This window comes from Cryptomeria japonica, chromosome 1 (genome assembly GCF_030272615.1).
Source record: "Cryptomeria japonica chromosome 1, Sugi_1.0, whole genome shotgun sequence".
In the NCBI taxonomy this organism is placed as follows: Eukaryota; Viridiplantae; Streptophyta; class Pinopsida; order Cupressales; family Cupressaceae; genus Cryptomeria; species Cryptomeria japonica.
In genome coordinates, this window is record NC_081405.1 from 671,964,626 (window position 1) to 672,036,714 (window position 72,089).

The 72,089-nt window shown below is 36.4% G+C and overlaps 2 protein-coding genes across 19 annotated transcripts; both read left to right on the forward strand.

The window, feature by feature from the left end:
• Positions 1-8,353: 8,353 nt before the first annotated feature.
• Positions 8,354-10,059, forward strand: LOC131026779 (PRA1 family protein B2). Its single transcript, XM_057956750.2, has one exon. The coding sequence runs from the start codon at positions 8,799-8,801 to the stop codon at positions 9,402-9,404; it is 606 nt and encodes a 201-aa protein (XP_057812733.2). The 5' UTR covers positions 8,354-8,798; the 3' UTR covers positions 9,405-10,059.
• Positions 10,060-30,793: 20,734 nt separating this feature from the next.
• Positions 30,794-35,279, forward strand: LOC131026776 (uncharacterized). Of its 18 annotated transcripts, none has more exons than XM_057956739.2 (4): positions 30,794-31,086; positions 31,958-32,032; positions 32,688-33,035; positions 33,291-35,279. In XM_057956739.2, the coding sequence occupies exons 3-4, from the start codon at positions 32,807-32,809 to the stop codon at positions 34,661-34,663; spliced, it is 1,602 nt and encodes a 533-aa protein (XP_057812722.1). In that variant the 5' UTR covers positions 30,794-31,086; positions 31,958-32,032; positions 32,688-32,806; the 3' UTR covers positions 34,664-35,279. The 18 variants fall into 18 exon arrangements, with proteins under 18 accessions (XP_057812722.1, XP_057812720.1, XP_057812732.1 ...); XM_057956735.2 differs by lacking the exon at positions 30,794-31,086 and adding an exon at positions 31,126-31,501 and having other exon boundaries at positions 31,916-32,032; XM_057956741.2 differs by lacking the exon at positions 30,794-31,086 and adding an exon at positions 31,126-31,501.
• Positions 35,280-72,089: the final 36,810 nt, after the last annotated feature.

Genomic DNA, 72,089 nt, shown 5'->3' on the forward strand with positions numbered 1-72,089 from the left:
TTTCTCTACGTTGGTGGTATCGTTTATTTTTCTCATTATGGTTTAGGGATAGTGTGCTTTATTATACTGGGGAGCATTTTTTTTCTTGTCTAAGTAGGTTAGTGAGAGCATAAAGATGCCTTAAAAATAGAGGTTTTTTAGGAGGAGATCCTGGTCAATTTCTTGACATTTTAAAAAATAAAAAATTCAAAGGTGCAACAATAAAATATGAAGATTTAGGAGCTTCCTAAAGATATGGATAGAGTTCCATGCATGGGCATATCAGAGGCTATGTTGATTTTTTTTAATCTTGGGTATTCTTGTAGGTGGAAGACTATGTCTCATGTTGATCAAACACTTATTTGTGCCTCCATGCTTTCTATAATGACTAGTTCATTTGCTTCATGATGATATTGAGGATGTGGTCCATTAGGTGGAGGTTTACTTCAATATTCCTTAGATCAATATGAATGTGGCTAAGAGGTGATAAATGTGCTTACAATGGGCAATGAAATTGAGGGGCTAAAAACTTGAAGGTGGTTTTATTTGCCGACAATATTTCCACTCTAAAATTATTGTGAGGAAGTTTGAGATGAGGTGCTAAGACACTACTTTGGGTAATGTTCATAAAAAAAATGTAAGTTTCATTGGGGGTTGATAGGACATATGTAATTTGCCCCATCCATTGGGTAGCAATAATTTTAAAATAACAATAAGTATAATAATTAAGAATTACAACAAATATTTTCATTACAATACTATAAAGGCAAGTACTCGCCACTATGTGGCACTTGTTTTAGTATAAGTTTACTTCGTTGTTTCAATTTAAAATGTTGGATCTCATTATAAAAACAACTCTAGTTCTATTACATTGTTAGTTAGGAGTTTAATAATGTTACGAGGGTGTCTCGATTCATATGCGTGTTGAAAATGTAAAAGTGAAAACATTTCCATTTGTGATCTTGATATTAAATGTTTCAATTATAGAAATGTACTATTGAATAAAACATAGAGAAACATTTGAATTTCATGCCAAAACATTAAATTTACAATTTAATTTTCAAATTTTCATTTGAAAATGTGAACCTATCACCATTTTATTGTACAAAAAAAATGTGTAATCGCTAGTTAATTTGTTGGTACAAAATGGATGTTTGGTAGTCATTATTTTAGTAGGTAACTGAAATTTGAGTAGTCATTAGTTATTTATTTCAAGAGAGCAATTTGAGTTTAATGAGATGTCTCAGTCTAGAGAGTCCCTAGCCACACAAGAATTCTTATCTAGTCATTATTTTGGATGTATGTTTTCACATCTAGGTTTTTCTCAATTCAAGGCTTGCTGTTAAGGGAAGTTAAGTTTGAGATTTAGGGGTTGTGATGTAGGGTTTGGGGGTTCAATGTGGTTCATGGGTTTGGATTCCAATTTTGATGGTAAGCTTGGAGGTTTTCTAGTGTTTGAAGTTTGAGGTTTATGATGTAGGGCTTGGGATTTCATATGTAGGATTTGATAGTAACATGTTTGGCTTTCATCTTTAGTCTTTAAGATGTGGGGTGTTAAGTTTTTTTCCAATTCAAGGTTAGATGTTGATGAAAATAGAGTTCGAATGAGTAAATTTGTCATTTATATTGCAGGTTTTAGGATTCAATCGAGTTGAAATGGTTTTGGGTTTCAAGTTTGGTGTTATATCTATGGAGACACTTTAGTGTTCAAGGTCTATGGTTTAGGATTTAGGGTATAGAGTATGGCTCTAGGCTATTGGATGTAGGATTTGGTGTCCAAGTTTCTATTGATTCAAGAATTAGTGTTAAGGCAAATGGAGTTTGGAGATTCCAGTTTGTGATGTAGTGTATAGGATTAAATAAGGTTCATGGTTTCAAGTTTGGTGTTAAACATAAGAACTTGATAGTTTCTTAAGGTTTGGGGTTTGGGGTGTAGGATTCAAGGGTATAATGTTTGGATTTGGATTTTAGGGTGTAGGGTTTGTAGATAGGTTTCTCCCAATTTAAGCTTTAATGTTAAAGAAAACTGAGTTAAAACAATGAGGAAATTTCTGATTTATGATATAAAATTTAGGATTCAATAGGTTTTGAATGGTTTTTTGCTTCACATTTGGTGATAAACCTATGGGTTTAAGTAATTGAGGTTTGGTGTTAAGATGTAGGATGGGTATAGGGTTTGTGTTTATTCATTCAGATCTATGCGGTCCAGTGGATGTTGAATTTTTGAATAGATCATGTTATTATGTTTCATTCATTGATGATGTCTCAAGATATACTTGGATCTATTTTATGCAATCAAAATCTTAAGTTTTCACTTGGTTTAAGGAATTTAAAGCATTGGTTGAAAATCAATTAGATTATAAGATAAAAGTATTGAGATTTGACAATGGGGGTGAGTATTGCTCTCAATAATTTGATGAGTTTTGACATGCAGAAATTGTTAGGCAAAAGACTACACCTTACACTCCCCAAGAAAATAGGGTAGCAGAAAGAATGAATCATACATTAATGGAAAGAGCTAGGAGCATGTTAAATAGTGCTAAGCTTAATAAATGTTTTTGGGAAGAAGCTATTTGTACTGCTTATTATTTGGTTAATAGATCTCCTTATTAAGCTCTTGTTGATAAAACACCTTATGAAATGTGGTTTGGTAAAAAACTTTTAGTTTCACATTTAAGGGTCTTTGGTTGTGAGACTTTTGTTCATGTGCCTCAAGAGAAGCTATCTAAATTGGATCCAAAAGCTCATAAATGCATCTTTGTAGGGTATGGTGAGAATGTAAAAGGTTATAAGCTTTGGAATCCTCTAACCTATAAAATGGTTTTTTATAGAGGTGATTTTCATGGAATTTAGAGCTGACTCGGGTGAAGAACAATCAAAGGAGTAGTAAAAAATAATGCATTTTGAAACTAAGCAAGAAGATGAACATGTGAAATAATAGAGAAATGTATGAGAATATGGAGAAGAAGAAGAGAGTTCAAGTGAAAGTTTTGAAGATTCGATTTAAGTTGAAAACAATGAAGAAGAACATGGGGAAGAACCTCTTACTCCACCTTTGAGAAGGTCCACAAGATAACGAATTCCAGTTGATAGGTATAGCCCACCAATTTTTTATTGTAAGTTTTCTTTATTAAGTACTGACGATGAACCTATATCTTACAGGGAAGCACACTCTTTTGAGGAAAGTGAGTCTTGGATGCAGGCCATGCAAGAGGAGATGATAGCTTTGGATAGTTGTGACACCTGAGATCTTGTTAATTTTCCCAAAGGAAGAAATCCCATTGGATGCAAGTGAGTATTTAAAAAGAAATTTGGAGCAAACAAACAGTTAAAGAGGTACAAGGTCACAGTGGTGGCCAAGGGCTACTCTTAGAGAGAGGCAATTTATTTCGGTGAATCATTCTCTATTGTTGCTAAGCTAACTTCTATTAGATTCCTATTATTTGTTGTTGTTGCTTGTGATTCTGAGAGAGTAAATGGATGTTACAACTGCTTTCTTGCATGGGGATCTTGAAGAAGAGATTTATATATAACTTGATGGTTTTGTTGACAAAGGAAAAGAAAACTTGGTTTGCAAGTTAAAACGGTCAATGTGTGGTTTGAAATAGTCACCCGGGATGTGGTATTGGAAGTTTGATGCTTTTTCATTAAAGTAGGGTTATATTAGAAGTGAAGAGAATCACTAATATTATGGTTATTGATAAATAATTATTGATTATTGTCTTGTATGCTGATGATATATTGTTTATTGGTAATAGTAAGGTGATGAATAGAAAGCTGAAAACTCAACTTTTTGGCAAGGATTTGGGGGCTGCTAGATATATTCTTGGGATGGAAATTAGCAAGGATTAGGTTCATAGAAAGCTTTGGTTAAGTCAAAGTAAGTATGTTGATACCATTTTGCAAAGAGTTAAAATGCAAAACTGTAAGCTAGTAAGTATTCCTTTTCTGCTTGGTACTAAGTTGAGTTTAGACATGTGTCATAGTGAAGAAATGTCTAATGTTCCTTATGCTAGTGTCATCAGTAGTTTAATGTATGCAATGGTTTGTAGTAGACCAAATATAACCCAAGTAGTGGGAGTTCTAAGTAGGTTTATGTCTAACCCAAGTATAGAGCATTGGACTTTTGTTAAAACGGTATTAAGATACTTGCAAGGTACTTCTGATTATTATTTAGTTTATTATGGTGTTAATTATGTGGGTAAGTCATTAGACATACAAGGTTTTGTTCATACAAATTGGGCATGTGACTTGGATATTCGAAGGTCCACTAATGGCTACATGTTTGCTTTGTTTGGAGGTGCAATGAGTTGGATGAGTCAAAGACAAGGAGACAATTTGGTTACAGAGACTTGGTAATGGTAGTGGTTTTGATTGCAGGACAATGAGGATTGGATGTGACAGTCAAAGTGTCATATGTTTGGCCAAAAATCCTATGTATCATGCTCATACTAAACATGTTGATGTTCAATATCACTTTGTGTGAGAGATGGTTGAGAGTGGACAAGTCTTGATTGAAAAAGTTAGCAGTTTGTATAATGTTGCAAATTCTTTTATGAAGCTAGAAACCACGAATAAGTTCTATTGATGTAGGAAGGCCATGGGCCTTGATCAGTATACTTGATTTCTATTATGTATCTCTCTGAGGTAATTTACAATATATGATGTCAAGTAGGAGAATGTTAGGATTTAGGTGCCATCAACCTTGTAAATCCTTTAATTTATTGTTTTTCTAAATGTCTTTTGTAATTTACATATAGGAGGTTAAACTGTTTAACCAACAATGGTGAAAGAGGCCATGTAAGGCAAAATTATTTTTATTGTTTCTCCTTTAGGAAAAGGACAAAATAGCTAGGTGACTCCTCTTGAAATCTTCAATTTTTGAGGTACATGGACACTTGTTAGGAGTTGTAAGAGAATATATGATGGTCATGATAGTCATTATTTCTATGACAATATTTATAACAAAATCCTTACTCGGGTGCACATGCATGAGAGATATCTTATGACATCTGTAATAGCATCTGTAAGAGGCTGTTTTGGGAGGTGTGTGTTATTTTTTCTAGGTGGTTTTGCTACATGTTGTTTTGCGATACCATAGTGGTATTCATCCTCACAAACTCCCATAATTTGGTGCCTTGAGCTAGTGTTCTTCATTCAATCTTATTCAATTTGTAGGGTAATGGAGTGTTATCAATTTTTACAAAGGTCTACAAAGAAGTGTATTACTGTTGTATTCTTCATTGGATTAGTAACATACTTGCCTCTCTTTTATGGTGGAGTTTTTTCCCGAAAGGGTTTCTCCACGTAAATCTGGTGTTTCATGTGTAATGGTTTTCTTGTTCTTGTTTTGATTCTACAATCACAATGTTAATGGTTAATCTTAGTTTCATTTTTGCAATAACTTTGAGTTTAACTTCATATTGCAAGCTTTATTCACCTTGTTTTACAACACCATAAGCAATCATGTCAAATTCATGATATCCAAACATATTAAGGTAGACAATCTCAATAGCTCAAAAACAATAATGTTGAGAAAACACATTTAGAAGGAAATTGTCACTTGTAGACTCATTTTAAAAAAAAATTGATTTTGGGGTGTTGTGTGATCAACATACCATGGTTTGTAGGACTTACACATGAATACCCAACTTGTGACAATCTCTTTCATGAATGGAGCAATATAATTAGCATTTATTTTATGAGTAGAAGAGATGATAATCATATGACCCTTGGAGTCTATTGGTGAAGTTGAATGGCTCATAAGAACCCACCAAGAATCAAAACTTTTAGAGTGCAAGACCTAGTGCCCTATCTAATACCTACAACTGATAAGAAGATCCTATGCCCTAAAAGATGATGCCACAATATCTATCAATCTTTTATGTTTATACAAAAGCAATAAATAAAGTGAACAAAAAAGATCTAATAATATAGCTGTAGCGTCCTAAAATTGTGACACTTGTAATTTCGACTGCATTTGGGTCTTCACGATGGCGGCGCAACGTTGAACCTGAATGGAGACCCGAAACCTGTTTATAACACCAAAAAATGCATTTTTCTGCACCCTGGCTTGATCCCTCCTTGCACCCTGCTGTCCCGGGAGGTGGGACCATGGCGCCCAGCGCCCTGGTCCCCCAGGACCATGGCGCCCAACGCCCTGGTCCCTGGCCCTATTTTGGGCCCAGTCTCTTGTGGGCATCGGGTCTTTAAGTTTGCAAATTGGAAAATAATGTTTCCTGGTCGGCCTAAGGTCGGGAAAATCAGTCTATCAGCCCTAACTAACAAGTATATAAACTACATTTCCTCTCCCATTTGAGGAGGTAAAAGAAAGAGGAAAACATATGCGAGCAAGACGCGGAAGCGATATTCAAACATTCAAACATTCAAGCATTCAAGCATTCCTTCAAGCAATTGAGCATTCTAAGTCTCCATTCAAGGCTAAGTGTTGCATTCAAGACAAGGATTCAACCATTGAAGAGGAGATCACATACAACAATACAACATACTACATACATTACACCTTCGCATGTAAGAATACAAACATTCTTACAACAAGGTATCAGTACTTGTTTACATTACAAACATTTACATTTACAACATTCTCATTTCTTGGTTAATTCCAAAACCGGGGTTTGACCTAAAGGCAAACCCCTCATCCCTAACCCCCCAATCGTCCTCTCTTTTCTGTGTGTAGGTTGCAGGTACGCGGCTGTAATTGAAGATCTGGAATCCTTGTGCAGAGACGAACAGATCCCCCTTCGTTTCGCGGATTTTTCGGAGGACCGTGTGCCCGTCGGGCGTTATCGTCCCGTCAACTTTCGCTCAAATTTGCAGAACAACACCGTCTCGACATTTTACTGCTAATTCCAGGTCCGCAGCTTCATCCCATATCCCTATCTCTGTTTATAAGCGAATCTTTCCTACTTTACATGCATTCCTAGTTCAATCTTTCTATCTATATTCTTTACAAAAGAGGGTATCCTTGATGTCACAACCCTTGAAACTCATTTAGAATCCAATCTTGCATTGCGTGGGATTGGATCTTGTGGGTTTCAACCCCTCTTTTGAATGTAAAGTCTCCCCTAAGTGAAAACCATCAACCCTAGTGACTCTCCCTTCTCTCTCCTTGAAGTTGGGGAGGGGAGAACAACTAGGGTTCGATTTTTCCGCTTTACAATAGCCCTCAGAGTATATTAGTGAAGTTGAATGGCTCACAAATAACACACCAAGAATAAAAACTTATTGAATACAAGACCCAACACCATATCAAATACCTACTAATTAAAAAACTCGGCACCATAAATGATGGAACTAAAATATCTATAATACTTTAAAAAAAACACAATATCTAATACCTACTAAATGTACCATAAACAATGGCTAAAGTATATATGAAGATATTTGTACTTAGTATGAAGAGTATTAGAAGGTCCACAATATGCACCAATAATTTTATGAAGAAAAGATCAACCAAACGGCTAGCTTCCTTGTCAAAATTAATAGTAGGAGATCCAACATGGAAAAGAGCATGAAGATAAATTAAGGAACGTTTTTCTTGGTCCCATAGATTGTTTTAGTCTTGTGAACGTCATTAAAATCTTTCATTCATTAATTCATTTCTGAAGGAGTTCAACCCCTTAAAGGAACATGATGAAAAATACTACCTAGGTGGCAATTAAGGGAAAGGTGAGACTTCTAGTTGCACAACTGAGGGCTGGTTTTCATCTTCTTAGATATGAGATGGGTAGATGGATAGTCCCTAAGAAAGAGTGGGATGAAGAACTTGTCTTTTCTGCAATAAAGAGCTGGTGAGAAACGAATGACACTTCATGATTGATAGACATCCGTACTCAATATGAAAGAAATTTGAAGGTGGGCAATCTAAATGAATTATTTGAGGAAACAAGGTTTCACAAAACCATGGGTTTCTTGACCAAGATCCATAATAGAAAAAAATGGCATTGAAAGGAACTTGAAAATTGTCAATGATGATACTCTAGTCCCATAAATTGATGGTCTCTTGGACATCATTAAAACTCACTCATTCATCCATTCACTACTCGTAAACCCAATAATTTATCCCCTCTCACTTTTTACTCAATATGAAAGCAATTTTAAGGCAAGCAATCTAAATGAGTTATTTGAAGAGGCAAGACTTCATGAAACCACAGATTTTTTGATCAAGATCCATAATAGAAAAAGTGACATTAAAAAGAACTTGAAAATTGTCAACAACAATGATATTCTTGATCCTATAGACCAATAACCTCTATACATCATTAAAACTCACTCATTCATTCCTTCTTCATAAACTCAAATATTTATTCCCCTCACCTCTTAAGGCACATGACCGCCCACCGCACCTCATGTGCCTTGTCACTTTCGCAGCACCGAAAGGAAAAACACAGCCTCATTGCCCAAGGTACCGATCGACCCCACCCAACACGTGATAAACACCCAACACGTCATTATTATCAAGAAATCCCACCAATTTTTCCACCAATACACATCTCAGATCTCCACATTCCTCTGGATCTCCACATCCCGATCAGGAAAAATCCTTCAGCAAACCATGATACCGACTTGTTCTCATTCATATTAAGAAACCCCCCATTTCTCCACCAATACACATTTCAGATCACAACATTCCTCTGGCTCTCCCCATCCCGATCAGGAAAAATCCTTAAGCAAACCATGATGCCGACTTCTTCTCATTATTATTAAGAAATCCCCCATTTATCCACCAATACCCATCTCAGATCACAACATTCCTCTGGATCTCCCCATCCCAATCAGGAAAAATCCTTCAGAAAACCATGATGCCGACTTCTTCTCACACCTCAAACACCACCATGACGCCACAATCTCCACCACAACCCTCACTCCCCACCCAAATCGCAGACGCAGGCAAATCTCTGTACGCGCAACGCAGGCCCTGGTCGGAGCTCATCAGCGCCTCCAATGGCGGCACCGCCTTCGCCAAGCCCGATTCATTCGGCGATGCCCTAGCTCGCATCCGCCGCAACGCGGCCTATTTCCGCATCAATTATGCCTTCCTTTTACTGTTGATGGTCCTGTGCAGCCTCCTGAAAGAGCCCGTTGCGTTGCTGGTTATCGTTACCCTAGCCGCCGCCTGGTGCCTGCTTTATCTTTTCCGGACCGAGCCGCTGGTGGTTTTCGATCGGAGCCTGAGCGACGGTGCTGTGCTCGCAGGCTTGACCTTGGGTACCATTTTGGCGCTCTTTCTGACAGGGGTTACGGGTACCATTTTAATGGCGGTTGCAGTCGGGGCTTTGATCGTGGCTCTGCACGGGGCGTTTAGGGTTACAGATGACCTGTTCATTGATGAAGAGGAGGCAGCGCAGAGCGGACTGCTGGGGCATAGCTACACTGCAATTGCTTCTAATCCAAGGCAAGTTTAGGGTGAATTTTTGTAGGGAGGAATGGAAATTAGGCATTGTTTGAGGGGAGCTTGTGGATGAAATTGTGTAAAGATTTTTAGGGTTACAGGAAATTGTGGATGAAATTGTGTAAAGATTTTTTAGGGTTACAGGAATTGTTGATGAAATTGTGTAACAATTTTTAGGTTACAGGAAATCGTGGATGAAATTGTGTAAAGATTTTTTTAGGGTTACAGAAAATTGTGGATGAATTCGTGTAAAGATTTTTAGTGTTATTGGAAATTAGAGCAAATAGGTTCCCATCTTAGTATTCTAATGAGTGAACTTCAGAAAGGCTCAATGCTTTACATCTGTGAAAGGCTCAATGCTTTACATCTGTGAGCATCAACTAGATGCAATGAGGGCTAAGCAGACCATTAATTCTCATGAGAGATGGGTTCACTTAGGTGCAATGAGTGCTAAGCGACCATTCATTCACATGAGAGATGTGTTCACCTAGATGCAATGAGTGCTAAGCAGACCATTCATTCTCGTGAGAGATGTGTTCACCTAGATGCAATGAGTGTTAAGCAGACCATTCATTCTCTTGAGAGATGAGACTAATATTTGTTCTATATGAAAGGTTTTGTGAGTTCTGATTTGTTTGAACTTGTAAAATAGAAATTGTTTTTGTTTATATCATTGATTAAAATTGAAAACAATTGTATAGTAAACAGTATGTAATTTGTTGAATTGTGTTCAAAATCTTATGAAATTCTTTTGATGGGTCTTTAGACTATATATTATGGTCTTTCTATAATGTACCATGTAATTTGGAGTAAATTGTTGATTTAGAAATCACACGAGTTTTTCTGTGAATTTGCTTATTTGGAAGATTTTATATATGTAAATAATGGTATGTAGTCACATCATGTAAGCTATACATGGTTTTAATGAATTTGGACATCTTGCAATTGTCTTTCTAACTAATAAGTTATCATATACATGTTTCATTTCATACTAGTTGAATGTGTATGTGGCAACATAGTTGTCAATAATGATGATGTCTCACTCCTACTAATATGTTTTTTTTTTCGTGCACTGAAAATCAAAACAAATTAAAGAATCCTTTCTCACAAGCTTTTATAGAAATGTTTTTCCTTTAAAATTGAATATGCCTAGAAAAAAAAATTTGGAATAACTTTTGCAATTTAAAAATATTTACATTTATAATTTTATTGCTAAAAATTACTTTTATGGCTTAAAATTTTCATATCTATAGTTTAACAATAAAGCTGTGTGAAAAGTTGTGTCCTTTTTTCATTACAATTTGCTTTGGGAATTTATGTTAGTAATAGTAAACGTTCAAATGTATGTTGTATATACATAATTTGTATGAAATAATAAAAATGGAGTTTTCATATTTAATGAGTTAAGAGTAAACAATCTGTATGAAATAATAATATTTTAATGAAAGAGAATTTTACCATATTTTAAAAATAATAAGAGTAACAGAAGTTTATGATAATGAGTAACGTTAGAGAATTTGTTCCTCTTATTGATGACCATGAAAATTAATATTATGATAATGAGGAACATGTGGATCAACTAGAAGTTGCACAAAAACTTTCTAATCTAGTTAATAACTTGTTCATTAATAAATTATTATTAAAATTATTTTTTCTTATTATCAAGCATTAGCTTGACTCTCTTCCAAATCGATATGATTGGCAATTGATTTTGTTTGTGTAGACTTAGCCAAATCGATATGATTGGCACATTTGATTTTGCAGATTTTTTTTGGAATTTATTGAATATGAGATTGGTATCGAATTTGATCATTTGTTGTACTGAAGTTTTTTTGGGTCCCTTACACCAAATGGAGCCCAATCGACTCCATGTAGGCTTGTTGTCCTGCAGGTTACTTTGTTCATAAATACCTTTATCTTGGCTGCCCCATTCCAAACGTTGTAGCTGGAGATCGATTCCATTGGAACCAATTGGTCTAGCTGGATCTCTTTGTGGCACAGTCAAACTCTCATGTGACCAAGAACGCCCTCTCTTCTTTTCTCTTCCTCGGTGATTTATGAATGGGCGATCTGTTTGTTTGTTTTTCTTTATGGTTCGAATTTGTTGAGTCTGCTCTCTCACACTTCTATTTTCTCTCTGTACTGGGTTGATCTGCCTTGGATGGTGTTTGATTGCTGACCTTGGCTGCCCTCTGTAGCCTATCGAATTGCAGTCCTGAATGCTTCCTTTAGCTAACGCCTTGTTTCACTTCGAATTCTCTGTGTCTCACATCACAAATTGATAAGAGATAGAACCCACAGCCAAATCGGTTTTAGAGGATGGCCAAGCTGACTTCTCCTATACAAGACATTCATATTTTGCTCATCGTTGAAGCTATGCCTATTCATTATTGCAGAATAGTTTCTTCTTCATTTCGTTTTACCACCTTACCATTCTGAGAGTTTCCTATCTTGAAACAGCGATACTTGTAGGATTGGCTGGAAGTAAGTCTGGGTTGTTGATAGGTTTCCGTTGGCGGCAGAGCTGGTTCAATGTCGACTCCTTCCCTATAAATTGCAGCTTATATTAATCATTAGTTAGGGTGGAATCCAATATTAAATCTATTTATTCACCTAATTAAATTTTGGAAGTGAGATGAATTTCATAATTGGGTAAAAACTAGGAATTAATTTTGAGATATTAATAATAATTGAGTTTTAGCTGGGAAGGGTAATTTGACTCATTTTAGTGTTTATGATGGATGCATGTTGGAAAGATGTGCTTGATTATGGGTTAAACAGGGAAGGGTGTTTTCACCTATCTCAAAAGGGTTATTTTGGTCAAATAGCATAATTTAATTACTCCTTGTCATAACACATCTAGCTAAGTTCAATAGTTTGGTTATTAGATACTACATGCACGCACAGGGTCCATTCTTGACAATTGATGTCAATTTGCTAATAAACTTTGTCGTGAGGGATGAGAGCTTATCATGAGCACCAGGAAGTGAAAGCTTCGTTTGTTTGGGCGGATAAAACGTCTGGGTCATATGTCTGTCTTTTAGATTGCAGATGGAGGTGAGTCTGATGGCAATGGAGATGTTACATCTAGAGACAAGATTCATATTGTGGCATTGTAAAACCCTATGTATTAAATGTATGTTGTATTATTGTTTCATTGTAATAGACCAATGAGGTCTATTGATTATAGGCTAAGTAAGCCATGTAAATGACCTATGACGTCTAATGATGTAAATGTGACAGGAAGTCGCCATGTGACTATTTTGTACCGATTGGGGGTGGCCATGTCGCCAGGACATTATCAATTTCCGTCAAAGTCACGGCCCGATCGCCATATGTTTTATGCAATTAAATGTTTGTATGCGATGATTTCGCCAATACAATATATGGTGGACACAGTAAATTTAATTTTTTCGCCTACACTCTCCGAGGTTGCCTTAATAGATGACCTTAATTCGCCTATAGGCATGTGAAGATTTGTTAGCCAATGGGACCCAATTCGCCCGACATCTTGTCGACGCGTGTCTCCATTCACCCCAACTTTCGCCAACTATATTGTATTCGCCAATTATTTGGATGACCTATAATCGCCTCGAAAATTACATGTCGTATTTGGACGACCTATAATCGCCTCGAAAATTACATAAGTCGTGTTATAGTTACACGGGATTTGCCAAATATTTGTATACCATATAAAATTTCCGCGGAATTCGCCATATAAGGATTGGTATAAATACATGCAAAAATTAGATCTATCTCAACACAATCTGGTGGGTTCTAGGCTGTGAATTTTGATCAATAGCAAAGTTTCAGACCAAGGAAAATAATTGTTGTTGATTGCATTGGCGCCTGCTAGTGACCTAAAGCCTAAAGGTGAGCGATCATATTTTTGATGTGGTATATTATACATTATAGTCTATTATTGCTTCTTCAACAAATTGATATTTTTTTGGCAGTTTTTATTTCGTTGGAGATGTCGAACTGGAAGAGGGGTAGGAAACCTGAATGTGGGGAAGGCCATGAAAGGCCAACAAAAAGCAGAATGTTGTCTTCATACTTTGGCATTGGAAAAGATTGTGGTGAAAATCAGGAAGGTACATCATCACAAGTACAAGTACAAAATTCACCACCTACACCACATGTTGAAGACGACGGCGAACCTGATATCTCAAATCAGGATGATCTTGAAGAAGATTATCTGGTAGATGCCCAAGTTAACCGGAATGATATAATCAACTTGGGTGATAATGCCATTGATGATAATGCATGGAAGGGGAAAATAAAAGCCATATCAAAAAAGGGTGAACCACAATAAAAAAAAGATCAAGAGTGGGATATGTCAGTGAGGAATTTTCAAATTAATTGGGCATCAAAGTATCCATTCATTGAACCAGTGGAGAATCCAATTGAAGGCGAGCCTCCAATAGAATGCAGGTGTAAGATTTGCACTTGGAAACATAATAAGGAAATTAGGTTGCAACTAAAATTTGACACCATAGAAAAACATATGGGTAAAGTTTATGAAAAACAAATGATAGACGGGGTTGAAAAATCAGTGATAAGATGGAAAACAAAGGAGGAATGTAAGCATGTGAGGAATGTCGAAGAGTATTATTTTCATGAGAAAATACAGATGAAATCTGCTGAAGTTAAAGGTTCTATTGAAGCTAGTTTTGGAAAAACAATGCAAATAGAACAACTGGGAAAAGCTATTCAGTTAAGCATTGTTTTTTATATTTTGAGCAGAGGGCGTGCTATGACAGATTTCCCATCAATTAGTGGTTTATTACACTTTTTGAAAGCTCCTAACTATCCTAATAGACACTGGTCAGTAAACAGTGGATGGGAAAGAGCAAGTTGTCTTGTTGAGGTTGAAAAAGAAGATGTAAAGGAAAAAATAAGAGAGTCAAACTTTATTGCATTTTTTTTAGACGAATTTACGATAGTAGACAATACTTCATGGGTATGCATGCGCGTTTATACTATAGAGAATCATACCCGCCAACCTCATCTACTATCTGTTGCTAAAATGAAGGAGAGTGCGACAACGGAAAATTTATTTCAACTAGTAAAGAGAAGTTTAATTGAATATGGAGGTATGGATGACATGACGGTAGCCAAAAAATTGGTTTGTGTTGAAACAGATGGAGTTTCAGTAATGCAAGGTCACATGAATGGTCTTTGTACAAAGATTGAAACTTCATTTGCACCGTACATTACTGCAATTCACTGCATGACTCACATAATGAATCTACCTTTAGGAATTGTGAGCAAGTTTGCTTCGGTTAAAAAAATTGAAATTTTAATCAGAGAGCTCTACTCACACTTATGTCGAAGTCCCAAGCGATTTTTGGAATTTCAACACTTTGCTAATGGAATAACTGATGGAAACAAGATTCTCAAAGATAATGATACCAGATGGATCTCTTTGGATGGTCCAACGCATCGAGTGTTTTCAAAATATCCATCCTTGATTGGACTATTTCACACAAGTCGCAACGAATCAGATCAACTGAAATTTCTTGACCTTCTTCGGAGGTTAAGTGATTTAGAGACACTCTTAACTTTAGCAGCTCTTATGCCCATGCTAGAGGAAATGAGGAATATTATGAAGGCTGCCCAAAAAAGAGCTCTGTGTATTGCAGAATATGCTACGCTGTGTAAGATGACATGCATGACCCTTGGCAATCTCTATCGAAATCAACCAACACTATCTGATGAAAAATTTGTTAAGTGGTGGATACTCATAGATTTGAATAATCCTGATAACTTTTTACAAATCGGTGCAGACGGGGAGGTATGTGCCAATGTATGGGGAGTTGAAATACCAATGCATTTCTATGCCACGGTCGACCCCGAGGAACCAGGAAAGCGCCCCAGGAAGCAACTAGCAAGAGTTACAAGGGAAGATTTCAACAAGATTGTTGAAACTGTAACTACTTCTATGAAAAAAATTGCATATGATATTTCCTCAAATTAGAAGCAGATTCCCTCCTAACAACCTTCTCAAAGCCATGTCTATTGTGTTTCCTCATTATTGGAGCCTCAACATTGCATCTGATTTTCGAAGTAAGCTACTAATTTTGATAAAACAATTTTGCACATCCAGAGAATTGAATGAGTAACTATAAATGGAATATTAGACGAAACTCATCTTCGAGAGCAATCATCTCATTTTGCATACACTATGAGAGAACAACATGGCAAAATGGAGAACCCCCGCGAGGAGGGATCAATAACAAGGCTTTGGAAAACTATACCCAAGAACTCAGCATTGCGTGATTCAATGCCAGAATATGTGAAGCTTGCTGATTTATGTCTTACCATGATATTGGGTTTGGTGGAAGATGAGAGAGTTTCAGTGCTTTGGGGTTCCTAAAATCAAAGCTAAGAAACAAACTAGACAAAAATTTGGAAAATTGCTTGAGGCTCTATACATCTAGGTATCATGTCCACACTTTTCCTTACGATAGGGCATTGCAAATCTGGAGGTCCAAATGTGAAAGAAGAGGTTTGGGCAACACTTCAAACCAAAGTGCCAGTGGGACTATTGACTCATGTACTAGACCTACTGGTAGCATTGAGATGTAGTTCACCGAAGGTATGCAGACTCAGAGTGAAGAAACCACAGACAAGAATCAAGAAAGCTCTGAATTTGATGAGGATGAATGGCAATTGTAAGAGATTGGTATTTATTAATCTATTACTGTATCTCATCATTCATATTACAAAAGCATATTACTTTTTGCAATTAGAATTTAATATTGATTTGTAATTGTATTTTTCAACTTTCTATTTCCAAATTTAAAATAGCATAAAAAAAGACCATAATGTGTTTATTGATACAGAGATGTTTATTGTTTATATAGACATGTTTGATACATTTCAGAACCATATGATACAATTCATTCAATAGTAATACACATGTCGAGAACTTAGATTTTTCATTAATTCTTGTAAAATATAGCCATATGATACAATTCATTCAATAGTAATACACCAATTTGTGTGATTCTCCATGCAAATTGCAAAAGTGAATACAACAGCTCCTATGTGATTCTCCAATGTCCATGCAAAAGTGAATACAAAGTTTCAAAACCCTTTGCAAATGACCTTGAATTCTCTTTTATAGAAACAAGGGAGCAACAACAGCTTCAGGTCGAATTGCAAGTTTGCAACATGTGAAGACTCAACATCAAAATCACAAACTCAGCACAGATTTATATGGCCATCACAGGTCGTATTAGCAATTTGACATCTACTACATGTCTGATGTCTCATGTTCAAAAAACAGAGTTCAAAATTAAATATTAATTCATGCCATGACAAATTAAATATAGATAATAGCAGTGTCTAAAACCTAGTAATCAGAAATAGAGAAATGCATAAATGTTAAAGCAAGGGAGAATTTGAGAATAAAAATTTACTGGCTGAAGTTTTGCACTGTGCATCATAAATTCATAGGTTGGATTAGCAAAATAGCAATACGAAGTGCTGGTTTTTTCTATTCACAAAACAAATTTATTTCAAGCGATGCCAAATTCCAAACAGAAAAAACATAAAACCTTGAAATTAAGAGTAAAATAAGAAAATCGTGCAATACATACTATGATTCTTAAGATTTATCTGCCAGTTTTTGTAGGGTGCTCCACTCTTTGTCTGATGGAAGGTCAATATTTTGTAAACTACGGAATGTCAACTGCAACTTCGTCAACATTTCATATTTAGAAGATTGACTTGACATCACTGTTTCATCCAATACTGAATTTAGAGTTGTAAATGGTTGGATGAATTCCAGAAAGCTTTGGGGAGTTGTGTCCTTAGGAAGCAAGTCTAAATCAGACTTCATTTTTATCTCCATGCTTTTTTTGTAAGCTTCTTTTCCAATGAATTTATTTGATGAGTCAACGGTCTTAGGCAAACCAAGTTTAATCAAATTATTTTTCTTTTCTTGCAGCTTAAATATCTTTTTTCCACAATTTTCCATAACTTCTGATGTTTCCTTTAGTTTCTAGCATTTTTAAATGATAGATGATGTTTTAACTATGGCATCAATGCGGCTCTTAATTTCCTTGGATGCCAAGTAGTTGTCACTGGAACTGTAGACTACTTGCAGAATCTTTTTTGCCATATCCTCTTTTGAATAAACATGTATGCTCTTCTCAAAGTGTCATTTGATTTTCATATAAATTACTCTCAGACTTTCATTCAATTCAAACTATTCACACGACTTGTCACTCCTCTGCATTATTTTCCGCCAAATGTTTTCTTGTATATACTTTGTTGTATTTTTCATATTATCTTTCAATCTATCCTCCAAAGTTTTTATTTTAGCATTTGCATTGTGCAGGTCTTTTTTCATTTGTGCACATTTTTTTCTTTCTTCCTCCACTTCCTCTTGCAAATGTTTTTCTTTTTCCTTCCCACGATCCAATAGGTCCTGTAATTTTCTCCTTTCGGCAGCAGCAGACTCATAACTTGTGTATAATTTTTGAAAACTGGCTCTTTCTTCGTCAAAATTTTAACTGCTTTTAGCCAGTTTTTCACTCAGGTCCTTCAATTCTGCATCCATCTTCTCCTGCTCTGCAATTTCTACTGCAGGGCTTGAATTTTTTTATCCTTTTCTGTAAATCATTGCACTTGTTATCAGTTGCTTTCCTCTTTGATTTTTTCGTTTGCCAAGTCTGCCTGTAACTTTTCTATTTGTTTCTCCAGTTTATTTTTTTCTCTCTCCACCTTTAGTAGTGAAGTGTAGACCACTTCGTTAGTCCTTTTTGACACACTAATTTTGTCCACATTATGTACTTTGGAAAAATCCATTTGGAGGGTGCTAACTTGAAATTGAGAGGGATCTATCTGACTGTGTGGTGGATTTTTATCTTTAGTTGGGGTTGGGGGCATAACAACCATGAACTCCATCATATCTTTTTGTGGGTCATATGTTGGAAATACCCTGTTCCTTGCAGGGTCTTCGTTTAAAACTTCAGTCAGGGAAACCCTATGAAATGCTTTCTTTTTTTTCTTTATTTGTTTTTGTTGTGTGTTCATATTTTTCATAGTAATCACAAAATTGAAAATCTGGGCTTGCTGAAGCAATTGAATGTTTGAAAGGTGACATAGGAATACCAGAGGCTCCAATTCCACTTATTCCTGTGGATTTAACTAATGCTTGATTAGGATTACCAACAACAATTCCTGATCCTGTCCCACTCCCACTGACACTTTCATGTGTAGTTTTCATAATCTTTTTAGGTGTGTGATTTGAAGCTGCAAATGATTGTTTTGTATTGTCAGTGACACTTGATATAGGATTCTAAATAGTATTAGTATCTACCACTAGTGGCCTCTTGCTAGAGATATTTTGTTGTAGCCCTTGTCCAACAACAAGACAACTAGTATCAGTAGTACTAGTAGTACCCATGCCAACCCCACCAATCACAACATCACTTGACTGAACAATAATGAGAATACTATCCCCAGATTCCCCCCCTGTGGCAGTGGCACTTGATTCACCACCAATGAGAATACCATGATGTGGTGGTGGTTGTGGATTTGAACCTAAAACAAATGTAGGTGGACCCTGAGGGTAATGAGTAGTACCTATCTGTGATGAATCTGAAGAATTAAGTCCAATGAATGGTTTAACAAGAGATTTTGATTTTGACTCTGATGGAAGTTGTACCTGAAGTGGATACCAAATGCCCTCTCCTCTGGCACCTAGACCACCACCTTTAAAACCCATTTTTTCCACAATGCTTGCCCCTTTGCTATATTTTTCTTTCATGGACTCATTGACTGCACCTAATATTTTAGGGACTGTAGTAGTTGTTGGAGTGGGCTCAACCTCATACTCATCATCATCTTCACTCCTGTCATATGTTGTTGTGGGATGCTCCATATTCCACAATTTGCTAAACTCTCCATCCTCGTCGATGTTCTCAAATTCTGCACTGGTCTTTGGTTCACCGAGATTCTTCCTCATAGTCCAAAAATCATTTATTTTGGTTTGAGTCCAAAAACTATCTTTACATTCTTGCAGAATTGATTTGGGAATAGATTTCTTAGATGGATTAGCAGATTTTAGGTAGAAATTGTAGGACCTCCTATTTTGGGTGTCCCGACCCTCCTTTGTTGTCCTTTGTGTGTGCAATGCCATAATTTGTGATGAAATTTCTTCTGTTGAAATGTTATTGTCAGCTGCAATTTTCTCCATCTCTTTTTTAACCTCATCCCATGAGTCCATGTTTCTAAGCTTTTCTAGCAATGGTTTACTTTCATGTTGACATAACGTTGAAGATTTCTCATTTTTCTTAAGCCTTGCTTGAACTACATTGATTGGATCATACTGCCAAAGACCCTCATCACCAAAGTTAAAAACTGTCAAAAAATCATGTGCCACATTGAATGCTTTTCACTCAAATGTGAACCCTTCACATTAGAAAGGCAAGGAAGGAAATATGCTCTTCTTTTGTTGACCATGGAAGTGCCTATCTGTGCTCTCCAATTGCCGTACATACTCCAATGCAAATACCCTCTCTGTCACATGTATTGGAAGTCTGCATGGTTTTATTGTCGATTCGTAAAACCTTAACACACTGAATTCTTCCATGAAGAACCAGTCAGCCAATTCTATTTGACTTCCGAGTTGAGTGCAATCTCTACAAGACACAAACAACCTAGGCATTGGAGTGTTTGTAATTTCATTATACATTGGTGCCAAAAAGAAGTCTACAAAATGGTTGTAGTTCTTTATCTTATCATGCATCCTTATCTTTGGTGTCCATTCATATATTGGACACTCTGTTCTCTTCCCAGTCTTCTCATCAATCTTAAAGTTCACAATTTGAAGCTTGTTGGTCTCAAATATTGCATGATACATGGATAGAAGGAGATAGCACAAGTAGGATGAGAACCTAAATGTCTTACAGGAACCTTTTTTGATCATTAGTAATTGTTTTTGCATGGATTGAACAACGTGCTCAATAAAATTATATCTTACTGGCTGACCTAAACAATAGATATTATTTGAAGAAGGCTTGCACCCACTTCCCTATCATTTTCCAATCCCAGGCAAAATGACAGCAAGGAAATAGTATCCCCAACCCATGGAACAAAAATGTTAGAATTATACGGAAGCTTATGATTCTGATCCAACAAAATACCACTCTTTATTAGAGCTTTGATAAATGAATCTCTGCGACTTGAATCAAGACTTTCATAATTCCCTGCCAGCTTTCCTAGGTCAATTTGGACGTTTGAGTTTTGGGCTTCAAATCCTAGGTTCAACAAACAAGCAAATTCTCCCTCGTTTATGGATAGAATTTCCTCTTTTGAATTTTTATTGACAATTGCTTTTTTATCTTCATCATAATTTTTGGCGCAGAGCATGACAAAATCAGGGCAAGGGAATACCTCAAGTAACACCATGCTTCCCAATCCAGCATCCCACGATGCGATTTTATTTGTTCTTTGTTTTAACATTGGGTTGAAAACATTAAATTTTGCCTTGGTTGCATCTTTCGCCTTACTAGACAATGCATATCTAATATCTATGATACGCGTTTCACCATGGATAGCAGGGTCATAAATATCATGGTATTCACCAGTGAAACCTGGTGTTTTAACCAGCTCGGTTAGGTACATTTTATTTTTCACTTTGCTTCCTATTGAACTACTGCTTCCCATTTACCCCATCGTTGTTATTGTTAATAATTCAAAATAATGCTAGATAAAATCTTGAAAATGCTAACCCTCATATTGGACCACGAGATTAAAAAAAACAAAAAGGCGGGATGTAGGTGTTCTAGATTTTACCAGGAATTTCTATTTCACTAGACTGGCACAGACAGTCTTTGTTGCAACTTGCATTCCTCAATCTAGTAGTTGTTTCTGAATCTCCCTCGATTTATAGGTTTGTCCATGAAATGAAATACGATTATGACTTACGAGTCTCTTATTTTGAAAACTCTGAAAAGTACAAAAGTAATACCTAAAGGGCAAAATATCTAGAATCATGTTGTAATTTTATTAATTACTATTAATAACTATTCGATGCCAAAGGACAAAACATTCATTACTTCAGTATAAATTCTGAGGACATTAAGAATCATGTTGTAATTTTATTAATTATTAATAACTATTTGATGCCGAAGGACAAAACATTCATTACTTCAATATAAATTCTGAGGACATTAAATGTAAAACGTTCAATTCTGGACGAATTTCTCACAAATGTGTTCACTTCCCACATTCGGACCAAAATCCACCCTCAGTCGTTGATCTTTGCTCATCCAAGGGACAAGGGTACCCATTGTCAGATGTCGTGGGTCCCATGACTTCTGCTATTTTTCGGGCACGTCACCATACTCGTGTGACTTTACGAGTCTGTTTAATCAGTTTAAACTTCCGCCCAAAAAAGAGCTTTATAGACTTAATTATATTTAATTAAATTTAAAATGTTTCAATTCCAGGCGAAGTTCTCACAAATGTGTTCACTTCCCACATTCGGGCCGAAATCCACCCTAAGCCGTTGATCTTTGCTCATCCAACGGACGATGGTACCTGTTGTCAGTTGTCGTGGGTCCCATGATTTTTGTCAGTTTTCGGTCACGTCACCATACTCGTGCCACTTTTCGGGTCTATTTTTTAAGTCTGTTTAATCATTTTAAACTTCCACCCGAAAAAGAGCTTTATAGACTTAATTATATTTAATTAAATTTAAAATGTTCAATTCTGGGTGAAGTTCTCACAAATGTGTTCACTTCCCACATTCGGGCCAAAATCCACCCTAAGTCGTCAATCTTTGTTTATCCAACGAACGATGGTACTTGTTTTCAGATGTCATGGGTCCCATGACTTCTATCATTTTTCTGGCACGTCACCATACTCGTGTCACTTTTCAGGTCTATTTTTAAATCTATTTAATCATTTTAAACTTCCGCCCGAAAAAGAGCTTTATAGACTTACTTATATTTAATTAAATTTAAAATGTTCAATTTCGGGCAAAGTTCTCACAAATGTGTTCACTTCCCACATTTGGGCCGAAATCCACCCTAAGTCGTTGATCTTTGCTCATCCAACGGACAATGATACCTGTTGAGTGTTGTCAGATGTCATCGCTCTCATAATAAGAGACATTTAAATTTTAAAGATGTGCAATAGTTTGAGATAACTATTAAACCTAATGTTAATATTATTTGTAAAAATTTGAAATTCAAAAATAGTATAAAACATAAAACTTAGTTTCTAGAATAAAACAAATAACTTCAACAAGAAGCAAGTTGGAGTTTTAGTTTTAATTCACTTGTTTTTCGCGAGATAAACTTCTTTTTTATATATATTTATAAAATTATAATCAACCATAATCAATGTACAAATAATTAATGGAACGAACTACATTTTATTTTTTATATATTAAATACATAGGAAGAAGCATTACATAAAAAAGATCACAGTATTAAATTTATTTCCATTGTTTAACAAATTATTGAAATAAAATAGCCCATAGACAAAAAACATTTAAAAAACTTTTATTAATAAAAATGAAATAGAATTATAGAAAGCATTTTTATATCCATATTGATAAGACTCTAAGAGACAAACTGAAACAAACTGGAATTTGAATAATTATCATTAATATTTATGCTTTGAAAATTTACAATTTTTACATTTGAGACTTGAGTCCCTCAAAAACTTAAAAGCCAAAATGAGGGCCCCCGACCCAAGGGGCGGGGCTAGGGCACAGGTAGTGGATGGTTTACAACTTTGCTTTAAGAATCTGGCCCTCCTTCCATGTAGAATTCTTCAGACATCATAAGTTGAGAGAATTCTTCAGACATCATAAGCTAAGAGAATTCTTCAAGCCACATGTAGTTTGGAAAGTAGTTTAGGAGCAACCATTTCCGAAGGAAGTCCCTGCCAATCCGCACCCATTTCCTATGACGCGTCAAGTGCTCCGCATTCAGGTTCAGGAGAAATGGTTGCCTGGCCACTGGCACTGTTTGGTCAAGGAGGGGAAGCTTGGATAATTCACTCGCCCAAGGGATCCCCACCCCTACTTCTGTAAGGAGGACAACAATAATGTCGTCTCCAAGGAAGTCTTCCTTAAAAACCTTTCTCAATAGCATCAACATATCCACCTTGTCTCCTCCGAGGTCCAGAAGAGACGCTAAGAATCAAGATGTAATGTTCGTGTTAACACAGTATCTATTTTTATTTTGCAGAAACTCTTTACCCAACACCATTCACATAGCCTCATTGGTGAACGACCCAACCTCCTTGCAGACTGCTTGGAGGGTTTGGTCTCTAACGAAGCCCAAAAAGGCCCTTTGGTCCTCTGCATAAATGCTTCTCAAGCGGATGTGAGTGTCCATCTTGAGAAAACAGATTAACAAGTTAAACAACCTGAGCCTATAAACCTAAACCAAAGGAAGAATTTAAATACCGCAAGCTCCGACGATTTATCTACCAAATGGCAAAGGCTAATTGAAGATGAAAGAAGCAAAGATTGTATATAAATAATTGAAGCTCTTGATTGTAATAATTACTTCTCTAACCGTATTAATTGCTTTAAATTTTTTTAAATCTTTTGTATCTCTGCAAATCTTTCCCATAAATGCACGAGTGTGTAAAATTGGAAACAACTATAAACCAGTACCAAGTTGGCAAGTACCACATTTGAAGTCATGGGGACAGAGTGGATTGCAGTAAGTGAATAGATATATATTAAATGACCAAAATTATCGATCATAATTTGTGACATTTGATACATGTCTATTGAATCCAATTCCATTCAGGGCACTTTCTGGTGAGCTATGTTCTCTTCAGAAAATTGGCTCGAAATAAAACTTCAGCCATTGATCTACGATCATCGAACGGTTTAAAATCATTGATGGATTTTAGGTATGTGTCACCCTTCACATGTCATAGAGGCCATGCTTATTGATACATCGTGCAAAGTTCAAACTCCGGACTCAATGTGATGTACTGATGTGATGTGATGTGCCTTGTCTATTAATGACAATGAATTCATGAAATCGCCAATAAATTATATATTTTTTTCCATAAATAACAAAATATTCGCCAAAACAAATTCAATAATTTTCAAGCGGTGGATAAAAATCGCCAATACATTTAAATAATTTTTCCTTTGGATTAAAATTTTTCACCCATACAATTATATATTTTTTCCTTTTAACAAAAATTATTCGCCTCCTACAATATATATTTTCCCCATACAACAAGGTATAATTTGCCAGAAATTTATGGAATTTTCGTACCCTAGAAAAAAATCGGCAATACAAATTTTTTTTGCCCTATTTTGAAAAAACATTTCGCCATCCATATGAAAATTTCCCCCTGAAAATAATGTCTGATTCGCCAGGATTTTACACAGTTGCCTGGAGGGTGGTTTCTTAAAGTTATTCCTGCTGCCTACCAACTTTCAGGAGAAGTAGCTACTTGGTGGGACAATGAAAGAGCATAAAACAACTTTCAACTTGGGGAAATCACTTCAGACAATTTTCTCCAACTTTTCTGAAGGAGGTGGCTTCCACAACATTTCTTTAATGGCAGGATAAACGAATTTCAGAAACTGACTCAAGGAGACATGGCAATAACCCAATATTGGGAAAAAAATTCTCACCTATTAAAGTATGTACCACAATATCAGATTAATGAGAACTTTAGGGTTCGTAAGTTCATATTAGGTCTGAAACCACATATAGGAGTGGAAGTTGAAATGCATAGTCCTGAAACCATGGTAGCAGTGTTTGAGAAGGCCACAATGCAGGAACAAGAATTGAAATAGATGTATGAAGCTAGGAACAAAAACTCAGAATTCAAGAAGAGGAAATTTCAAAACAACAATCAAAAGGGTGGAACTCAACATATTAGAAGCATGAAGAAGAACAATACTAGGGTCAACAAAGGACAAAATTTCAATAAGAATAACAACAGGGGGAATAATAACTATGGCAATAATAGGTACAACAACAAGAATAACAACAGGAAGGATAAGCCAAAATACAAGAAGGGACCAAGAGATGGATGCTTTACATGTGGAGGAAACCATTATGCTAACAAGTGTGATCAAAACACAACTAAGATAGGAGGGAAGAGGTAGCCGCAACACCATATTCATGCCACAATTGACAACCGTCAAGCAAACTTTCAAGCTTCACCTATTCAACTCAATGGTAAACTTTTTGGTCATGCAATTTCCATTCTTATAGACATAGGTGCTACTAAATGTTTTGTGGATCCTAGAATTGTATCTAGATTGAAAGTTAATCTTGGTTATATGTCAAAACCTTGGAATTTTCAATATGGGAACCGAGTAGAGCGAAGGGTAGACAGAGGCTTGGCATGCAGTGAATTATAGCTTCCCAATTTCGTAACAAAAGTGAATCGTTGTGTGGCTTCATTAGGAAGTTATGATGTCATTTTAGGAATCAATTGGTTAATTGAGCATAAGGCCATAGTGAATTGTGAAGACAAGCTTATGAAATGCCTTGATGATTTAGGCAATCAAGTGGAGATGCAAGGAATTAAGAAGCCTTTACAACTTAGACAAATTTCAACAATACAATTAAAGAGGGCCCAGAGGAAGGGTTGTGCAATCTATGCGGTCCACATTAAGGACTTAGGGGATGATAAAAATAGACTTGATGCACACCCTATCCTTCAAGACTTCCAAGATGTCTTTCCCAAGGAATTGCTAGGATTGCCTCCCAAGAGGGAATTTGACTTTACTATTGATCTGCATCCAGGGACTAAACCTCAATCCAAGGCACCCTACAAAATGGAAACCACATAATTGTATGAGTTAAAAGTACAACTACAAGAGTTAATGGATAAGGGCCTAATCAGACCAAGTGTATCACTTTAGGGAGCACCAATAATCTTCTTCAAGAAGAAGGATGCCACACTCCGTTTATGCATTGATAATAGGATGTTGAATAAGGTCACCATCAAGAACAAGTACCCACTCCCTAGGATAGATGAGTTGTTTGACCAGATGAAAGGTACAACGATGTTCTCAAAGATTGATCTTGTTGGCATATGCACACTCCAATGAGACATTGTATGTGATTGAAGGTTTTGTCATTGATGGCAACCTTGCAATCCTATGGCACCGGCAAAGACATTATACCGGCATCAGCAGATCACACTATACATCGGCACTCAGGACACCAACATCGGCACAGAAGAAAGGAAGTATACCGGCACAGAGGCCGACATGATTTTTGTTATATAATAATTTGTTTATTATTGTAAGCCGACTTGGCAAATTGTAAAATGACTCTTATATATAAAAGAGATCATTGTAGACATTTTGAAATGTAAAAAAAAAGGTGTGAAGAATAAAAAGGAGAAGCATTAAGGAAAATATTAGGCAGACCTAATGTGCGAAATATAGGTCAAAGGGTACATGTAAAGAACAGAGCAGGAACCGGTACTGAATCAGGCATTGAAGATGCTATTGTAAAGCAATACAAGATATTGGATTTGTATAATCCTTATTGTAAGTCACTGAGACTTCCCATTGAGCAGTGAGCTCTAGGCAGTTGGCCTTCCTGCATGTGCAGGCCCCTATTGTAAGTAATATTCTCTTATTGGCCAGTGAGTGAATATTGTGGGTCACAAATCCCATCGAGGTTTTTCCCACACCGGGTTTCCTCATTAACATCTTGTGTTATAGTGTACTTTTCATGTGGATGTACTTGATTCTGTTTATTGCATTATTTCTTGCATACCGATACACTGTTATATTATGTTCTGCATGTTTTAAATTAAGAAATTCTAATCACTGGTCAGATACTGATTCATCCCCCCCTCTCAGTATCTGTGGGACCCCTAACAGATCTTAGGTCAAGATATCACCAACTATGCTTAAGGGATGAAGATATACACAAAACAACCTTCCAAACTTGCTATGGACATTATGAGTTCATAGTGTTACCTTTTGGATTGACTAATGCTCTAGCAACTTTTATGAATCTTATGAACAGTGTCTCCCATATTTTTCTAGATGATTTCGTCTTGATTTTCATAGACAACATCCTCATCTACTCAAAATCCATTGAGGAGCATGAGAAGCACTTGAGGCTAGTCTTGCAGCAATTAAGGGAACATAAGCTCTATGGTAAATTGTCCAAATGTACCTTCTTTCAAAGAAAAATCCATTACCTAGGGCATATTATTTCCGAAGATGGAGTTTCTGCTGATCTAGAAAAGATCAAGGCAATCACAAAATGACCAGCTCCTCGAATTATTTCTAAGGTTTGTAGCTTTATGGGGTTAGCCATTGTAAAGTAGAAAATTGGGAGCTTTAGCCAATTCTCCACGTGGGAAGTGTGGGAATTTATTAAGCTCAATTTTCACTTAAGGGAGTTCTTTACATTCAAAAGAGGGGGATGAATCTACTAGATCTAATCCAAAGGATGTAAGGATTGAATACTAAGTAGATTGGTTGAAGTTGGAATGTGTTTGACCCTCTTTTGTAAGTTGATTTATTGAATTAAGACAAAGTGTTGAAAATGAAGACAAAGCATGCGAAAACAACGAGCTACAGATTCAGGATTCAGTTGTGCACTTGGATCTGAGAAGTTTGAGATGATTTGGAGTTTCTATGCGAAATCGAGCAAAAGTTGCAGGGACCGTATGTCCAGACAGGGGCGCCCTCCAATTGTCCTTCGAACTTTACGCACGTCAAAAAGGGTTTTTTCGTCTATGCAAATAAAGCTTAATTCTAGAAGTACAACTATGCACCTATTTCTTGCACACAGAAAGAAAGGGAAATGTGTTGGGAATAGGGGTTTGCCTTCAGGTCAAACCCCAGTTTTGGAATTAACCAAGTGGTTGAAATAATGTAAATGAAAGGACTGAAAGTAGAAATACTCCTCTTTGAGGGGATGTTGAATTGCTTGAAAATGAAATGCTTATACCTCCTTGTGAATTTTTTCTTGCCTCCACATGGAATTATGATTTCATGAAGTAGAATGATGATCTCCTCTTCAATGCTTCAAGGAAGATTGAAAATGCTCAATTCCTCTTGAATGCTTGATCTCTTGAATGTTTGAACACTTGATGTAATGTCATGATCTCCTGTTATGTCAAATGAGAGGGGAAACCCCTCTTATATACTTGCCAGTAGGATTAATTGATTGATTTTCCGACTTGAGCCGACATAGGGGGGATTTTCCTGCTTCAAATTTGAGTTAGGTCCAAGGGAAGGGATTAAGATAGGCCCTAATTAAAGGATCCCAAGGTGCCATGCCCTGGTCCTACTGTATTTTGGGGCACAATCAAGGTGGCCCTCAAGTGCATTGTTGAATTGCAAGGTGTTTTTGGTGTGCATGAGCATATTCAAGTCTTTGATCAGGTTGAGGGGCGCAAACACAAACGCGAAGACCCAAATGCACTCAAAAATTGCGAGGGGTACAATTTTAGGATGTTACAACTGTATATTATAGGAAATTTGTAGAAGGGTTCTCTAAGATTGTAGCTCCTATAACTGCACTTAATGACAAACCTAAGTAAGTTTAATGTGTAAATGACATTTAATGATAACTATCGTGCATATGTCTAAGTAAACTTAAACATGAATAGGTTCTAACTAAGAACTAGTTAGGATAAAACCTCATTCACACCAACATTTCTTATCCTTTAAGAAGGTGTATTTGGTTATTTTAGCTTTTCCTATGTCTGATTGGGCACAAATCTCTTCTATTTTTTTTAAGTGTGTTGTTTATTTTTTCTTATTTTATATTAGGTAATGTCAATTATTTGGTGTCCTTATTCTAGAACAAGGCTCTTTTTTCTAGATCTTTCCCAACCTAGGTGTTATACAAAAATGGAGATTTTTCACTGTAACTCTTAGAGTTATCTTGCTCTATAAAAGAAACCCAAGACACACCACTAAAATGTATTGAAAAAGCACATTTCAATAATGATTTAGTGAAGTGTAAATATCTTCAATTTTAATGGAAAATAGATAAAATATTGAGAGTTAAGATTTGTTAGTACTTGTCCATATGTTTAGCAATATTTTGTTAGAATTTATTATCATATTCTCAATATTATGTATTTGTAGATTAGCATCCATAGATCTGATGTTTTGATTGGAAATTTTCATTTTAAACTACTTTGTTGTTATGATTAATTTTATAAGTTTTGAGTCCACTTACCATTGTCTACAAATTTAATAATAAGGAATGATCAATCACCAAGGAAGTTTCATACTTTCCATGTGCACAGTAGCAATCTTCCTAATGTACTTCTTAGCACTTCTCATCTTTAGATACATAAGAAGCAAGTATTGAAAATAAAAGATTAGAGGACATATTCACACCCTCAACAATGCAATTGTGCTAAGAAAACCACACCATGAACACAACCCTATTAACAAGCAAAAGAAACATTATAAACAAATCTATCATCATAATTCATATAATAGGGGAAGCATACCAGTAGCCATTATAGCTAAATTTGCACACCCACAAATCTTAAATAGTATATCGGATTTCGATGATTTTTTTTGTTGTCTTTGTATGTGAATTAACTGCTTATAGCTATTGTTTTGGGTAGTAATGAAGCACACTATGGGATTCATTATGCACGCAAAGGTCAAAAAGTACACATTTCAAAGTGTCGCACAATACCTACTTAAAGATGTTCCAATAATCATGCACTTAAAATTGCTAGTACTTATGCACAATTGCCCTAATAGTCGTGCACAAATGGGCCAATTATAGAGCAAAAAAAGCTTAAAAGTGAGTGGCTATTGGTACATTTTGATATATTTATAATTAGTAACATGGGCGGTAAGTGGTGCTCTTCCCCTATTAATCCAAATTTCAAAAGTCACAATCTAATGACCAATCTAAAATCAACTACTAAAAACCTAAAAATAAGAAAAAAAATATGCACATCCTAACTCTATGAGTGGCTAATCATGAAGATTTAGCTACTGAAAATTTCGTGGAAATCCGTTGTGTTTTGCGGATTTTCGAAACTATACGAAATGTTGTTGTGTGTGGAGATTAACCACTGCATCCCCTTATACTAATTGTCGTTTACTACATTAAATATTTATTAAACATTAAACTGAAGTGATGACTTGTAGATGTTGGAACTCTCCTATAAATAAGCTACAACATGGGCGGCAAGTGGTGCTCTTCCCCTATTAATCTAATTTCAAAAGTCGCAATCAATTGTATTTTAGAGATTTTGGACATTAACCTCCGCATCCCCTCATACTAATTACTGTTTACTACATTAAATATTTATTAAACATTAAACTGAAGTGATGACTTGTAGATGTTGGAACTCTGCTATATATAAATAAGCTACCTAACGTGCACTGAGCCAACAACCACACCAAAACAAAAACTGACACTATACCATTCGACGCCCACGAAGACTTTTGGACAAACACTTGCCGTGCATCTCCACAACATTAAATACGAACCGTCTCTACATGGAATTCGTGCATTTTTTTCATCTGCAAATTCACACTTTTACTTTTCTGCTGTCTTGTGGGGACCGAATTCTGTCAACAACGATCAATTTTTGAGAAAAAACATAGAGACATGCTAAAAAATGATGGCGAAATCGAAAACAAAAATCCAAAAACCTGGCCTCAAACCGCTAAAATTGAATGCAAACGGCAGAGAACGATTCAGGACGTGCCGGTTTGTATTATTTTGACTCAGATTTTTGTACATATGCTCAGAATTTCATGCATTTTAGGCGAAAAGTAGTTGCTTCGAATTATTTCGTCCGTTTCGATGTAAAGAATGGATTATAAGTAGTTGCTTTATATCGTTTTATCTGTTTTGATGAAATGGTTAGCATAAGAGTTGCAGCCATGGAACTTTTGACTCTTTTAAAGTCAAATTCAGCATAAAATAAGTTTTTCTCGGCATTTCGAGATAAAGATACCTGTATAAAATGAGTATATGCAATTTTTTAAAGCAGAAAGTTGGAATCTTTCACTATCAGTGCAAAATTACGTTAAAATTTATAAAGTAAAGCCGTTAAATGGAGCGTAAGTTGCGGGGGCCAGGCAGCTATCGTCATTATTGACCTGAAGAAACCCTAACTTTTGTAAGCTCTTAACCCCATGGCGCAAAATGTTGTAAGTCTGTCTCTTTTTGCGGTTAAAATGGCTTTATAGCGATCAAAAGCATGTGCTTTACGACCTTAATTGTTGCTTTTTTAGCAGACTGCCTGATTACTTTTAAAGTTCGTAAGGAATTTTAGTGTAAACGTTAATTGACTCACAAAAGTCGGTAAAATTTTTATGGAACAAAACATGAATATACAGAAGAATATATAACCCTCGGGAGGTTTAATTTTAATGAAAATATGTATAGATCTGGTAAAAATCTCTCTGAATAGGTTAACAATTAGACGAGCTTTAAACTTAATGAATATGTACGTACTGTGTAGAGCTGTTAAAAATCTTCATGAAAAGGTGTGATTTTTGCGTTTTAAGAGTTCTTAGTCAATTGTATGTAGTATCGAGGATGATCGAATGAATACCGACTTCCCTGTTCACAGAAAACAAGGATGACTGATTAAATTTCACGGCGGCTCGTCTTTTGGGATAACTGAAGGGCGTCTATAGCAAATTAGGTTCGTAGAATTTGTAAAATGCTTTTATTTACGCGCTTGCTTCAGCAGCAAATACAGCGGTTTTTAGAGTAGTTTTCTAGATTTACTAAAATTGCTGGTAATTTTTTTATGGAGTAAGCTTGTGGCCTTAAAAGTTTGCTTGGTCTAACGGTTGTTAACCGTTATTTTGGCCTTCTTTCTAACAAATATTTTGACAATCCGTAGCCTGTGAATCCTAGTTAGCCAGTTTAGGCCAGAATTCAAGCTCTTTTTAAGGTCTTGCTTCAAAGGGTTATTCCTAGAATTAGTTCCATTTGATTTTTTGTGGCTCCTCTCAGGGCGAGTTTTAAGCTTGCTTGGTGTAGACTACGCTTCTGTAATCAAAATAGCTGTGAATTAGGTGTGGTGGGTACTTTATCAATTCAGTATTGTCATAAATAACACCATTATCATACATTAGCTCTGCAGAGCATTAAATTTCTGGTTTTCGAACTGATATTTTGCCTTGTGAATGCACTCTTGATTATTTTGAGTAAAGTGTGATGCCACACAGATAGTGGAAGTAAAAATCTGCTGAAATTTGTATTAACTTAAACCATTTTATTTGTAGATGCAATCCACATAAACCAAACAGGATTCTTTGGCAAGGCACTTACTTTCATTTGATTCATTGCAGTCTCTCTGAACGTTGTTTTAAGCTTGCCTGGTGTAAAACACGACTGTAGGGAATTGAACTCAATCCAGGCTGAGGGTTCCTAAACTAGATTCAGAATTGGATTTTTTGTTATTAAAGGAATGGGTTGCGCATCATCTAAAAAGGTTTTGAGAACAAGGAGCTTCCAACAGAATTTGCAGCGACCATTTCCTCGAGTTGCAGCAATACCTATAATAGAAGATTTCCTCTTCGCAAACAACCATGAACAGTTTGTGGCTATGATCTGCAAGAAAAACAATTTTACTATGCAAATTTCTAGTGCAGCAACACAAGAGACTTCACCCTCTTTCATCAGCAAGGATAATGAAGGTCAGTCTTATTGTAATACATAATCATTTTACTTTCCTCTGAAGTTAATATATTTATAACATAGCACTACTGATGGCTTTGACTAAATTGCTATAACACTGAAGTATCAAAATGCAGACAATTAACTAATTTGCATAAGGTTCGTATTCCGATTCTGAATGTCATTTATCTTCATTGCTGGATTCTTATTTATAATGACCAATCTTAGAAACTTAAGTTGTAATGAGAGCACTCAAAAACAGAAATAATTTGTAGGAAAAGGAACTGTAAGAGAAAACCCTGAAATGGTAACGTCAGTTTTGCAATCAGGGAGTTTCCCAAGAGAGGAAGAATCAGAAAAGCACAAACCCCAGGAGGAAGAATCAGAAGAATGCAAACCCACTGAGGAAGAATCAGAAAAGCTCAAACCCAAGGAGGAAAAGTCAAAAGAATGCAAAGCCACTGACGAAGAATCAGAAGAATGCAATGTTACAGAGGAAGAATCAGAAGAATGCAAATTTACAGAGGAGAACAAGCCAGAGGTTATTAAAACATGGGAGCTCATGGAAGGTCTGGAAGATGGAGAAACTGATCATACTTCTGAGAAATTCGTTGACAATGGGGACAAGACAAGAGTTACAAGGACAGGCAGAAGATCAAAATCTATGGAAAATTTTCATACGCTGGAGGAATATGATATGATTCTTGCTGGAAGCAAGACTTCCTTATGGGATAGGAACTCCAAAAGGTACCTATATTATTTAGGTTCCAAGGCCTTAGAAAATGTTACGGAATTCACTTTGAGATCAGTAATTAGGACTGACTCACTTCCACCAAAACCAAGCAACACAACCCCCATTTTGATTGACTGGAAAGAGGAATCAAAGGATAATCATATATGTGCTTTGGAATCGTCTGTTCTCCAAGCTGCTTCTGAACTGAGAGATACAGGAAATGAAATCATCAGCCAAGAAAACAGTAGTATTACAGAGGTAGTTCCAGAAAACATTAGTAGACAGGAAAATAATCACTTTGTTGAGGCAACTGGAAGAAATATTTATTCGGCAGATATAAATTTAGAAATAGATCATTCTACAAAGAAAAATTCAAGCAAGAGAAGTTTGCATGAAAGAGTTAAACTTAATGATATTGGGGGCATTAGTATCACATCTACTCCTAATTTTCCTGCAGTAGGAAGCTTAAGAGACTGGCTGAATAGTGGGGGGCATCTTTACTCTCCAGGGGTAACCACTACTAGTTTTGGCAATTATATCCATGGAGATCAATGGTCATCTACCAACACTACTGGAAACTCTGAGCAGTTTCGGATTGGTGAAGTTGAAAGTGAGATGCATTCTTTCTCTGCTCTTGAAATGGATAAAAAAGCAACAATTATTAGAGACTCGAGTGTTTCTTCTTGTTCTAGTTCTTCAGTTTCTGCTATTGAGAAGGAAAATCGGGACACTCCTCTATTTGACCCGGAACTCTTAGCCTCATTTGAGAAGGCACTTGAGCAGCTATCCAATGAGGAAAAATGTGTGCTGAGACTAATAGATGACAGCTCACATTTTCTGAGTGAGGATTGCCATCCAGAAGACAGTGAAAATGGTCTACATGATAGCAGCAGAATGGAGGACATCTCCATATAGAGTATCTGCCCTTCCAAACAAGAAGAATTTTCAGTTCAGATTCAAAGAAAGTTTGAGAATCCCCCCAAAAAATTTGACAGCATCTTGATAGTCATCTGAACTCTGAACATTTTGTAAGTTTTCTGTAGCAAGAGCTTGTTATATAACAAAGAAGACGGCTCAATACAAAATGTAAAACAAGGTGGAACCTGTTCCATTGTAAGCAAACTGATCAGGCAAACTTTTATGAAGAATGTATTTTTATTCTGAAGGATTGATTGCTCTGTTCACCATGTACAATCAAAATGCCTGCTATGGACTGCGATTAAACTTATTGTATGCCCGATATTGCAAATATCATTAGGTTAGAATCCCCCATAAGGCCATTGGGTTTTGGAGCTCCAAAAGACCTATCATGCTTATTTGAGTCCCACACCTTTTTTATCAAATTTGGTTCAATTATCTTTACATCTGATGTGCCTAATCAAGATTGTTGTTGTATCAATTTCACAAGATATGCTCATTTGATATTGTCTCTCAGGATGTTTTGGCATAGTTAAGTGGTGGTTGTTATTTTACACCATCTCTTAGGTGACATTTTATTCAATGTGCACTGTTTATGGACCATCAACGTCAAGCTAAGCTAAGATTAAAAAATTGCTATTCTTTTCTGCAAAGGATCAAATTTTCAAGCATCGCAAAGCTGGCTGAAATATACATGTGAATTCCCTTGTAAGGATGCTTATAATTCTATGGCATCAATTAGCACATTCTATACATCAATCAATCTGTCAGTTTACCTGTGTCCTTGTCAGCTTGTCTGTTGACTTGCCTATATATTCTCCTTAATCTATTTAATTTCAACCCAAGCAAGAAAGAAGATAGTATTCAGTATTCTAGCGTTTCAGAATGTTTTAAGTTTTTGAATGAGCTGCTTCAAAAAAGAGTTGCTGCTGTCCAAGGCTGTTTTTACAAGAAGCATCTCTTGTAAGTTTTACCACCAAATCCACAAGTTAACTATAAAGAGCAACGAGAATGATACTGATTTAAATGGTAACCACTGGTAGGGATTGAATTTACATTCTTGTCAAAGAAACAGTGCCTACAAGTAAATTTTAGTGCTGCATAACTGGTTCGCCAGACCTGTAAATGGATGGAGGGAAGGCATGCTCTTGTGAGATAGACCATGATGAATGAACTTAGTGATTGAATCGGCCAACTATCATTATTAGATGAACAGCCACATTTTTTATTTTCCAAGTCCCCCTTTCCTCGGAAAGTAGCTCTTCTTGTCTACTTTTTCACCATATGTATGCATTTCCTCATCTCACTTGTATTCTGTAATTTCTATCCTGCTGGGGAAAAAACTGCGGGATCTTCTAGAATTGTAGGGGCCGCTGTTCCTCATATATATATATATACAGATGCATGTATATATATGAAGTGCTGCTTCCCCATCTCCTCCAACGTATGCCGCAGTCATAACATGGCATCCAAATATGAACTAAAAGATTCTTTTATAAGTCTTGAAACCTAATATAATGTAATCACTCGAATACTCAAAAGTCAAAACCATTGCGTTTCCCCATCTCACATGTGTTTACTGTTTGCAGCGTTCTACAGGATGCAATGATCTCCTTTTCTATTAATAGAGGTAGGCATAACTAGAGTGCCTGATTTTTTGAGACATTTAAGGAGTAATTTTAGTTATTGAAAAAAAAAACACTAAAATCAACATTTGTTTTTATCACTGGATGTTCTGGAAAACTTCTAATAAAAGGAATACAACAGCCAAAAACCACACCTACAGATAGTTACCGTTCCATTAGGAATTTTAGTTTATATGTTTATTTTATTGTGATATCTTCATTGGAATTTGGTATTTATGGGGATTTTTTATTAGGCTTGACTGTAGAGTGTCCAGGCCATATGTCGCTAGAAGCAGCTGATTACACACTCACATTGGCATCTCCCTGTATAGGAAATGAATGTACAAACAAAACAGAAGAACCCCCTGAATGAATCTAATATCTGTAATTGTGCCCATCCACAACTCTCACTCATTGCCTTTATGTAAAGCTACATATATTACCTGTCTTACAATTAGATTTTCAGTCTATAATGATTATTTTGTTGTGCTTCTGAGTTCAATTGTGTAGAATTTATTTGCATCAACATTTTGAATCACACTCTATGATCCATCATTAGGTAAGAAAACTGTAAAAAAAACCATTTATGACTATAAAATGATTCGAAATTGAAAAAAAAAAACACTAACGAAATCAGTGAATAGCAGCAGAGCCCCAGTCATGAACCATTCACCTTATAAGTGACAAAGGGACCAAAAAAAATAAATAAATAAATTAAGTTTCTTCCCTTCATACTCCCTAGCCCACCAAGCCCACTAATGTGAACATGAACCAATTCAAAAAGCACTAGCAGGAACTGCTCACTAATTTTAACATGAACCAATTCAAAAAGCACTGGCAGGAACTGGAAACTACTTTGAACATGAACCAAACTCAAATCTTCCAAGCTATCTTCCTCAATGTTAAAATAATTTAACCAAGGTTACAGATTTTTAATGAAATGAGTAGATAGGTCCAATGATAAAGGATTACTATTATGACGAGCTAGGTGCAATAATTAAGCTTTATTAACCCCAAAACTGTTCTTGAATATTATTTGTAATCTGAATATTATTTGTAATGATGGGATTGTCAAATGACTTTTTCTATTGTATGGGCAACTTAGAATGGTTTGGTGAACATTGAGTTAAAACTTTTGCTGTTTTTATTAACCCAAAAACTGTTCTTGAATATTACTTGTAATGATGGGATTGTCAAATGACTCTTTTATTGTATTCATAACTTAGAATGGTTTGCTCAACATTGAGATAATTACATTACCTAAACAACTTGAACCTTGGACTTGGACAAACAAGGCTGTCTTAATGGAAAATAAAAGTCTAAGATCAATTAGACACATAATATGTCATGCCCAAACTTTTGGGCACAAACGGAAATATTTAACCTAGTACGACTAACTTGATAAAAATAATGCAAAACTAGTTTGGTTTTAACTATGTTTTGAGTGAATCAAACAATTAAATTAATTAGGCGATAAATAATCTATGATATAAGCGGGCTAATATTTCTCCAAAAGAGTTATCACTAATCATTCATTATAAATAATTAAACTCTCTTAGCAAATAATCTCAGACTTAATATATAGCCCCAAAATTAATTGATAGGGAGCTTCAATGATCTTCTATAGTTCTTTATCTATTTAGGGTTTAAAATTAATTGTCCAATAATCTCTTATAGTTCTTCAATTACCTAAGGTCCCAATAAATTTGTCCTGGCTCTTAGAATTAAGTAAATTTGAGTCATTTATAACAATATACGTAATTTGTCTAAAAATTGATTAAAGGGTTGAATGGGGTCCATAATGAAATTTTACCCTATAAAGAGCATTTAATGCTTGGCCCATATAATATCATTAATTTCACTCAGGATAAATACTAACAAGTTTTTTTTTGTTTTTTTTTTTTCTTTTCTTTTTTAAATATTCGAACAAAAATATATCCTTCGATTCTATATTATAATATGAAATCTCCTAAGGATGGAATTATACCTTTGTATTTTGTTATATATATATATATATTAAAAAAACTGAATCTATTCCCATATTTTGCTTTTTTATAAATACATCTAAATACACATTTTAACTAGACACTCATATATATATATTTATTTTTCTTTTCTTTTTTTTTAATCAAAAGAATATAACTATAAGGGAAAAGGAGGCACATTTTATCTTATATAAAAATAACCCATAAAACCCACACATATCTTATTTTAAAGTCTATGTGTGTTTGCCCTAACCCGAAATTAGGGTTAGGGCATGTGTGTAAAAATAAACATTCATATTTTTCTTTTTGTTTGTGTGTGTTGTGTGTGTGTGTGTTTTTTTGTGAGTGTGTGTGTGCAGGTGCGGACGCGGCGGCCCGAGCTCTAACCCTTGGCAGAGCTGAAGAGCGAAATAGCGGAGAGAGCCGAGCAGCCAAAGGAGACGGCGGCTAAAATTGGTGAACGGCCGTAAGAAAAAGAGTGATCGGCGGCGGCGGGGGTTTTCCCCGGGCGCCACTATGCTTACCCACAGTGCGGCCGAGCGCCGTCCACTGTGGATAAACACAGTGGCGGCCGGGAGCCACCACCACTGTGGTTACCCACAGTGGGGGACCCGGTGCCGTCCACTGTGGTTACCCACAGTGGCGGCGCCGAGCCGTCCACTTTGAGTAATCACAGTGAAGGAACGACCGCGCCATCTCCTGTGCACATAAGGGTTTGGCCTTCACCGAACATGGTGATATTATTATTTTTTATTATATTTTTTTTAATAATATGTTTTCTCATATATATATATGTCGATATATATTTATATCATTTTGCTTAAGAGGTATTTAAGTTTCCAGGTTAATGTATTTTAATGTATATATATATATTTTATAACATGCAAAAAACTAATAAATGGTTTGCATCATTAAATGGAGTTAATATACTTTGCTAGTTTGTCAATAAATAGACTTTAAATTTTGCCCATTTTTTATTTATTTACAAAACTCAAAACTAATTATCTCCTTAGCTTACTAGACCTAGTTTAGAGGAATATAAGATAACTATATGGTTTATTTGTTTCAAGCATTTTCTAACAGCCATCTCCAAATATAATCTTTTTGGGTAAACAAAATAAAACTAAAACTAAATGATAAATTTTTTTTTTGATAAAAATAAGCTACTACAATACGATTTATTTTCTGCATTAAATAGAAAAATATAAATGATAGATTTATTTTTATTGCAGCAGCATAAATAAACATAAATGAATATGTAGAAGCAAAAATTAACTTATTTGCAAAATAAACATAAATGCAACATCTTTTTTTTTTTTTAAAACATGAAGATTTAAATACAAGCTAATACATTTCATCTTTCTTTTTGCAAAACTAACCAAAGTAGGAAAAATCTATTTCTTTAGCAATTTTAAATACAAAGTAAATAATAATACAAGTGGGTTTGAAAACCCATCTAATATTTCCCTTCCATAGGAATATGCATAAAATAAATACATTTTTTTTAATAAAAAAATAAATACAACATAACTCTCTTTCTCTTTCCTTTTTCTTACTATAAATAAATACATTCTTTTTGAACTATTTTTGCAACTTAGAACAACAACTAATCCTTTTTCCTTTTTTTTTCCATCCCAAGCAACGTGCAATAAAATACAACTTTGACCATGGAGAGCTCACTTCCCAGCCTAGGCTTACTAGAAGCCATCTCGAGCTTGGAGAACCAAGCACTAGACGGGTTACAAACAAACAACCAAAACAAACAACCAACACAACAAATAAGGCAAACACTCAACATGCATTTTCCCATCCCAAGCTACACTCTCACCACAACTTGTGATGAACTTTCCACGGGTGGAAGTGGACCAAGTACCATTGGGGAGATTGCAAGCATAATACTACTTAAGCCACCTCATGGCAATACAAAATACAACAAAAATTCATCTCCACACCTTATGCCCCCCCCCCCCCAAAGACATAAAAGCCATATATTCTCCCCTTATGACCCCCAAATGCATACACAAGGCTATGCAGCAAGGGTCACAAAGGACACCCTGGAGATCACTCTCCATAAGGAGAGTCTCTCACCCAAGGCTGTCAAACTCCTTCCACCCCAAGACCATCCTACTCTCCCAAGAGTAGGAGGTCTTGGACACTCCCAAAACAAGAGCACATAAACAAGAACATAGAAATGAAAACTTACATTTTTCTCCTACAACAAATTACATATACACATCTCTTTCAACAAGCATTTCTTTCATTCAAAAAAAAACATCATAAACAACATAAACAAAAGGGAATTAAACCAACCTTAATCTGCCAATAGGTATGTTAGACTTAGTTGGGGATGAGTTGCCCAAATCCACACAAACTTTCCACCAACCCTTCACCAAAATTCTATCCTACAACTAATTTTCAAAACAATGTATAATCTCCAACAATGGAGAGTGGGTGATTCCCACACTTCCCAACCCCTTGGGTGAGGTGAGAGTTCCCATTGGTTGCTCTTCCCAACCTCTTACATATTACTAAAACTGGAAAGGGAAAAGGTGAGAGAGAATGGGGAAGAGAGTTTGACATCAAAAGGGAAGGTTGTCTATCCTAGGAGGAACCTTCTAAGTTGAATTTTCGTTCACCTTGGAAAAACCACTTTTTGAGGTGACTAAACAGTCACATGGGAGTAGTCACATGTTTCAAAATACTCCTAACCCATAGGTACACCCTTTGGACCTTTGGAAAAGCCCTAAAACTGACCCTAGGAGTCCATTTAACCCTTTAGAAACCCAACTGAAGCTAACCTACGGGTCAAACCTGAGTTGACCACTCCCAAGACTCCCTACCCAAGGCAAATTTGGGACCACACTCATTTGTTTGAATGGCTTTGGTAGAAACAAAACTCCCTCCAAGAGACAAGTCAAAATCAATGACACTAATCATCACGTGTCAAGTGACACAATAAAATACAATATAAAAATCACACATGGAATTTGTCTCTTGTAGGTTTACACAATTACATAAAATCAAATCAACACACATGCATCATTTACTTTCACAAATAAAATACATTACAAATGCGGTGTTGTCTCTCCAAATAGACAACCTCTGGCTTAACAAACGTACATTGGTCTAGGTTTGGTTCTCCATATAAATTCCATGGTCACATGGATAATTTTCATGCGCATCTCAATTAACACATTAGTAGTTCCAAATAATCACAATTATACATAATTAAATACATGGATTTCATTGCACATCAAACACTCATACATTTGGCAACAATAATTCAATATCTCGTTCATTCAAATTCGATTCCACATAAGCAATTAACATAATTCTCAAAATTGAACCATTCATAAAATAAGCATCATTTTTCTATCATCAAAATGAAGTCCTGAAATTCCAATAATGACATTCACCATTTGAAAGTAATTATATTCTAGCAACATATAAAGTTTCATAATCATCAAGCATAAAATAAAGCATCAACATATGTCAATGTGATCCAAATCATGGAATCATATAAGTTCCAAATCCATAAAGCATAGAATAAAGCATCCATAATAGTCTCAATATGCAATAACTGAAAATGTCAAACTGAGTCAGGGTAGGGCCTCACACCCTCCCCCTCTAGGCATGAACTTCCTCCTGGAGTTCATCAAAAAGGTGGGGGTACTGTGATCTCATACGTGCTGCATCCTCTCATGAGGCTGTGACCTCATCATAGCAATCCCACTGGACTCTAACCTAGTCCAGCTCTCGACCTCGAAGGCCCAGTGTCCGGCGTGCCAAAATGCGAATGGGCTCCAAAGCTAGCTGCCCATCCGACTCCACCTGCAAGGCATCCCAATCTAGAATATGAGACTCATCATAGATATACTTCCTCAAAACTGAAACATGAAACACATATTGGATGCGCGACAGGCTAGGTGGCAATGCTAAATGGTAGGCAACTGGTCCTATCCTCTCAAGGATCTCAAATGGTCCTACAAATCGAGGTACGAGCTTAGAACCCTTTCCATATCGGATTGGACTCTTATGCGATCGCACTCTCAAGAAGACTCTGTCTCCAACCAAGTAGCTATGATCTATCCTCTTTGCATCTGCATATTTCTTCTGTCTATCCTATGCCTCTCTAAGACGCTGCCTAATCAAATCCACCTGCTGCTCCATATCCCAAACTATCTCAGGACCAATAGCAACTCTGTCCTCTATGCGGTCCCAACTCAATGGTGTCTTACAAGGTCTACCATATAATGTCTGATAGGGTGGCATCCCCAAGGACGTGTGATGCCCATTGTTATAGACAAACTCCACTAAGGGAAGGTACTCTTCCCATCTGGTCTGGTGATCCATGACATACATGCGAAGCATATCCTCTAACACCTGATTAACTCTCTTTGTCTGGCCATCCGTTTTCGGATGATAGGCTGTACTGGAATTGAGCTTGGTACCCATAGTTGCCTGTAATGCCTTCCAAAAGGAAGAAGTGAAGAGGGAATCCCTATCGGAAATGATCTTGCGTGGAATGCCATGAAGTCTGACAATGTCTTGCAAAAACACCTGTGCTACTGCTGGTGCTATGAAGGTGGTACGAACTGGTGAAAAGTGGGCCACTTTGGTCAACTTGTCAACCATCACCAAGATGACATCATGGCGATGAGATGACATAGGAAGACCAATGATGAAATCCATGGATATAGTATCCCACTTCCACTCGGGTATAGCATGAGATTGGAGCAACCCACCTGGATGGCGGTGCTCCGCCTTGACTCTCTGACACTCAAGGCATTGGGCTACCAACTCGGCAATAAGCTGTCGCATTCCTGGCCAATGGTATAATTCCCTCAAGTCTGCATGCATCTTCTCGACCCCGGGATGTGCTGCATAAGGAGCTCTATGAGCCTCCGTGATAATGAACTCCCGCAGTCCCCCGGAAGAAGGTACATAGATGCGCCCTCTATGGCGTAATAAACCATCGGACTCTAAGGAATAATCCACATATTTCCCTTCTAAAGTTTCCTGAGATCGAATAGCCTGGCAAACCTCTAAATACCATCCGTCCTCTGGCAACTGCTACATGATCCGATCTCTCAAATCCGTGCTCATAGATACGGTGTATACCTCATGATGTCTCCTACTCAAAGCATCTGCAACTACGTTTTCTTTCCCTTTGATGTAGTGGACGTCAAAATCGTACTCGCACAAGAATTCCATCCATCTCCTCTAACGTGCATTAAGGTTCGGCTGAGTGAATATGTACTGAAGGCTCTGATGGTCTGAGTGCAACTCAAAATGATGACCCAAAAGGAAATGTCTCCACCTCACAAGTGCATGCACTACTGCTGCAAGCTTGAGGTCATGAGTAGGGTAATTAAGCTCGTGAGTCTTGAGTTTCCTAGACTCAAAAGCTATAGCTCTGCCACCCTACATAAGGACTGCTCCTAAACCCTCTAGGGAAGCATCTGTGCAAACCATAAAATCAGCTAAAGGATCTGGTACTACAAGGATAGGTGCGGTAGTAAGTGCCTTTTTAAGTTCTTGAAAGGCCTTCTCGCACTTTTCCGTCCACTCAAACTTCTTCCCTTTGTGTTGAAGAGAAGTAATAGGATGAGCGACTCTAGAGAATCCCTCAACAAAACGTCGATAATAACCTGCTAAGCCCATGAAGCTCCTAACCTCTATCACACTGGTAGGCATTGGCCAATCCATAATGGCTCTGATCTTCGATGAGTCTACTGAGATCCCATCACCGGATATAACATGACCAAGGTACTTGACCTCTGTTCTAAAGAAAGCACACTTCGACAAACTGCCATACAACTGATTATCCCTCAAACACTGCAAAACCTGTCTCAAGTGCTCCTCATGCTCCTCCTCATTCCGTGAATATATCAATATGTCATCGAGATATACAATCACAAAACGGTCAAGGAATGTGCGAAATACTCCATTCATGAGACTCATGAAAACTGCTGGGGCATTCGTAAGACCGAATGGGACCACGGTGAACTCATAGTGGCCATATCTAGTGCGAAATGCGGTCTTGTGGATATCGCTATCCACTATCCTCAACTGATGGTACCCTAACTTTAGATTAATCTTGGAAAATACTTTGGCACCTTGAAGTTGGTCAAATAAATCATCGATCCTGGACAACGGATATCGGTTCTTGATGGTTACTTTGTTCAACTGATGGTAATCCATGCATAGTCGGAGAGATCCATCCTTCTTCTTCACGAAGATGACTGGTGCACCCCAAGGGGTTACACTAGGGCGAATGTGGCCCTTCTCTAGGAGTTCCTCAAGCTGCACCTTGAGCTCATTAAGCTCATTTGTGGTCATTCTATATGGTGCTCTTGAAACTGGTTCGGCTCCTAGAACAAGGTCTATATGAAAATCAATCTCTCTACTGGGCGGCATACCGAGTAAATCTGAAGGAAATACGTCTGAAAATCCCTTAAGGATAGGATGGTCGTCAATAGATGGTTCCTTTTCCTCTTCTTCTTCTCTATCACTAATGGTGATGGCAAATAACTGACATCCCTTTCGCATGCTCCGCTTAAGCTGCATGGCGGAGATCATACGAAGAGACACGAGTCTCTGAATTCCAGTGATCACTATGGGAGAACCATGATCATCCTCACACTCGATCCTTTTCAGGCGACAATCCATCTTGGCTCTGTGGGCATAAAGCCAATCCATGCCAAGTACGATGCCATATGATCCAAGTGGTGTAACTCTAAGGCCTACTAAGGTGGAGGTATTACCAATCTGAAGCTGGCAACCCCTAACCTCTGATCCAGCTGACACTCTAGCCCCTGAAGCTAATTCCACTTCCCAGCTGACCTCTTGTCTAATTGCCACTAGCCCGCAACGCTCCACAACCAATGGAGATATAAAAGAGTCAGTAGCTCCTGAATCAAATAGTATAGATACACTGCTACCTTTGATCATACCTGCTACCTCAATAAGCGTGGCCTGATGCTCTGCTTGGCGATTGTCAACCGCTACGAAAACCCTATGGGACTTGCCCATATCCCCAACTGTCGGCTCTGATGCTGCCATCCTCTGATTGCCTGCCATCTGACCCTGAGGACACTCTCTCGCCATGTGCCCCATGGCTCCACATGTGAAGCAAGCGCCACGTGCCTGAAACTGCACTCCCTGTGGTCTGGAGAAAGACTGTCCCCCTGTCTTTCTAGAACCACTATACCCACCTCTGGAGGACTGTTGAGTCCTCGCTGGAGGTGTTTAAGGAGCCTGAGATCTCTGATCTCGCCTTTGACCCTGTGACTGCCACTGCTTGGGCTTCGCACCCTGCTGACTCTGCGGAGGCCTTTGCCTTTGGTTTTGCTGTGACCGCTGCGGAGGAGGGGGTTTGGAGAACCCCGATGTGTGCTTGTTGTTACCCTTCCAATGGGGTTTCTGAAACCCGTAAGTTTGTGGTGTAGGGTTATGGTTCTGGAACCGATCCCTCGAGTCCTGGGGTCTGACCTGAATCTCCTCGGCTATCAAAGCCTTCTCCACGGCAACCCGAAGGCTCCCTGGAGCGGCCATCCTCACTGGTCCTGCTATGTTGGAATTCAATCCTCTGATAAAACGGTTGATGAGAAGCTTCTCATCTTTCAGGTAGTCTACGCACGGTAAGAGTTCAAAGAACTTGTTCTCGTACTGGGTCACTGAAAGACCCTTTTGCTGGAGGTCATGAAACTCATCCACCCTACGCTATCTGAAATGCTCTGATAAGTACCTCTCCCTGAACCTTTCTGTGAAAATCTCCCAAGTGAGGGTTTCTATCTCTAAGCCACACTTATACTCTTCCTGTCTCCACCATGTGGAGGTTGTTCCTCGCAACAGGTGAACCGTTGCACGTGCTTTTAGATTGCTCTCATAAGAGCGCAATGCAAAGCACCTATCTAGGCTTACAAGCCATGCCTTTGCTTCTACCCCGTCGGTAGATCTCCCAAAAGATGGTGGCTGAAGACACATAACCTCTCTGATAAGATCCCCTGGATCCCGACGTACCCTCTCATAGTACACTGGTGCTACGACTGGAGGTGGTGCTGGTAGGTGAAAGGACTCGGGCTCATGCCTAACCTGACTCTCTACGGGATTAGGAGGTGGACTCCTACTCCGTTCCCGTTCTACTGTTCTACGGCTTCCTGAGTTCTGGTTCTCAACATTCTGATCTACTGCCGGAAGCCTATCCTGAACTATGCCAATCAGGTTCTGTAGAGCTACCAAGATGTCTCGATTCGGGTCAACTGATCGTTCGGGAGGGGCTTCTGGGTTCACTTCCGGAATCGATTCCTCCCTATTGACCTCTTCGCGTGCCATGCGTTCACGCCTAGGGCCTCTACCACGTTTGCGAGTTTGTCACGTAGTTGGAGGCATCCTTTTTAAGAAAATAAAATAAAATGAAATAAATAAATATTTTTGGAGAAATGTTTTAGCTAATTTAAAAATAAATATAATTTAATTAAATAATTATAGCGAAACGTAATGGAGTAAGGTTCCTAGTGTTGGTAACCTTGCTCTGATACCAAAATGTCATGCCCAAACTTTTGGGCACAAACGGAATAATAATTTTTTTTTTTTTTTTTTTAAATACTTAACCTAGTACGACTAACTTAATAAAAATAATGCAAAACTAGTTTGGTCTTAACTATGTTTTGAGTGAATCAAACAATTAAATTAATTAGGCAATAAATAATCTATGATATAAGCGAGCTAATATTTCTCCAAAAGAGTTATCACTAATCATTCATTATAAATAATTAAACTCTCTTAGCAAATAATCTCAGACTTAATATATAACCCCAAAATTAATTGATAGGGAGCCTTAATGATCTTCTATAGTTCTTTATCTATTTAGGGTTTAAAATTAATTGTCCAATAATCTCTTATAGTTCTTCAATTACCTAAGGTCCGAATAAATTTGTCCTGGCTCTTAGAATTAAGTAAATTTGAGTCATTTATAACAATATACGTAATTTGTCTAAAAATTGATTAAAGGGTTGAATGGGGTCCATAATGAAATTTTACCCTATAAAGGGGACTTAATGCTTGGCCCATATAATATCATTAATTTCACTCAGGATAAATACTAACAAGGTTTTTTTTTTTTTTTTTTAAATTATTTAAATATTTGAGCAAAAATATATCCTTCGATTCTATATTATAATATGAATTTTCCTAAGGATGGAATTATACCTTTATATATATATATATATATATATATATATATATATATATATATATATATATATATATAACTGAATCTTTTCCCATATTTTCTTTTTTTATAAATACATCTAAATACACATTTTAATTAGACACTCATATATATATTTATTTTTCTTTTCTTTTTTTTTTTTTTATCAAAAGAATATAACTATAAGGGAAAAGGAGGCACATTTTATCTTATATAAAAATAACCCATAAAACCCACACATATCTTATTTTAAAGTCTATGTGTGTTTGCCCTAACCCGAAATTAGGGTTAGGGCATGTGTGTAAAAATAAACATTCATACTTTTCTTTTTGTGTGTGTATGTTTTTTTTTTATGAGTGTGTGTGCAGGTGCGGACGCGGTGGCCCGACCTCTAACCCTTGGCAAAGCCGAAGAGCGAAATAGCGGAGAGAGCCGAGCGGCCAAAGGAGACGGCGGCTAAAATTGGTGAACGGCTGTAAGAAAAAGAGTGATCGGTGGCGGTGGGGGTTTTCCCCGAGCGCCACTGTGCTTACCCACAGTGCGGTCGAGTGCCGTCCACTGTGGATAAACACAGTGGCGGCCGAGAGCCACCACCACTGTGGTTACCCACAGTGGGGAACCCGGTGCCATCCACTGTGGTTACCCACAGTGGCGGCGCCAAGCCATCCACTGTGAGTAATCACAGTGAAGGCACGACCGCGCCGTCCCCTGTGCACACAGAGGTTCGGCCTTCACCGAACATGGTGATATTATTTTTTTTTTTGTATATTTTTTTTTATAATATGTTTTCTCATATATATATATGTATGTATATATGTAGATATCTATTTATATCATTTTGCTTAGGAGGCATTTAAGTTTCCAGGTATATATATATATATATATATTTTTTTTTTATAACATGCAGAAAACTAATAAATGGTTTTCAACATTAAATGGAGTTAATCTACTTTGTTAGTTTGTCAATAAATAGACTTTAAATTTTACCCATATTTTTTTTTATTTACAAAACTCAAAACTAATTATCTCCTTAGCTTACTAGACCTAGTTTAGAGGAATATAAGATAACTATATGGTTTATATGTTTCAAGCATTCTATAACTAATAATGCATTCTAACAGCCATCTCCAAATATAATCCTTTTGGGTAAACAAAATAAAACTAAAACTAAATGCTAATTATATTTTTTTTCATAAAAATAAGCTACTACAATACGATTTATTTTCTGCATTAAATGGAAAAATATAAATGACAGATTTATTTTTATTGCAACAGCATAAATAAACATAAATGAATATGTAGAAGCAAAAATTAACTTATTTGCAAAATAAACATAAATGCAACATCTTTTTTTTTTTTAAAAAACATGAAGATTTAAATACAAGCTAATACATTTCATCTTTCTTTTTGCAAAACTAACCAAAGTAGGAAAAATCTATTTCTTTAGCAATTTTAAATACAAAGTAAATAATAATACAAGTGGATTTGAAAACCCATCTAATATTTCCCTTCCATAGGAATATGCATAAAATAAATACATTTTTAAAAAAAATAAAATAAATACAACATAACTCTCTTTCTCTTTCCTTTTTCTTACTATAAATAAATACATTCTTTTTGAACTATTTCTGCAACTTAGAACAACAACTAATCTTTTTTCCTTTTTTTTTCCATCCCAAGCAACCTGCAATAAAATACAACTTTGACCATGGAGAGCTCACCTCCCAGCCTAGGCTTACTAGAAGCCACCCCCGAGCTTGGAGAACCAAGCACTAGACGGGTTACAAACAAACAAACAACCAAAACAAACAACCAACACAACAAATAAGGCAAACACTCAACATGCATTTTCCCATCCCAAGCTACACTCTCACCACAACTTGTGATGAACTTTCCACGGATGGAAATGAACCAAGTACCATTGGGGAGATTGCAAGCATAATACTACTTAAGCCACCTCATGGCAATACAAAATACAACAAAAATTCATCTCCACACCTTATGCCCCCCCAAAGGCATAAAAGCCATATATTCTCCCCTTATGACCCCCAAATGCATACACAAGGCTATGCAGCAAGGGTCACAAAGGACACCCTGGAGATCACTCTCCATAAGGAGAGTCTCTCACCCAAGGCTGTCAAACTCCTTCCACCCCAAGACCATCCTACTCTCCCAAGAGTAGGAGGTCTTGGACACTCCCAAAACAAGAGCACATAAACAAGAACATAGAAATGAAAACTTACATTTTTCTCCTACAACAAATTACATATACACATCTCTTTCAACAAGCATTTCTTTCTTTAAAAAAAAAACATCATAAACAACATAAACAAAAGGGAATTAAACCAACCTTAATCTGCCAATAGGTATGTTAGACTTAGTTGGGGATGAGTTGCCCAAATCCACACAAACTTTCCACCAACCCTTCACCAAAATTCTATCCTACAACTAATTTTCAAAACAATGTATAATCTCCAACAATGGAGAGTGGGTGATTCCCACACTTCCCAACCCCTTGGGTGAGCTGAGAGTTCCCATTGGTTGCTCTTCCCAACCTCTTACATATTACTAAAACTGGAAAGGGAAAAGGTGAGAGAGAATGGGGAAGAGAGTTTGACATCAAAAGGGAAGGTTGTCTATCCTAGGAGGAACCTTCTAAGTTGAATTTTCGCTCACCTTGGAAAAACCACTTTTTGAGGTGACTAAACAGTCACATGGGAGTAGTCACATGTTTCAAAATACCCCTAACCCATAGGTACGCCCTTTGGACCTTTGGAAAAGCCCTAAAACTGACCCTAGGAGTCCATTTAACCCTTTAGAAACCCAACTGAAGCTAACCTACGGGTCAAACCTGAGTTGACCACTCCCAAGACTCCCTACCCAAGGCAAATTTGGAACCGCACTCATTTGTTTGAATGGCTTTGGTAGAAACAAAACTCCCTGCAAGAGACAAGTCAAAATCAATGACACTAATCATCACATGTGTCAAGTGACACAATAAAACACAATATAAAAATCACACATGGAATTTGTCTCTTGTAGGTTTACACAATTACATAAAATCAAATTAACACACATGCATCATTTACTTTCAAAAATAAAATACATTACAAACGGGGTGTTGTCTCTCCAAATAGACAACCCCTGGCTTAACAAACGTACATTGGTCTAGGTTTGATTCTCCATATAAATTCCATGGTCACATGGATAATTTTCCTGCGCATCTCAATTAACACATTAGTAGTTCCAAATAATCACAATGATACATAATTAAATACATGGATTTCATTGCACATCAAACACTCATACATTTGGCAACAATAATTCAATATCTCATTCATTCAAATTCGATTCCACAAAAGCAATTAACATAATTCTCAAAATTGAACCATTCATAAAATAAGTATCATTTTTCTATCATCAAAATGAAGTCCTGAAATTCCAATAATGACATTCACCATTTCAAAGTAATTCTATTCTAGCAACATATAAAGTTTCATAATCATCAAGCATAAAATAAAGCATCAACATATGTCAATGTGATCCAAATCATGGAATCATATAAGTTCCAAATCCATAAAGCATAAAATAAAGCATCCATAATAGTCTCAATATGCAATAACTGAAAATGTCAAACTGAGTCGGGGTAGGGCCTCACATAATAATTAAAAAGAATTTATGAAAGACATAAAATTTTAGTTTGAAATAGAGACATTCGTTTATAATATATAAGTGAATGAATTTCATTAAAAAAACATAATGCCTTTAGAGTAAGACCCAAACATAAAATTTATCAACTAATGTAAAGGTTGACATATTGTGATTTTGATTAAGTTAGAAAGTCTTAGGTGATACACTCACAAAATGAATTCTAGTATTCTAATTAGAAGGTTATTTTATTCTTTCCATTGTTCAGTTATGTTCTTTTTAAATCTGAACCCTAATATATTTTAAACTTTTTGTTTTACTTTAATTTTTTTTACTCTTACAATATTGCTCTCACTGGTCAATTTGACAATGTCAATTACATTTTCAATCTTCAATTTAATTTTAATAAATTAAATATTGAATTTGATACATTATATGAATATCTAAACACAAATTTCAATGGCATGTGTCTTGTAGAGATCTAAGTGTTACCCTTGTTGTCTGATGCAAGATTGGCAAAACAATACATAACAAATAGTAATAACTTCTCTATTTGTTATGTATTATTGAAGAATGAATAAAGCGATTATTGATGATATCCTTAGTTAAGACTACTTTGTGTTTAGAGGTTGCAACCCTTAAGAAGAGGCCACTTGAGGTAGTGTAATCCTCTCTATATTAAGATTGTTAATTTAGCACTAGTTAAGACTGTTCATTGTTTTAATAGATTAGTTGTTATAATTATTCTTCTTTAGCTAAATAGATATAATATGTTCATGATATCAATAGTATAGATTGTGAATTAAAGTGGCAACATAGTCGTAACACTGCACTACCCGCAATCATTGCTAAGTGACTAGCCAGTTACTCATAACAACTGCAATGCAGAGAGGTTTTCATTCCAGCATTGTTTTGTTTCAGTTAATTGTTGAATTCAATTAGTTCCCTTTATGCAATTGATAGATGGCCAAGAGAGTCCTTGTCTACACGTATAGTGTCAACATCATCCAAGTATATACATCCCTGGTCGATAATTAAATGAACCCCTCTAGGATAGTAGGTTAATATAGGATTTGCTGGTTTGTTAGGAGTACACGCATTGAGTTGTCTGCATCAACCTATTCCACTTAAAAGGAATCAATCATTTTTGGCGTTGTTGTAAAGAATGGTGCTAAGGTCTAGGATCCCTAAGTTTAGGTTTGTTATTTGTTATTTGTTATTTTCTTTACATTATTTACTTTCATTAGATTAAATGTTTTGTTTTTTAACATTAGGAACAATAGATTTTGAGATCAATTTCAAACTATTCACTAACAAGTGCATGAAAGAAACTCATAAGCTCCAAGTTTTCATTGTATATGGTGGCAAAGCAATGCTTTAGGAAGGTTCCTTCCCTCCACACAAAGTTCGGGAGATATACTTGTCGACGAAGACAAAACATTCAAATGGATGAAGCGTAAGAGCAACCACAAGTTGAAGTTTCATGCAAAACCTTAATGCTCCATTAAAGGAAATGAAATTAAAATGAAAACATGAAATCAAAAGCAAACCAAGCCAATATTGCATTCATCTCACAAAATCTTCATTGTTGTTCTTAATCTCTTCGAATTGCTCGCAAATATTTAGTGTTCACAAAAGCATAAATCAAAAGCCCAAAGTGATGATTAACAATATATCAAAGGTTTGGTTGTTGAGGATTTGGCAAGTGGCTAAGACCGAAAGGCTCATCAGGAGATCGATGGTACAGATTGATTGAGAGAAGTTAAGTAGAGAGGGAGGTTAGATAAGTGAGGAGTGAATTTTTTCAGTGGGAATTAGAGGTGGAAAGAGGAAATATTTAAGTGGTGAGAGAGATTAGTAAGTTAGAGTGAGGAAATAGACAAGTTGAGAGTTAAGACCCACATTCATGGAGGACTCGCTATCCAGCCCCTAAAATGCACCAAACATCTATAATAATATATTTAGAATGTACAAAGGATAATGATGTCTTGGTACATTTTATGGGGCTGGATAGTCATTTCTCATTCAAGGTAATTAAATAAATTTGTAATTTATTTAATTGTGATGACCTTGGATTAAGAGACTAAATAATTAAAAATAATCATTTAATTAGGTTAGAGGGATTAAATAATTAAGATAATTATTTAATTATAGATGAATAATTAGGCTGGGTAGTTCAACGATGAATGCTTGAATCATGATAAACGATGGCTTTGATTAAATAATATGAAATTATTTAATTAAAGATTTTAGAAGAAGTAATAATTAAACAATTAAAACTTATTTGATTATGAGGAATTAGAAGAATTTAATTAGTAATTATTTCATTAGTTTAGACAACTAGTTAGTGAAAAGCGTTGTCGCAGGCAGATGACGATTTTCGTATCTAAATTACTAGCTACAATTTGGAGGTTAGAAGATCCATAACCCACAAGGGAAACATGAGATATATTCAATGCATTGAGAGACTTAACATCTTCTTAGGAACCACAACCACAAGGAGAATCCACAACAATAGAAGAGACAACACAAGAAACACCTACCATAATGGCTGAAGAGGAAGTAGAGAACCCTATGAAACCAATCAGTTTTGAGTTCTCTATCTTTCACCAAGAATTAGTTGTTGCTCTCAAGAACATACCTCAATTTGCTTTGTCCAACTTCTACGACTTAATTACAGAAGACCCTAATACTTTCTTGTTTTATTTTGATGTCTTTTGTCGTAGCTATGACTACACGAGTGATGCATATAAACTAAAAATCTTTCCAACAACCTTGAAGAATGTTTCTTTGAGATGGTTTATGGGTCTCGCTAGATTTTCTATTACAAGCTGGGACACAACCAAGGTGATGTAGGGACTTCGCGGGGTCATAACTTTTGACCTGGTTGTCCGATTAGGCTAAAATTTTACGAGGAGGTGTATTGTGAGGAGTTGTTTGGGTTGCCAATCGGTTTCGATTTGACCTCATCCCAATCAACTTTTTATGGCCTAATTACTTCATCTAGGACTTCAAAAAGAGCATTTCTATTTTTTTTAGGTTTTTGAAAGTTGATTTTTTAGTTATTTTTGAATTTGTGATCTTTATTAGTTTAGAAAGTTGGCAATTTGTGTCGAAATAATGTTTTTTAGATACTTGAAAGATTTAATGATTTTTGGGATAGATTTGAAAATTACCAAAAATGGTAAATTTTGGATTTTGTAAAAATCTATCAAAAAAGGGAAATTTTCAGATTGTTGTTAAAATAGGCTTATTTTTCATTGTAATGGTAGAATGGTTGGAGACGGTAGAAGAAGAATTGTGAAGAAAAATTGATCCATTCTTGTGTCTCACTATGTTTTTATTAATGGTGTCTTTTATCTCCTGAATTGGCTACATCACAAGGAGAAATTTCTACAAAAGTATGAGGATATTGTAGGGGTGGAGACATGAAGAAAGAATAAACCTTTGGGATGTTCCAAAAGGAGGATAAACCTCTTAAGGATTATGTGGACAAATTCCAATTCTATCTGAAGAAGTCTAGATAAAAGAAACTCTCTCTCGAATCCCTCGAGCTTGTATTTATAAGAGGAATGAGGAATGTATAGATGCACTAAACTTGATGAGAGAAGGTGGTATATCTAAAGTACTAGATTTGATTGCATATGCAATCTTGCTAGAATAAAATCTCTAGACTCTTGCCCACTGCCAAGACATCTAATGGTGTCTCTAGAGTTGAGCTCAGCAATATTCTCTCCAACATGAAGGATGACATTATCAATCATCTTCCCACACAATTGGACACACTGCACATCAAGAAGAAATAGGAGGAAGCTAAGGCAACTCTCATAGAGTATTGCCCCCACTATAGACAAAAGAAGGTTAATTGTAAATGCAAAAAAATTGTTACTTTCTCTTAATAAAAGCAATCCAACCAAAGTTCCATGCCTTACAAGATGAAGAAGGGAAAATTTTCTACATTGTGCAACATAAACCATGGAAACAAAAGCAAGGTATGCCTCCAATCCTCATGTCTTATAATGTTGTATTCCCTATAATCAATTTAAATATTGCAAACAAGGATTAACATCCTTGGAACTCAATGCCTAATTAACCATGGCAAGGTAGTTCATTATCCAATTGGATGCCACAATAATACCAATATCAAATTCTTATCTATAATTAGCAATGGCAGTCCCCTCTGAATCCATGGTCACAATTATGGTGAAGAAACCAACAATGGGAACAACTCAATATGTCTTACCTATAGCAACAACAACATTTGACCCAATAGCTTGCACTCATGCCTAACACATTTTCTTAGCAGCAAACCATTATGCTCAATCAAAACACGCTTACTCTTGCACAACGAAGAGTGCCATAATTGTTTTCCCAATGTACCCAATCCTAACGACAAGCCTGTTCAACATGCTTATTCTAATGAGGCCACACAATGTTCAACTGATGTGGTTGAAATCAATGATGTCCACCTTCACTTAGGAAAGACTCTTGTTGGTCCTAAAATCTCCTCAAATTACAAAATTATCTTATGATGAACCAATTGTAGATGTCACTAACAATTTATAGACTAAACAGACCCATCCAATGTTGAAATCACAAATAACCCCCATTTTCAGAGAGGTTGGCTACCTATAAATACCATCTTGGGCCTGATTTTGACCTTAAATAGGGTAGTTGAAGAATGTCTATAAAGACTACCCTCATCCAAGCTATTAAAGATGTACCAATTTATACCAAAACCATTAGGGAGTTGTATCTTAAATATCTAGGGGGAAAGAAGAAAGATCCTTAGATCATCCATATAATAGGACAACTAGTTGAAATCATGTTGGGAACCCTGGTAGTCCCTAAATACTTAGACCCTACAAACCCTATTGTAGATGTGCATATCAATGGTACCCTTATAAAAATACTCCAATTGATCTTGGTGCAACCATAAATATGGTGACCAAACAATGAATACTCTACAATTACTAAACATAAGACCAACACTAACTATCTTGCAACTAGCACATAGGTCAACTATAAAACCAAAAGGAGTGATTGAGGACTTAGTGATCACTCTAGATTCTTATAAATACTAACTTGACATCATGGTTTTGTAGTCCAAATATAATTTAGGGGGATATCCATTAATCCTTGGGTGACCATGGTTGGCTACTGTAGATGCTTCTATTAGTTGCAAATCCAGAAATATGATCATTTCCAATGGAAATATGAACAAAAAATTGGTCTTATAGATCCTCTAGCCCAACCTTATACAGATAACAAAACAAACTATATGGCCTAATCTAGAAGATGAGGATCAATACTCCCTCCATATGCTCATGACTATAATGAGAAGCCCTATGATAAACATTAAAGATGAGGATGAAGTTCTTTCTCATATTTTGCATAATTCTAATGGTTGAGATTCACAACATAAGGAATTACTATCTTGCCTAACCTACCAAATTCTTAGCCTCTTATCCTATGAAGATGCACCTACATCCATTATGATTTATGATATCTTGCCACATAACTATAGTCCCAATATACTCAACCTAGATATTGCCTCAGTCACCACAGCAGGAAAGCCTATAGAAGTGTCTCCCAATAAGACACTCAACATTAATAATGAATTAACTACGTCCTAGTGAGTTGACCTAATGCAAATGCTAGAAGCTCACACTTATGCATTTGCATGGGACTATCATGAGGTGAAGGGAATTGACCCTAGCCTGAGCATGCATAGAATATACATCAATGAAGGTTGCAAACCAGTGAAACAACCAAAAAGGAGAATGAAGCCAATACTTAAAGATATAGTCAAATTCGAATTGTAAAAAAATTTAGATGAAGGGTTCATATACCCTAATTTCAAATAGTGGGTGGGTATCACCACTAGTTATTGTGCCCAAAAAGGGAGGTAAATGGAGAGTATGTGCAAACTATAGGGAGTTAAATGTAGCAACCGGGAAGCACCATTTTCTTTTTCCCTTCAATGATCGGGTTTTAGGTTCCTTAGGTGGCAAGAGATACTTCTCCTTAGATGGATTGAGTGGCTATGATCAAATTAAGATAGCCCCTAAGGATCAAGATAAAACCACTTTCACATGCCTCTAGGGCACATATGCCTACTCAATATTGTCTTTCAAATTATGCAATGCCCCAATTACATTTTAGAGAGTTGTCTTAAGCATCTTTTTATATTTGCTTATGATTAAATAATGGAAATATACATGGATGATTTTACAATTTATGGGAACTCCTAGGAGGCATTGACAAATTTGGAAAAAGGTCCTCCAAAGGTGCCAAGACAATAACCTCTTGAGCTCAGTCTCGAGAAATGCTTTATGATGATGGAAGAGGGTGTTGTTCTTGGTCACTTTGTTTCAACCAATGGATTTAGGTGGACCCTACCAAGATTGAGATCATTTCAAGACTTACAGTATCACAAAAGAAAAGAGATGTAAGAAAAATTCTCTAACATCCATGCACTACATAAAGGACTTTAGTAAGATTGTTGCACCTCCCTTCACATTTCTAACCAAGGAAGTGGAATTTGAATGGACTTAAAGCTATCAAAAACCATTTGAAGCATTGGAGATAACCCTCACATAAGCACATGCACTAAGAGGACCTAATTGGACTCTTCCTTTCCACATTCACACTAATACTTCTGATTTTGTAGTTGGAGGAGTGTTGGGAAAAAATGAAGGTAATTTGTAATATGCAATTTACTATATTAGTAAGAACTTGTAGGGGGTTGAGCTTAATTATACAGTAACAGAGAAGGAAATGATAGTTGTCATTTAGGCAATAAATAATTTTATACATTATATCACTAGTTACTCTGCCTTTGTTCATGCTAACCATACAACAATACACTTTCTCATGAATAAGTTGGTGGTAAGTGGTAGGCATGTCAAATGATTGCTCTTGTTACAAGAGTTTGACATCACTATTATTATTGAGCCTGGAAAGTCTAATGTAGTAGCAAACTTCCTTTCAAGGTTAACAACTTCATTAAAGGATCTAATAGTAGATAATTCATTCTTCGATGAACATATAAATTTGCATTATCAATCCATATTATATGGTATGCAGATGTAGCTAACTACTTAGTTGTAGGACAAACATCTTCACACTTGTCACAAAAAGAGAAGAAATAGTTGATTCAATGCATTTTTTCCTACTTAAGGATAAGTGGTTATCTATTTTGTGCAGGACTTGACAATGTCATGTGCAAGTGTATTAGTAAGGATGAAACATTTGACATACTCAAGACTTGTCATGATGAGCCTTGTGGTGGACACTTTGCATCCAAAAAGACATCAATGAAGATAATCAATATAGGGTACTGTAAAGCGGAAAAATCAAACCCTAGTTGTCCTCCCCTCCCCAACTCCAAGGAGAGAGAAGGGAGATCACTAGGGTTGATGGTTTTCACTTATGAGAGACTTTACATTCAAAAGAGGGGTTGAAACCCACAAGATCCAATCCCATGCAATGCAAGATTGGATTCTAAATGAGTTTCAAGGGTTGTAACATCAAGGATACCCTCTTTTGTAAAGAATGTAGATAGAAAGATTGAACTAGGAATGCATGTAAAGTAGGAAAGATTCGCTTATAAACAGAGATAGGGATATGGGATGAAGCTGCGGACCTGGAATTAGTAGTAAAATGTCGAGACGGTGCTGTTCTGCAAATATGAGCGAAATTTGACGGGACGATGGCGCTCGACGTGCACACGGTCCTTCGAAAAATCTGCGAAACGAAGGGGGATCTGTTCATCTCTACACAAGGATTCCAGATCTTCAATTACAGCCGCGTACCTGTAACCTACACATAGAAAAGAGAGGACGATTGGGGGGCTAGGGATGACGGGTTTGCCTTTAGGTCAAACCCCGGTTTTAGAATTAACCAAGAAATGAGAATGATGTAAATGTAAATGTTTGTAATGTAAACAAGTACTGATACCTTGTTGTAAGAATGTTTGTATTCCTACATGCGAAGGTGTAATGTATGTAGTATGTTGTATGTGATCTCCTCTTCAATGGTTGAATCCTTGTCTTGAATGCAACACTTAGCCTTGAATGGAGACTTAGAATGCTCAATTGCTTGAAGGAATGCTTGAATGCTCGAATGTTGTTTGAATATCGCTTTCGCCTCTTGCTCTTGCTTATTTCCTCTTTTTCGACCCCCTCAAATGGGAGAGGAAATGTAGTTTATATACCTATCAATTAGGGTTGATAGACTGATTTGCCCGACCTTAGGCCAACCAGGAAACATTATTTTCCAATTTGCAAACTTAAAGACCCGAAGCCCCATAAGACACCAGGCCCAGAATAGGGCCAGGGACCAGGGCGCTGGGCGCCATGGTCCCACCTCCCGGGACAGCAGGGTGCAAGGAGGGATCAGGCCAGGGTGCTGAAAAATGCAGTTTTTGATGTCATGAACAAGTTTCGGGGTCTCCATTCAGATTCCGTGTTGCATCGCCATCGTGAAGACCCAAATGCAGTCGAAATTGCAAGTGTCACAATTTTAGGATGCTACATTTAGCCCCCACTTTAGTGGGAGTATAAGCGTACACTCATACTTCCGGTAAAGTACAAGGAAACAACATTGAAAAGCTTTCACCACATCAAGAAGGCAAGATACACCAAGCCCCCAGTGGACTAAGGATCTTACGACTTCGATTGAAAAAGTAAAAGGGAAGATCACGAGGGAGAACCATGACTGTCAGTAGTAAGGTTCCCTCACTATGAGTCATGCAAGAAAGATATCAAAAATTTTCAAGGCAAAGCTAGATTTGTCAAAAAATTTCAAGTATCTTGAAAAGATATGAACGGGATGTATGCCCCCCTACGTTAAAGTGATCGCACACGCCTCACCGGGGGTGATTTCTTTAAGGTAGTGATACATATAAGAAATGAGAAAGGAGCACATTATCACAAGGATTTAGCCCCCAAGTGTGAGATAAGCCCAAGGATAATAGACACAAAACACAAAGCACAAGGTGACTTCGCTTTCCTCGGGGTCAGTATGCTGTATGATAATTCATGTATATCATATGTATGTATGCATAATTGTTCTTCATTCCCCAATCAAGGAAGGTCACCTAGAAGAAGGGAACACATGTGTCTTTTGAGTCAACATGAGAGAGACCAAAAGAGATCTCAATGTTTTGCATTGTCCTCAAGTAGACAACACTAAGGACAACAAATAGAAGAATAAGAATAACACATAGAAGAAGTAACAAAAGAGAGGAGGAGAGAGTTTGCTATGCTAATGAACTAGTCTAGCACGTCATCTACCCCCCGATCTTGCTGATCAATATTTCGGGAAGGTAGGAAACACGCTAGAGGAGGAACATCCAACACAGCAGATGGAGCTATCACAAGATCCAAACAAGGGCTATGTTCCAAGCCACTGTGTTCTTATCTAGGAGCTAGGATAAGTGCTTTAGAAAATTTGTTAGATAAATGGTTATCAACATCAACATATTCATATTCACTATCAGAATGAATAGGAGTAACATTTTCATCATGAATAACATTTTCATCTATATCATCATCAAGATTTATAAAAATAGTGTCTTTAACTCGCACAGGATCAAGACCATCATGCATCTTATGTTTAGGAGACTTCGGCTCAATCGTTGGCTGAGGAGAAAATGGAATAATATTGGCTGAAGGTGTTTTTGGGGGTTGCAAAGTTTGAGAAGCAACTGCCTGAGCTCTAAGACGACACTTTCGTCGGCGTTCATGTGCAGAATGATTTCGTCTAGTCTTAGTAGGAAGTTGAGAAGATTGAGGAGGAGGAATGTTCTCATCCTTATCACTTGGGTGTTTAGGTTGTGGTCTCTTAGGTTGAACAATAGGAGAAGAGGAAGGTCTCTTCTCTCCATAAGAGGAAGGAGGAGGAACTGCTCCATACAAAGGAGGAATATTCGGTTTAGGAAGGAGACCAAGTCCATCATGACGAGGAGGTATAGGTCTACTTTTAGGAAGTTTATTAGATATAGGCATAGTCACATCCATAGGAATGGGTTGGGAATCTTCTTGAGGAAAGACATTAGTTTTATCTTTCAAAGGAAGAACTTCCTTCTCAAGAACGATAGGAATGTCAAGTTTGGGTGTTCTAGGTTCACTTAGAGATAGGATCATATCTTTTTTCCACTTTTGATAAGATTTGAAAAGATGATCACTTCGCGGAGGAAGAGATTGGAATTGTTTAGGCCAAAAATAATCAATAGGAACGCTAGAAGTTCTTTCAGCTGGTTTAAAGAGACTATGATTGACAATAACAACTTCACCATTATGGGGAAATTTCAAACACTTGTGAATAGGAGAAGCAATAGCTTTCATGGAAGATAGCCAAGGATAGCCTAGCTTCACACGAAATTGTTCGGATGATGGAATAATAGCAAAGTCCACATCAAGGGATTTGTTATGGACCTCAATAGGTAATGTAATAGAACCAATTGTAGGAGAAGAAAATGCATCAAATAGTTTCACAACCACATTTGTTTCATCATAGATCACTTGATTCAATTGCAAAGTAAAAAGAAATTCTTCAGTAATGATATTAACCATACAAGACGCTTCAATAAGCACTCCACGACAAGGTGTATTCTTGACTTTTGCAACTATATATAAAGGACCATTAGGTGCCCTGATAGTTTCATTAGAATCAAAGGTGATGGAAGGTTCTTTAGGGATTTTCTGCTGCTCTACAAAGTTAATCACATTCGGAGTCATAGACACAAGATCATCAAGTGAGACAGAGGAATCAGTAGTATCAATCGCATTAGAGGTATGAGAAGGTAATGGATTAGTAAAAATCTGAAGATTTTGGTTAGGAGGAGCTACAGATGTGTTGCCTTTATCATTCACTCCAGAAATAGAGATAGTATTATTATCAATCAAATCTTGAATTTTACCCTTTAAAGCAAAACATTTTTCAGTATCATGCCTAGGATGACGATGAAATTGACAAAAAGATTTGTTATCAAAATAGGGTGAATTAATCTTTGCAGGATCTATTTGCCTTATAGGAGGAAGAGTAAGCACATTTTGTTCCAATAACTTATTCATAATACTATGCAATGATTCATTCAAAGGAGTAAACTTTCTTTCTTTCTTGAAAAACTTAGAAATAGGAGGCACACCTGATGCTGCATTCACATTGTTGTTGATGATGTTTTCATTAAATTTAATGGACTCTCTGTTCGGTTTAAACTTCCCAAATGGTTGTTGACTACTATCACCCTTATCACTCGGAGCCATAGGATTTGCTTGTTCCATTTGACTCACAGTCAGTTGATAATTGTGAAGAGTTGCGCACAACTATTGGAAAGAAGTAAACTCAGAAAACATAAGTTTTTCTCTAATGTCTTTTTGTAAATTAGAAATAAAGATTCTTTGAATATCATTGTCAGGCACTGGAAAAGAAATTTGAGCATACAAATGCTTATATCTACCAATGAAATCAGTTACTTTTTCTTTAACACCTTGTTTACAATGCATTAAATCAATCAAAGTAACTGTAGGACTTATATTGTTTTGAAATTGTTGAATGAAAGCATTTGCAAGTTGTTCAAAAGAAGTAATAGAATAAGAAGGCAACGAGCAATACCATTGTAGGGCTTTATCTCTTAATGTTCTAGTAAACAGTTTTGCAAGCAACCTTTGGTCATAAGCAAAATCAGTGCATATTGTTTGAAAGGTCTTAACATGTGTTAGAGGATCACCCTTACCATTATAAAGCTCCAAATGCAGAATTTCAACATGTTTAGGGGGAATAGCTCGAACAATGTCAAGAGAAAGTGGGCTCGCAACATCAAATGTGGGCACACTAAACTTACATTGATTCATAGAGGCAATTTGTTGCTGTAAAGAAGAGACAGTTTGTGCAAGATTGTTAATGGTCGCTTCAGTCGAAGAGTTCATATTAGACGTGTTAGATTGTGATGGAGGTGTTATGTTATTGAAAGAAGGTAGAGAGTAAGGTGGTGGGACACTATGATAGTTAGTCATAGGAGATGATTGGAAAGGAGGAACACTACAAGGAGGAATGGAAGGGTTAAATGAATTGCCCCCTTGTGTCATGTTCATTTGTGGAGATATAAGAGGAACACTCATTGAAGGAATGAATGAAGAAGTCGGATTGAATGAAGGAAGAGGGTTGATTGAAGAAGAGGGATTGCCCCCATGACTGGTGATCATACGTGGAATGTCTTGTATTGAAGTAGTCATTATGTTTGATGTAAAAGTAGGTATACTAGCAATATAAGCTGTCAAAGGAATAGAATGATTAACTTGAGTAGGAGGTTGTGTGTAACCTAAGGTTTCAGCACAACTCTTCATAGGCATCACATTCGAATCCACAATGTGTGCAATACCACGCAAAATATCAATTCCATTCTTATCACTTTGAACCATACGCTTTAGACCCTCAATTAATGAAAGAGCTTCACTATCGAGGTATTCTTGAGACATCCATTGTCGAAAATCATCAAATTGGTTATCCAATTTTGAAAGTTGTTCTACAGAAACCTCATGGAGAGCTTCTTCATCATTAAGAGGATTGGAGAAGTTACCCATGTCCTCGTTAAAAAGGCCATTCAAATTAGGTTCCATCTCCTCGGTAATTACACCTTGGAAAGACTTAATTCTAAGGCTTCGTCTAATGGGAATAGTGTAAGTAGGGCTTATTGTTGTAAAACTCATGCACTAAAGAAAGAGAGAAGATTTTGAATTTTTAGAGGTAGCAAATTTCAATAAAATCAGCCAATCTCCTAGATTTAAGCTGTTAAATGCAATCAGGACAATCTCCCGAAATTTCGAAAAAAATGTCCGGGACCGTGGCGAATGGAGTGCACAAGGTCCTCGCAACTTTTTTTGAAATTTTCAGGGATGAAAGTTATGATGATTTTAGAGCTAATCTGAAAAAATTGAGTGATTTTATGATCTGTAGATAGGCCAAATTAAAGTTGCAATCTCAAAATTGAACCCTACCAAGATTGTTGAAAAATGCAAAATTTGAATTTTGAAAAAGAGGGGGGAACTGAAATTTTGAATTTTATGATTTTAGAGGGAATGCTGAAAGAAATGCAAGTTTTGAAATTTAAAAGTTGACTCGATTTCATGCAAAATTCAAATTTGAAAGTGGAAATCAAAGTTGTTGCAATTAAACACTTGATTTCAAAAGTCATAAATTGTAAAGATTTGAATAAAGTACTGAAATTTCGAATGAATGCCAACACACTTTTCAAATTTAGGACTGTAAGAAACACAATTTTGATATGAATTTTAATTTCAACAATTTTTGAATGATTAGAAGCCTCATTCCAAGAAATCGCTAGACCAACTTTGACTTTAATTTTGAGAGTGTTAAAATTGATAAAATCAGCCAAAATTTTGGATTTTAGCAGAAAAATACAGTAAGATCTAGCTCCCAAAATTTTGGAAAAAATGTCGGGGACAATGGCGCTCGGGGTGCACACGGTCCTCGCAACTTTTTTCCAAATTTTCAGGGATGAAAGATATTGTGATTTTATTGCGGAATCCAAAGTTACAGCCGATTTGGAGGTGTTTTGATTAGTGAAATTATCAATCAAAGGTTGAATCAAGAAGATCTTAAAAATTAGCGTTTTGACATTTAACCACTTAATTTTCAGAATTAAAGCACAAATATGAATTGACAATTTGCAATAGAAGGGTAGATCTGAAACAAGCATTAACAATTAAACATTTCACAAGTTTAATTACTAAAAAGAAAATTTTAGGGTTTTTATGCAATTAACCTCTAAAATTTACAAAAGATCAAACATGGAAATGTAATTAGGGAAGCAAATTTTTCAGATCTAACCATGAATAATCAGAATGAGGATGTTCACGTCGGGTTCACCAAAATGTAAAGCGGAAAAATCGAACCCTAGTTGTCCTCCCCTCCCCAACTCCAAGGAGAGAGAAGGGAGATCACTAGGGTTGATGGTTTTCACTTAGGAGAGGCTTTACATTCAAAAGAGGGGTTGAAACCCACAAGATCCAATCCCACGCAATGCAAGATTGGATTCTAAATGAGTTTCAAGGGTTGTAACATCAAGGATACCCTCTTTTGTAAAGAATGTAGATAGAAAGATTGAACTAGGAATGCATGTAAAGTAGGAAAGATTCGCTTGTAAATAGAGATAGGGATATGGGATGAAGCTGCGGACCTAGAATTAGCAGTAAAATGTCAAGACGGTGCTGTTCTGCAAATTTGAGCAAAAGTTGACGGGACGATGGCGCCCGGTGTGCACACGGTCCTCCGAAAAATCCGCGAAACGAAGGGGGATTTGTTCGTCTCTACACAAGGATTCCAAATCTTCAATTACAGCTGCGTACCTGCAACCTACACACAGAAAAGAAAGGATGATTGGGGGGTTAGGGATGAGGGGTTTGCCTTTAGGTCAAACCCCGGTTTTGGAATTAACCAAGAAATGAGAATGCTGTAAATGTAAATGTTTGTAATGTAAACAAGTACTGATACCTTGTTGTAAGAATGTTTGTATTCTTACATGCGAAGGTGTAATGTATGTAGTATGTTGTATGTGATCTCCTCTTCAATGGTTGAATCCTTGTCTTGAATGCAACACTTAGCCTTGAATGGAGACTTTGAATGCTCAATTTATTGAAGGAATGCTTGAATGCTTGAATGTTGTTTGAATATCGCTTTCGCCTCTTGCTCTTGCTTATTTCCTCTTTTCCGACCCCCTCAAATGGGAGAGGAAATGTAGTTTATATACTTGTCAATTAGGGTTGATAGACGGATTTTCCCGACCTTAGGCCAACCAGGAAACATTATTTTCCAATTTGCAAACTTAAAGACCCGAAGCCCCATAAGAGACCGGGCCCAAAATAGGGCCAGGGACTAGGGCGCTGGGCGCCATGGTCCCACCTCTCGGGACAACAGGGTGCAAGGAGGGATCAGGCCAGGGTGCTGAAAAATGCAGTTTTTGATGTCATGAACAAGTTTCGGGGTCTCCATTCAGGTTCCGTGTTGCATCGCCATCGTGAAGACCCAAATGCAGTCGAAATTGCAAGTGTCACAATTTTAGGATGCTACAGGTACTATTGGCCCACTATACACAGAGATGCAACCCAGTATACAAGGAGATGTTGCAGATGTTAGCAAATGAGAAGGCCTACAAAGAGTGATGAGACGTCTCTACAACCCTAGCTAGTGAAAAACAATTTGATAAATGAGATATTGACTTTATTGGTCTAATAGAACCTGCATTGAACAACATGTTCTATATAGTGATTTGCACTAATTATCTTATTAAGTGTGTGGAAGTGAAAGCTTTAAGGATTTCCAAACATATGTAAGTTGCTCAATTTTTATATGAGGAAATATTTCTAGATATGGTGTTTAAAGGAAAATAGACATAGACCAAGGTTCACAATTCACTTCAAATTTGTTTGCTTAATTGGTAAAGGAATATGAAATTAGACACAAAAAGTCTACACCATGCCATCCACAATCTAATGGATAGGTTGAGGTGACAAATAGGGACTTGAAGCAATATTGACAAAGATTGTTCAGCTACATAGAACAAATTGGGCTACCAGATTGCCTGAAGTAGTTTAGGCATACAAAAATATGGAAAACAATAATAGGGTTCACGCACTATGAACTAGTTTATGGAAAAAAGGTATTCCTGATGATAGAATTTGAATACAAGACACTTCATACAATAGCAGTGATGCACTGCAAAAATGATTAGAATGGTGATGGAAACACAACACACAAGAAGCAAGTTCAAACGTTAGTGTTAGCAACAAAAGACTATCCTAAGCAAGCATATCAAGAGAGATATTAAACATGAAATGGAAAGCATGCAAATACAAAAGAGATAAACTACACTCCTCCAAATGCTAACCAATATGCTCATAGTTGCTCCTCCCTTGTTCCTATCCTCTCCAAGGTCCACATGAGTGTAGCTCTCAGCTTTGCACTACTATGGAAGTCTTATGGAGATTCAAGATTGAAGATGATTATGAAAATATGCAAATGTAAGCTAAGAATGAGAAAACATGAGTTAATTAAGCTATTATCAATTTTAACCAAAAGACAATGTGGATTATGATTTTACACTAAAATGCTCTCTCAAATTCATTATAACTTTGATGCATACAAGATTTATGGATCTGTATTATGAAGAAATGGGCTCTATTTATAGGAAAAATAGAGAAATGGATGGTTGAGATTGAGTAAGCTCAACAAGGGTCAGTATTGAAAGGTTTATGATCCATGTAAGGGCTTTTAACCCAATCCCAAGATGACAAATGTCATCATGAGATGGCTTGAGAGGAGAGGGAAGAAGCATTAAATGCTTGACATGACTTGAAGGTTAGTTTGGGAGGTAAGGTTAGGCTTGAGTTGAATGAATAAAGTCATTATTCAATGAATAATGCCTTTATCCAACGGATAAACTCTTGTGCAAGAGTTAGTGGGGATAACCATGGTCAAAGCAATGAATGCTTGAGGAGACACATGAGTTAAATGGAGGTTGAGTTAGAGGTAAAGCCTCTAACCATGTGGGCAAGTGGAATTAACCATAAATGGTTATGTAAGAGCCATTAATGGTTATGTAAGAACCTTTAATGGTTTGGAAGACTTTAGAGGTTAACTTGTTGGAGACATAAAGCATTAAATGTTTTTCAAAGACTTTGGAGGCTTTGAGAATTGACTTCAAGTTGCTTAGGAATGTGACAATATTTAGGAAATGGATTAGGCTAATTAGGAGTGGTTAGAAGAATTTAGAAAGTGGTTAGAAGAGTCTAGAAGGGGATTTAGGATTGCAAGTGGGTTTGGTGGGTGAGGGAAAATAGGATTTTAATTAAAATAAAATTAATTTATTTCAATTGTGGTTGCAACTTGCATTTGTAGGAGAATGCAAGTGGGGGGGTAGTTTAGGGATTTAAATAAATATTTTATTATTTATTCAAAAGAGGAAAGGGGGTTAAATTAAATAAATATGTTTTATTCATTTAATTGATTTAGAGTGTAGCTTAATGAATTAATTTAAATAAATTAAATAATTTATTTAATTAATAGGAGAAGAGGTTGAGGATGAATTAATTAAATATTAATTTAATTAGTTAATGACTGAGGGTTAAATAATCAAATAAATAGTAAATATTCATTTAATTAAGTGGACATATTTATGTGACTACAAGTAGGATTGGAGATGAACCTCAATCAAGCATAACAGGATCACCTCCACCATTTGAATGCATCGGATGAGATGAGGATGGAAGCAATTCAATGTGCTAAAATCATACAAAAAACTGAGAAGCAAGTGGCATGACCAATTTTTCAAGGCCAAAGAAATCAAGGGAGGTAATTAGGCGTTGTTATTTGATTCAAGGTATAAAGACCACAAAGGAAAAATTCAAACAAAATGGTTAGGACCATATGAAATTCAACAAGTATCTCCAAACGTTGTTGTTCAACTTACCATGATAGACCTAGTTTGTTTCTCCTTGATGGTGAATGGGCATAAGTTTAAGCTATACAAGAAACCCTATAATAAAGATGAGTTTTTTCTTCACCTATAACAAGAATTCATATCACCCCCACAATCACACATCTCATTCAAACCATCTGATGACACCATTCCATCACCACCATCACTTTCACCGTCACCCCATTCACCAACTACAGATGAACCATTTGGTTCACCCACAACCACCCCATCACAATAAAAAAAAATTCTATCACATTCACATATACACATATATAGTCACTTTCATTTTTCCTTAGTCACATTGAGGAGAATGCAACATCACACATCAATTGGGACCTGTAACACCTATTATCAGTTAGGATTTGATTCAACACACATAGCAACTATTGCCTTTCGATGTAGCCGTCAATTTAGTCGGTTAAATGCAGCATAAGGCGACATGAATCCAAACACAATTGTTTCAATTTTATATGCACAATACAAGGAACTTTTTCACTTTCATGCATGGAGCACTGGTTTCACAACCAATTTCATTTTTTGACCACATGGCATTACAATACACTTGTTGAACAACTTAAATGCAAGTACACCAATCACTTCAATCCATAAACTATCCCTCAGTCATGTTTAGTCAGCTTTCAATGAGCTATATGTGTCACATATCAATTTACATATCTTAAATAGGTATTCATCATATTAGTCATATATCATTGCAAAATCCCAAATTTTATACTTTTGTACTCCCTATCACAATGTCATTAATTTGAGGATAAATTAAACCTTTAGTGTGGAGGAAGTAGTCATTATGATTTATTGTCTTTTGCATCACCAAAACATTTTTCATAATTATTCGGCAAGTCTAAAACTTGGCTTTAGTTGCATTACTCATATTACATGAGTACAATATAACATTAGACAATATAGTCATTTAATTATCTTGTGGAAGGAAAGCAAAAAAGGAAATTGAGAATTTTAATTTTATAACCATTTAGAGTCTAGAAGTGTAGAGAGAAATAGACTGAAGTGCAAAAAAAAAGTTAAAAAAATTGGGACAATTTAATTGCTAGAAAAGAGTTCAACCAATAAGTATGGGTGGTGACATTATTGTGTGAGAGTCAACAGACCATAACCTGATCTCCTAATAGATGTAAAGTGTTTTTTATTCTTTGAGAGGTTCAGTGGATCCAATACTGTTTGAATTTGATTGAATACTAATGGTAAGACAAAGCAATTTGCAGATACTTTCTGGAATAATGAGGTGTTGATTAAAGGGCTGAGAGTGGAAGCACCTAAGTGGAAATTTAAAAAGTAATTGGTCATCCTAAGACAGGAGAATATTATCTGACATCTCCAAGCATAGTCTCGACCAAGGCGGAATTTGCCAGATTGAGAGAGATCTTTGAATCTTCATCTCAAGGGACCAAGTGCCTCTTCTTACCACCACAGTGGAAAGAAGTAGAAACTCATGTGATTAGGTATTTCACTTTTTATAGATGAAAATCCCTTGTTTACATGATTTATTTCAAGTTATTAAGTCATCTACGCCATAATAGACTGGTAAATGTTCCATATTACCTACACCATATGCTCACTAGGATGTTTGTAGAGTTTAGAAGAAAAAGAACACAATCCTCTCTATCACACCATTGCTTGGTTGTTTTGTTGATTAAATGAAGTTACTACTCAATTCCAAAACATTATTTGGGAAGTGTTTTGTGCTTGGGATAATATTCAAAATAGACTCCTATGACATTATTTAGATGATAATGATAGAGCTAAGAAAGATAATGATGGGGTTGAAAAAAATATTGAACAATTGAGGGAGGTAGAGAAACTTTAAACCCTAGTGGAAATGTGTCAGAAACTATTGGGGATAATGCACCTCATCCTTCATTGCCTTCCCTTAGCCTTGAGGAGCATAGGAGTGAGGAACTGCAATAAAATCAACCTACAACATCAGCAAATTCTCCCACATCATCCCAACCTACAAGCTTTGTTCCTCCATCTCCACCTCAAATTGGAAAAAGAAAGGCACCTACTTCTTTCAGTTCAATTAAGGAGCCTAAGAAACAAAATATTGGAGGAAAGTATAAAAAACAAAAGCATAGAAAGGAATCTAAGAAGCAAAATCCAAAGGAAGAGTCTAGGAAACAAAAACCTAGAGAGGAACCTGAGAAGCAAAAACCTAAAGAAAGACTTGAAGAACCTAGGGCTGAAAAGAAATCCTCAAAGCATAAACATAAAAAGGAAAGACTTAAAATACAAAATTAGCAAGAGAGAAGTTCACATCGCCTCAAGGAGAAAGGGATTGTAGGAGAGTACCTACAATCCCTTTCTTATTTAGAAAGGGATTGTAGGAGAATGTTTTTAATGTTGAGACTTATTTAGAAAGAGAGTACTTATTCAAGAATCAGAAAAAAGGAAACTATGGGTGAGAAAATGCAAAAAGATGAAACCATAGGTAAGAAAACACAAGAAGTTTTTGTACAATTCATCTCAGAGCATGAAACAGATGATGAAGATGCTTATATAGCCAAGAAAAAGGCTAAGAACACACCAAGCCTAAGATAGAAAGAGATAATCTCTGTGTGGAATCTGATAATGATGATGTTGGAATCAATATTGGTCTTGAGAATTTTCTCACTAGAGAAGAAGAGGATAGTGAGTTGTAGTCAACTCTGAAAAAAATTAAGGAATTAGAAGAGCAATTCAAGGGTTATAAAGAAAGAGAAATTGGACTATAGGGGAAGGTTAAGGAATCATAGACATAATTGATACTTCATTAGTAGGAGGGTATAGGGTTAAATAAGCTAGCACACCTAGCTTTTAGTAGAGGTACAAAATAAAGAGCCACATCTTACTAAGGAAGCAAATGTTCCTATGACACCCCCACCACTTACAACATCAACCCTTGGACTTGCTCAGTATTGTGCACAATTAAAATTTGACTAGTTTAAACAGTAATGGGAGAAAGAAAAGGAAGAAATTAATGCCAAGTATGAGGCAATATTGGAAGAAAAAGACTTGGAGGTGAAGAAATTGACAACCAGTTTGAAAAAGATAGTTGACATAATAAATTAGCTAAGGAGTTATAGACCACCAACCCAAGTATATGCCTTGTATTTGATAGAAAAAATTATTTATCAATTTAGTCAACTTATTAGTGATCATCAAATCTCAATCATTACACCTAGGCCAATTTTAATAGCTTATTCAAGAGCCACACCAGCCATACAACATCAAATGTCTGAATTTTACCTTTATTAGAGTATTTTGTGACTCTACAACACCCCCAAGATCTCTAAAGACCAAAACAATTTTCACAAGTGAAAATGGAAAGAAAGATTGATTAAACAATTCAATATTATGAATATAGCTAATGGACTTGAAAATGCACATAATCAACCTTACATATAAAGGCAAGGTGAATATAGAGGATTAGATGAGA

What these genes read in the sequence shown, in the direction of transcription:
- LOC131026779 (XM_057956750.2), top strand. Translation starts at nt 8,799, where the DNA reads ATGATGCCGACTTCTTCTCACACCTCAAACACCACCATGACGCCACAA.
- LOC131026776 (XM_057956739.2), top strand. Translation starts at nt 32,807, where the DNA reads ATGGGTTGCGCATCATCTAAAAAGGTTTTGAGAACAAGGAGCTTCCAA. An exon ending in CATCAGCAAGGATAATGAAG is followed by an intron (nt 33,036 to 33,290) that starts GTCAGTCTTATT and finishes AATAATTTGTAG; the next exon opens with GAAAAGGAACTGTAAGAGAA.